The 63,543-nt window shown below is 40.5% G+C and overlaps 4 protein-coding genes and 1 pseudogene across 4 annotated transcripts; 4 read left to right on the top strand and 1 right to left on the bottom strand.

Annotated features, from left to right (window-relative positions):
* The first annotated feature begins 5,912 nt into the window (after nucleotides 1-5,912).
* LOC113036321 (extracellular calcium-sensing receptor-like) lies at nucleotides 5,913-16,826 on the top strand. Its single transcript, XM_026192590.1, has 6 exons — nucleotides 5,913-5,971; nucleotides 6,109-6,406; nucleotides 6,488-7,282; nucleotides 7,434-7,661; nucleotides 7,838-7,961; nucleotides 15,913-16,826. The coding sequence occupies exons 1-6, from the start codon at nucleotides 5,928-5,930 to the stop codon at nucleotides 16,824-16,826; spliced, it is 2,403 nt and encodes an 800-aa protein (XP_026048375.1). The 5' UTR covers nucleotides 5,913-5,927.
* Nucleotides 16,827-20,566: 3,740 nt separating this feature from the next.
* Nucleotides 20,567-24,490, bottom strand: LOC113036637 (uncharacterized; annotated as a pseudogene).
* A 2,095-nt stretch (nucleotides 24,491-26,585) lies between these two features.
* On the top strand, nucleotides 26,586-39,703 carry LOC113036636 (extracellular calcium-sensing receptor-like). The gene is made up of 5 exons (XM_026193052.1): nucleotides 26,586-26,594; nucleotides 27,006-27,110; nucleotides 28,204-28,431; nucleotides 28,592-28,715; nucleotides 38,799-39,703. Exons 1-5 carry the CDS (start codon nucleotides 26,586-26,588, stop codon nucleotides 39,701-39,703), a joined length of 1,371 nt encoding a protein of 456 aa, XP_026048837.1.
* A 2,735-nt stretch (nucleotides 39,704-42,438) lies between these two features.
* LOC113036635 (extracellular calcium-sensing receptor-like) lies at nucleotides 42,439-46,414 on the top strand. Its single transcript, XM_026193051.1, has 6 exons — nucleotides 42,439-42,617; nucleotides 42,837-43,134; nucleotides 43,378-44,172; nucleotides 44,325-44,552; nucleotides 44,725-44,848; nucleotides 45,501-46,414. The coding sequence occupies exons 1-6, from the start codon at nucleotides 42,541-42,543 to the stop codon at nucleotides 46,412-46,414; spliced, it is 2,436 nt and encodes an 811-aa protein (XP_026048836.1). The 5' UTR covers nucleotides 42,439-42,540.
* A 9,353-nt stretch (nucleotides 46,415-55,767) lies between these two features.
* On the top strand, nucleotides 55,768-59,406 carry LOC113036634 (extracellular calcium-sensing receptor-like). Its single transcript, XM_026193050.1, has 6 exons — nucleotides 55,768-55,867; nucleotides 56,093-56,390; nucleotides 56,625-57,419; nucleotides 57,570-57,797; nucleotides 57,975-58,098; nucleotides 58,502-59,406. The coding sequence occupies exons 1-6, from the start codon at nucleotides 55,791-55,793 to the stop codon at nucleotides 59,404-59,406; spliced, it is 2,427 nt and encodes an 808-aa protein (XP_026048835.1). The 5' UTR covers nucleotides 55,768-55,790.
* Nucleotides 59,407-63,543: the final 4,137 nt, after the last annotated feature.

The raw sequence follows: 63,543 nt of genomic DNA, 5'->3' as shown, positions 1-63,543 counted from the left end.
TTCGGACTGATGTAGACTCTGGGAACCTAATGATTGCTGGCTCAGAACTGGTGGTCCCTACCACTGTCCACTTCATGGTTTCTTGTGTTAAGCTGTTAAGTCCTATGGACTGTTTTTTACCTGCTCTCTCTCTCTCTGGGTTTGTGCCTCAGCAGCCTGTGTTTCCTCAGCTCCTAGTCCAGCCAGGGGCCTTCATAACTGTTTGTCCTGCGTCTGCTGTTGGACTCCCAGGTGTGCCTATCTGGCACCCTGCGGCGACGCCACCGCTTCGCGTCACGTCAGCTGGAGGGCCCGAGGAGCCCACCCAGCCACCTTCTGCTTCTGCTCCTCCTGGTCCAGCTCCAGCCTGTGCTTCGTCAGCTGCAGCTCCAGCCTGTGCTTCGTCTGCTGCAGCTCCAGCCTCCGAGTCTTCGTCTGCTGCAGCTCCAGCCTCCGAGTCTTCGTCTGCTGCAGCTCCAGCCTCCGAGTCTTCGTCTGCTGCAGCTCCAGCCTCCGAGTCTTCGTCTGCTGCAGCTCCAGCCTCCGAGTCTTCGTCTGCTGCAGCTCCAGCCTCAGAGTCTTCGTCCTCGTCTGGCCCAGCCTCAGCCTGTGCTTCGCCTGGTCCAGCTTCATCCGCGTCGTTATCCTCGCCGGGTCCGGCCCCAGCCTCTGCAGCGACGCCTGGTCCGGCCCCCGCATCGCCACCGTCTGGTCCTGCCTCGTCTGGTCCTGTGCCCACCAGGCCACGGCCAGCACGCCTGAGACTGGAGAGCCGCCGCTGCCTTCGGCGCGGCCGGCCCCCTGAACTGCTCCGTCGTCTCCTTCGCCGCCGCCGCTGCCTTCCGTGCGGTCGGCCCCCTGAACTGCTCCGTCGTCTCCTTCGCCGCCGCCGCTGCCTTCGGCGCGGTCGGCCCCCTGAACTGCTCCGTCGTCTCCTTCGCCGCCGCCGCTGCCTTCCGCACGGCCGGCCTCCGGACCAGCTCTGTCACCTGTGCCACCCGCCTGGTCGGCCCCCCGACCGTGTGACCCGTGAACTCTTGTGCCTGTGGGCTCTGGGTCGGCCCCCTGAACTTTATTTGGACTATGGTCATGTGCTCCTGTGTTTTCTGTTGTTTGTTTTGTTTCCCGTTCTGGTCCCTCCGTCCTGGTCCCCCGCCTCCCGCCCTGGGTGGGTTGTTTTCTGTTCTTGTTTTGTTTTTCGGGTTTGGGCTGTCGGGAGCCAGCCCTTTAGGGGGGGGGTGATGTCATGGTCCTGGGCCATGTGGGCCCAGTATTCTTAGTTCCTTGTATTTTTGTATTTCATTCCTTATTTAGGCCATGTTTTGTGAGTTGCCCTGTTGTGTTGTTCCCTAAGTGTTTTCCCTTCATGGCTTTTACCCCCTGTGTGCCCCTCTGTGTATTTGTGAGCCCTCGTCTCTCCTTATGTTTTATTCCATGTTTCCCCTGCCCATTATGTCTAAGTTCTCCCCGTGCTCTCTCTCCCCCCTGTGTGCCCTCTATGTATTTATGAGCCCTCGTCTCCCTTTGTGGTTGTTTCATGTTTCCCCAGCCCGTTATGTCTGTGTTTTCCCCGTGCTCTCTCTCCTCCTGTCTGAACCTCTGTGCCGGTACATGTCATGTTCAGTTCACCCCGCCCTGTCTCGTTATGATTATCAGTGTCACCTGTGTTCCCCGTGTGTGCCCACTTTCCTCGTTTACCCTCTGTGTATTTCTGTCTGAGTCTCCCTCTGTTCGGCGTCGCGTTCTCCCTCATGTTGTGTGTAATTCTCCCCGTGGTTCGGTTCCTTGTACAGCTCATGCTTTAGTTTTCCCAGTTTTAGGTTATTTTGTATTACTTCTCGTGGCCAGCAATAAAGCTGCGTTTTTTGAGTTTATCCCCGTGTCTGTGAGTCTGCATCTTGGGTCCTTCTCCTGCCTGCCACACAGCAAACCATGACAGAAAAAGCTGCGTTTTCAAAAAAAACAAACATTTTTCTTGTAAAAGAAAGGAGGGCCTAACGAAAAAGTTTGATATAGAGTAAGATAAGAAAGACAGGACAGGAAAGGAAGAAGAGACATTCTGATTGGTATTTGATTATTGGAAATTTAAACCTTATTAGTAAGTCCTCGTGTTTTGGACTTTGTGTCTGTACATGTGACATTATGTTTTTTCATGTTGTAAGACGTGCTGCAGGTAGATTTTTATTTAAAGGTTGCATGGAGTTTAGTGCAGGGTAAGCAGTAATGGATTCAAAATAAAGCACTGTGTTGGCCTGGAACACAATGGCTGCTGTGGTGCTCATGGTCAAAGTGACTCTTTACATTAGGAGTAACGGAATACATGTACCGCCGTTATGTATTTAAAATACAATATATGAGTAACTGTATTCTGTTACATTTACAGTTTAAAAAGGTGGTATTCAGAATACACATGCTTTTTTGAAATAAAGAGATTACACGGCGGCCTTTTCCTGTTTCATATGTTAGGTTAGGCCAGGGGTTCCCAAACTTTTTTCGCTGGGCCCCCCTTTGTTTTACAGAAAAATGTTCGCGCCCCCCTCGCACGCACACGCACATCCTCCAACCACACACACGCATATTTTGCTCAATTGTGGTTTATTTCACACCTCAAACATTTAGTAAACAAATAAGCAAATACAAGTAATCTACAGGTAGTAAGAAAATAAACTACTAACTCTTTTACGCTACGTCTGCACCTACATGGGTATTTTTGAAAACTGCAACCACAGCCTCCCAGACACTGTTCAGAGAGGTGTACTGTTTTCCCTCCTTGTAAATCTCACATTTGATGATGGACCACAGGTTCTCAATGGGGTTCAGATCAGGTGAACAAGGTGGCCATGTCATTAGTTTTTCTTCTTTTATACCCTTTCTTGCCAGCCACGCTGTGGAGTACTTGGACGCGTGTGATGGAGCATTGTCCTGCATGGAAATCATGTTTTTCTTGAAGGATGCAGACTTCTTCCTGTACCACTGCTTGAAGAAGGTGTCTTCCAGAAACTGGCAGTGGGACTGGGAGTTGAGCTTGACTCCATCCTCAACCCGAAAAGGCCCCACAAGCTCATCTTTGATGATACCAGCCCAAACCAGTACTCCACCTCCACCTTGCTGGCGTCTGAGTCGGACTGGAGCTCTCTGCCCTTTACCAATCCAGCCACGGGCCCATCCATCTGGCCCATCAAGACTCACTCTCATTTCATCAGTCCATAAAACCTTAGAAAAACCAGTGTTGAGATATTTCTTGGCCCAGTCTTGACGTTTCAGGTTGTGTGTCTTGTTCAGTGGTGGTCGTCTTTCAGCCTTTCTTACCTTGGCCATGTCTCTGAGTATTGCACACCTTGTGCTTTTGGGCACTCCAGTGATGTTGCAGCTCTGAAATATGGCCAAACTGGTGGCAAGTGGCATCTTGGCAGCTGCACGCTTGACTTTTCTCAGTTCATGGGCAGTTATTTTGCGCCTTGATTTTTCCACACGGTTCTTGCGACCCTGTTGACTATTTTGAATGAAACGCTTGATTGTTCGATGATCACGCTTCGGAAGCTTTGCAATTTAGAGACTGCTGCATCCCTCTGCAAGATATCTCACTATTTTTGACTTTTCTGTGCCTGTCAAGTCCTTCTTTTGACCCATTTTGCCAAAGGAATGGAAGTTGTCTAATAATTATGCACACCTGATATAGGGTGTTGATGTCATTAGACCACACCCCTTCTCATTACAGACATGCACATCACCTAATATGCTTAATTGGTAGTAGGCTTTCGAGCCTATACAGCTTGGAGTAAGACAACATGCATGAAGAGGATGATGTGGACAAAATACTCATTTGCCTAATAATTCTGCACTCCCTGTAGTTGTTTTTTTCCTGTGTAATAATATTCAACATGATGCTCACTGTGCAGGTGCTAGCAAAGAGTCAAAATTGTATTTTTTTTTTTTCTGAAAATGTTTGCACATTACTGTTGTGCTCTCATCTTTTTGTATGATAAAAATAAAAGTAATGTACATATCCATACTGTAGACTGTGCCGCTATTTTCCTTCTCTGGAGCAGAAACTCAAATTAGCTCACTGTAGCAGAAGTACAAGTGGAATCAATAAACGGGATCGAGAGACAAGCAGACTTAACAGTTCCAAGGAACTGGACTTCTGGGAATCTGTTCTTAAGTCCCGTTCCTAGACACTAATAATAATGCACCAACCTACTCGAGAGCTTTCTTAATTTGGTTAGATGTTGTGTTGTCTTCAGTTTTTCATTACCATGGAAATAATTCTGTCAGCACGCAGTTTAGTTGTCTTATGCACACTTTCAAGTCCTTTGATGCTTTTTTTTCTTTTATTTATTAATTTTTTTAAATGTAACAGATTGTTGCTTTATGATTTATTCACATTCAAAACAGTATGTGTTAAAAAATTTTTTAGTAATGTGACTATGTAAACAATTTTCATTGTGTAACCAGAAATACTATAAAATATTATGTTGTATATTATTATAACGTATTAAATTACGCTAGTAGGTAGGTAGGTAGGGTAGGGTAGGTGTAAGACCACAATTTTCCAAATGACCAAAAGAGGGTGCTAGGCATTGTTGGAAAAGAAAGAAGAAAAGAGAAAACAGAAAAATGGATGCAGCAGAATTTGGTGCTTTAGAAAGTTAGCCTGGATTAAACACAAGAATTATATTTTTTTCTTTCTGGTTAAATGTTATTAACAGTGTTATTTTATCATTATGTGTGAAATACAACTAAGATGTGGAATAAGGTACTATGCTGTTTTGTAATGATATAAAATATTGCAGTTGCTGTTACACTTTATGAACACAAGTAGATTAGAAATTTTTTTTAAGAAAGCAATCGTTAAAATTACATTTTTGTAATTTTTATTTTTAAGTGTTTCATTGCAACTAAGAGTGTGAGTCTTTATTGCTAAATTTATACTCTTTCTCTTCTCAGTTTCATTGTGATTTTACTTCCTCACACAGACAAAAGACGGGTGAAGTGAAGAAAATCAAATTGGTAGCTAGTTGTTGCAGTTGGAGAGGGAACCACTGTAAACACAAATTACTATAAAGAAAAAGTGAAATTGTTGATACTGACAGCCTGAAATACCTCCAAACTGTCGATTTTTTAGTATTAGCTTCTCCCCTTCTAGCAACTGGTAGACTGCTGGTAATCTTTATTGTAGAAAACACAGAAAAACATCAAACTGAATCGATCTGACCCATCAGTTGCCCAACTGTGAGAAATACAGTTGTTTTAAGATTGATATATAATATTGCATCACTAATATGAATGTAGGTGTGTGAATGGGTGAATGTGACTTACACAAAGCTCTCAGAGCAGCCTGAAAATACAATATAAAGTGAAGTAAATAAAGTAGGCAGCTCAATTATTTTAATTGAATTAATAAATAAGTATGTGTTTTCTAAGAAAGTAATAATAACAACTTTTTTGTCACTTACTGTAGGAAGAAGCCACTATAATTTCATAATTTTTCAGTGCATATTTATTTATAGTGAATCACTTTTTGTATTATAACTACATATTACATACCTACACACCTAAACTGCATTTCCTTCTTTTACAAAAAGTAACCTCCATAAAATTGTATAATTGGACATGTTCCTCCTCTTCCTCAACCTGAGAATGCATCATCTCTCTTCTGTTATTACATCTTAGGTTGCACCAGAAGGTATAAATATCAGTGCAAGTCTTTCATTTACACGAAGGCATTTATAATGGCATTAAGTGGTTTAGCTCTAGACTTGGCATCCTCACACAGATGGCCAGAGCAGGGGTGGGCACTTCTCCAATTATTATTGATGGCTTCTTTTTCTCAAGCTGAGGACCCAGTGTGCACGCAGAGAGGTGATTCTGGGAACCCAGTCCTATCAAAAGATGGGGATTTTATATTAGGGGGGATGTTCTCTTTTCACAGCAGCTGGGAAGACAGAATGGACAACTACACACACAAACCAATGCCACTACAATGTACCAGGTAAATGATAAGAAATGAATTTAATACAGTCATTTAAGAAATTCATCAATTCTTGGCTTTAAACATCCTTTGAAATGTTTTTTCCAAGTTTTAAGGGAAAATGTGATGCAATTCCAATTATTTGTAAATGTCTCAAGTTTAAATTTCAGAGATTTCCAATTTGCACAGACTATGCTTTTTGCAATTGAGGAGATTAATAACAGTACAGACCTACTGCCAGGAATCTCTGTGGGCTATAAAATCTATGATACTTGTGGATCTGTGGCCAGAAGTGTAGGTGTCACACTGGCTTTGGCTAATGGAAATGAAATTGTGTCTGTACCCCCGAAGGCACCATGTACCAGACCTGCACATGTGCAGGCGATAATAGGAGAGACCTCTTCTTCTCCATCCATTGCAGTAGCTACTGTTATTGGACCATTTGTTCTGCCAGTGGTGGGTAGGCTTCTTTCTTTATACATTTTATATATATATAAAGATATATATAATGTTTAAAAAATAATTTTATTCTCTTAGATCAGTCACTTTGCCACATGTGCTTGCCTCAGTGACAAAACTAAGTACCCATCCTTCCTCAGAACAATACCCAGTGACTACTACCAGAGCAGAGCCCTGGCACATTTGGTCAAGCATTTTGGATGGACTTGGGTTGGAGCTATTCGAACCAATAATGATTATGGAAATAATGGCATGGCCACCTTCACAGAAACTGCACAGCAGCTGGGCATCTGTCTGGAGTATTCTGTATCTTTTTTTAGGACAGATCCATATGTGAAAATACAAAAGATAATTGAAATTATAAAGGCTTCAACCTCCAGGGTAATTGTTGCATTCCTTTCCCATGTGGATCTGGATGTACTGCTACATGAGTTTTCATACCATAACTTGTCTGGGTACCAGTGGGTAGGCACTGAGTCGTGGATATTTGATTCACAAACAGCAAAAATGGATATACATCACATACTGAATGGTGCCATAGGTCTTTCCATTCCTAAAGCACATGTCACTGGCCTGAGAGAGTTCATACTGGATGTTAAGCCACTGAATTCATCTAATAATGAACTCTTTATTGAGTTCTGGGAGACACTATTTAGTTGTAAGTTCAAGGAGTTGAAATCATCAGCAGACATTCAGAGAGAGTGTACTGGACATGAAGATCTGAACGGAGTTCAAAACAGCTTCACTGATATGTCTCTCATGCCTATCTTTAATAATGTATATAAAGCAGTGTATGCAGTGGCACATGCACTTCACAATATCCTCAGCTGTAATAAAACATGTAACAAAAATGTGCAGCTAGATCCATTCACGGTGAGCTTTACACCAACTTAAAAGATTAAATCACATTAGCACGAACATTGTTGTCATAATTAAAAAAATATTTTGTCTTTCATAATCTTTGACCATTAGGTGTCCAAGATATCTCTATTGCAAGTAACTGAGTTTTGGCATGTTATCTTAGGTTTTGCAACACATACGAAAGATTCACATCACAACAAAGGAAAGAGATGAGGTTTACTTTAATGAGAATGGAGATCCAGCAGCAAAGTATGAAATTATAAACTGGCAGCCAAGAGAAAACGGCGTTGTGGAGTTTGTCACAGTTAGTCTTTATGATACATCATTGGCTCCAGAAAAACAGCTAAATTTGCAAAACAAGGCTTTAATTTGGGCAAGAAACACAAAGCAGGTACACATTCATGCAACTTTGGGGTTTTTTGTTTTATTTTTTTCAATTTATAAATATGTATTTAATTTGTTTTACAGTATTTTGGTTTTGATCTTTCAAAATTAAGAAATTGTTTGACAGAGAACTTCATTTTTTTCTTAAAGTCCATATGCAGTTTAATTTTCTTGATCATGCAGGTTCCTGTGTCAGTTTGCAGTGAGAAATGTCCCCCAGGAACACGCAAGGTTCTCCAGAAAGGAAGGCCTGTTTGCTGCTATGACTGTATAAGATGTGCAGAGGGACAGATCAGCAATGTTACAGGTGTGGTGACATTTCATTTTAACTTTGGTGCATTACAAAGCAAAGTTAGCCATGTAGGACGGTCATACGAGAACTATTTAATAATCGTGATGTTTGTTTTTATGCAGACATAATATGCATTTAGTACGGAGCCCTGCAGGGGACATGGGAGAAAAAAAATTAAGACGGACTTTTGCGAGATCTCGCAAAACTAACTCGGGATCTCGCAAAAGTTTTGCGAGATCTCGCAAAAGAAACTCGGGATCTCGCAAAACTTTTAGCCGCATTCTTCGGATGCCGGCTCGAAGCCGACCGGGAGGTCGAGGCACGATGTGCCGGGAAAGCGGTGTTCCTCCCGGCTGTAGTAGGTCTCGACCTCCCGTTAGCTTCGAGCTAGCGGCCTCCGAAGAATGCGGCTAAAACTTTTGCGAGATCTCGCAATACTTTTGCGAGATCCCGAGTTTGTTTTGCGAGATCTCGCAAAACTTTTGCGAGATCCCTCCCATGTCCCCTGCGGGGCTCTGTAATTTCGATTTCCTTCTCAAACTAAGTAAAACTATTTAACTAATAGTCACAGAATCATAACATTTCAACAGTAAGGAGACAGATTTATGTTGGGCATTGTTTCAGTTGACGGTTTTGGATTTTTACAGAGCTGCATAGAACTATATGTGCATTTTTTCACATATATACTCATAATTTAAAATACATGAAACTAGTAACCAATATGATGAAGAAGAAATCATCCATTCATTTTCTGCTGCTTATCCATGTCTCGGTCATGAAGTAGAATTGATAAAAAGAATTAGATAAAAGTTTACATGGAAAAAAAGAACAGGTTTATTCAAGACGTTGTATTTAGTCTTGTTGTTGCTAATAATAATAATAGAAATAATAATAAATTTTACACACAGAGACCCGCAATAACATGCACAACTTACAAGTCAAAATAGAAATATAAAGATATAGTCTGTGCCAAATTTCATCAGGTCTTTTTATTTATATTGTAGTGTCTCTCCAACAGAAGACAGAGACAGTCGGTTATTCTGTTTCTGAGTTTATTTGGAACAGTAACACATGTTGTTCTACAGACTCTCTGTCATAGGTAGCTGATATAATTGACAGGCTTAACAGCCTCTAGACCAGGGTTCTCAAACTTGCGGCCCCTCTACTTGCGGACTGCATATTGATGTGAAGAATTTAAATTATTATTCAAAACATAATTTAATATGAAGGCAATGTGAGCAGAGTGTTACAGGTATTGCCCTTTAAGAATGTAGCCAGTGTAGTCTGTGCTTTAGGGAGATAGTGTGGGACTGCCTCTCCGTTATGTGTGTGAGTGTGAGCGAGGGAGAAAAAGGGGAGTCAAAAAGTATGAGTTCTCACCGACCAGAAACAGGAGATGGAAGCATGTAAATATAATAACAACCACTCCAGCCAAAAAGAATGCTTGACGAGCCCAGTTGTAAGTAAGCTGTTAAGACTAGACTGTACGCTGTGTTCGTGTTTTCCTCCGAAACAATAGAGTTCAGTTGGAGCAGCCTTTCAACACCTCTCTCTGTCTCTCACTAGCAAAGTTGACCCAGACAGTAAAGCTAGTTCCTGGCTATGAGCCCAACACAGAACCCGACATATTAGCCAGAGGTCTCTTTACTACGGTATGGAGCCGTTGACCTGGCTGAGGTAGCAAGAGAGTACACACACGTGGAAGGATTGGCTGTGCCAGTTCAATGAGAGTCAAAAACTAATGTGTACACTTACGTCTGCATTTTTATTTTGTTAAATATGAACAAAATTATAGCAGAAGTGCTGTCACGTGTTTGGCCAGAAAGAGCGTACCAATTTGTTTATTTGGTAGTTCAATGAAAGGCTTCAGTTAAGAGTGAGAAAAAGAATTCCTTTCATGTTTGCAGTTTTGTCTTGTTATACAATATTTGAAATTTAAAACAAACAAACAAAATACAACATTTTAGGAAATATTAGTGGGTGTTTTCTGGTTTGTTTGGGTTTTTTGTACTACTTGAACATGAAAGTGGCCCTCCAATGAGATGGTGGTGCCAGCAGTGGCCCGTGGCTCATTTGAGTTTGAGACTCCTGTTTTAGACTATTACACCTTCAAGGATACTCAGTAAATTACTTCTTTGCAGGTGTGGAGCATATCTGCCAAAACTGTGTGGCAATTCTGAAAACAGTAATAACACAACAATTGGATTAACTTGTAATCCAGTCCATTACAATATATTTTAATGCCTTACAAAACCATGATTATACATAGTCTGCTTTTTTTCTGTAAAGTAACTCTTATGTTAGCCTCTCAGTTATAGTCAGTGTTTAATATTTACCACAATCCTTTGTTCTAAACTTAGAGTTAATACAATTAATGGTGATTAATACTCAATAAATGTTTTTCTCTATCTGATAACACCACTGAGGCTAAATATTAAACACTAAATAATATTTGGAATAATATCTGGAAAGTATAGAAAATCTATTATAACTCCTTGTAAAATTTAAATAAAAAGTATGCCACAATCACAAACACTGATGGATGCTCAATTTAATTTAATTCAATTTTAGTCATACAGCTCTAAATTGCAACAACTGTTGCCTTGAGGCTGTTGTTGTTGTTGAAAGCTGGTTCAAAAGTAGAAAAAGAAGCCTGAAAACCAAAGGCTCTGGCTCCCATTCTACTTTTAAATACTCCAGAAACCACAAGTAAGCTTGCAGTCCAAGAGTGAAGTGCTCTAATAGGGTGATATGGTTATTAAGATAAGATGCGACCTGAGTATTCAAGAGCTTAAAAATGAGAAGCCTGATTTTAAATTCAATTCTGGATTTAACAGGGAAGGGAAGCCAATATTGGAGAAATATACAGTACACTCTCTTTCTAGTTCCTGTCCATAATCTTGCTGCAGTATTTTGGATTACGTGGAGGCTTTTCAGGGAGTTTTTAGGACATCCTAATGACAAACCAATTAAAAATACTCCAGCGTAGATGTACTAAATGCATGCACTAGTTTTTTAGTGTCACTCTGAGATAGGATATTTCTAATTTTAGAGATATTGAGCAAATGGTAAAAAGCAGTCCTACATATTTGTTTAATATTTGACTTCAAGTTTCCTCACAGTGTTACTGGAGGCTAAGGTAATGCCATCCAGAACAAGAATCTGGTTAGATACCATATGTCTTTGATTTTCAGGCCAGTGCAATAACCTCAGTTTTATTTGAATTTAGAAGTAGAAAATTAGAGGTCATCCAGGTCTTTGTCTTTTAAGACATTCCTTTCGGTCAAACTAATTGGTATCTGGCTTCATGGATAGATAAAGTTGGGTGTCATCTGCATAGCGGTGAAAATGTATGCTATGCCTTCTGATTATACCTCCTAAGGGAAGCATGTGTAATGTAAACACAATTAGAACCATGTGGAACTCCATAATTGACCTTACTGTGTGAAGAGGACTCTCCGTTTACTTGATAGCTATGATACAAACCACTGCAATGCAGTACCTGTAATGTCTACAGCACACTCTAATCGTTGTAATAGAATATTATGGTCTACATTATCAAACATTGCACTGAGGTCTAACCGGACAAGCACAGAGATGAATGCATTGTCTGAGGCCATAAGAAGATAATTTGTAACCTTCACTAAAGCTTTCTGTTTCTGTACTGTGATGAGCACTGAATCCTGACTGAAACTCTTCAAATAAGCCATTCCTCTGTAGATGATCAGTTAGCTGTTTGATAACTACTCATTCAAGAATTTTTGAAAAGAAACAAAGGTAGGAGATTGGCCAGCAGGGTCAAGAGATGTCTTTCCAAGTAATGGTTTAACTATTGGCAGATTGAAGGCCTGTGGTACATAGCTGATTATTAGAGATAGGTTGATCATATTTAAGACTGATGCATTATTAATGGTAGGGCTTCTATGTGCAAATGGGAAGTAATTACTGAAGTTAACTCAGAAAGATCAATTGGAGAAAAATACTCAAAATAAGTACCAGTGGTACTGAAAGTAGCTGTAGATAATGTTACAATCTTTGAGATGATTATGAGTAAATTTTTTTTCTCCAATGGTTACAATTGTATTTGTCGTGGTGGAGGGTTTATGTGTCCCAGGGACCCCAGGGGCTATGTTGTCCGGGGGCTTGTATCCCCTAGTAGGGTCTCCCATGGCAAATTGGTCCTGGGTGAGGGACCAAAGAGTGATTCAGAAAACCCCTATGAGTAGAACATCAAGGGAACAGTTAACCCTGCCCGGGATAGGGTTACCGGGGCCCTGCCCAGGAGCAAGGCCCGGTGAGGGTGCCCAAGGGTGTCTGGTTAATGGGCCTTAGCCCATGGGGCCTGCCAGGCACAGCCCAAAAAGGGGACATGGGTCCACCGTCCTGCAGGCCACCACCTGCAGGAGATGGGGTAGGGGTTGGGTGCTGGGTGGCGGCCAGGAGCGGAGGCTCTGGCGGACCTGGAGAGTTTCTCAGTCTGGAGCTGCCCCTGGTGAGAGGCAGCAGGCTGGGGTGGGTATCCATAGTATCACCTTGGCTTGCTGCCTGTACATTGGGGTTTCTCCCGGTGGACAAGAGGGTTTACTCCTGCGCCTTCAGGTCGTGGAATGGGTCCTGACCGTCATCTATGCTTATGTGCCAAGTGGCAGTTCAAAGTACCCAGCCCTTTGGAGTCCCTCTTGGGGTGGGGGTTTCAATGCTCATGTGGGCAATGACAGTGAGACTCGGGGGGCATAACTGGGAGGAAAAGCTTCTCTAGACCTAACCGCGGACTTCTGTGCAAACCCCAGTTTGACCATAACAAACACCATGTTCGAACATAAGTGTTCATAAGTGCACGTGGCACCAGAATGCTCTAGGCTGGAAGTCGATGATTGATTTTATAATCGTATTACCAGACCTGCGGCCATATGTTCTGGACACTCAGGTAAAGAGACGGGCTGAGCTGTCAACTGATCACCACCTGGTAGTGAGTTGGATCAGGTGGAGGATGCTGGACAGACCTAAACATATAATGAGTGTGCACTGGGAACGCCTGGCAGAGGCCCCAGTCCACAAGATCTTCAATGCACACCTCCGGCAGAGCTTCAACAGCATTCTGAGGGAATCTGTGGACATTGAGTCCAAATAGACCATATTCAGCACCTCCATTACCAAAATCACTGCACTGTGCTGCAAGGTGGTTGGTGAATGTCATGCTGGTAACCCCTGAACCAAATCGTGGACACCAGAGATGAAGGAGCCACCAGGCTGAAGGAGGAGTCCTATCAGGCTTGGTTAGCCTGTGGGACTTCAGAGGCAGCTGATAGGTACGGACAGGCCAAGCAGAACATGGCTCGGGACTCGTCACTGCACGGATATTGGACTGCCTCAAAGAGATTTTGGCAAACCGTCAGGCGACTCAGAAGGGGAAAGTGGTACTCTACCTGCACTGTGCATAGTGCGGGTGTAGCGCTGCTAACTTTGACTGAGAAAATTGCCCTGAGTTCCTGAATGCTCTGGATTTTTTAAGGCTGTCTTGGCTGACACACCTCTTCAATGTTGTGCGTTACCTCTGGAATGGCAGACCGGATGGTGGTTCCCACCAGAGGGTGTGTTCCAATTACAGGGGGATCATACTCCTCAGCTTCCCTGGGAAAGTCTATGCCAGGGTGCTGGAAAGAAGAGTCCATCCGTTAGCTGGACCTCAGATACAGGAGGAACAGTGCGGTTTTGTCATGGAACACTGGACCAACTCTTTATCCACTCGAGGATACTTGAGGGTGCATGGGAGTTTGCCCAACCAGTCCACGTTTGTTTTGTGTATTTGGAGAAGGCATTCGACCATGTCCCTCGGAGTGTCCTGTGGGAGATGTTAACAGAGTATGGGGTATCTCTCCCATGGCTACATGCCATTCAATCCTTATTCAACTGTTGCAAGAGATTGGTCCACATAGCCGGCAAAAAGTTGGTCTCATTTCAGATGGGTGATGGGCTCCGCCAGGGCTGCTTTTGTCACAGGTTCTGTTTGTAATTTTTATAGACAGAATTTCTAGGCGTAGCCAAGTGTCGGAAGGCTTTTATTTGAGTGGTCTCAGAATCTCATCTTTGCTTTTTGTGGATGATGTGGTTCTGTTGGCTTCATCAGGTGATGGCCTTCAGCTCGTGCTGGAATGGTTTGCAGCCAAGTGTGAAGCGGTAGGAATGAAAATCAGTACCTCCAAATCTGAGGCCATGGACCTGGAAAAGGCTGAAAAAGAGTTCCTGCCCCAAGTGGAGGAGTTTAAGTATCTCGGGGTCTTCTTCATGAGTCACGGGAGAAGGAAGCAGAGAGAGCTGAGCGTAAAAGGGAAGCTCTCAATTTACCGGTCGATCTACATCCCTACCCTCACCCTATGGTCATGAGCTGTGGGTAGCGACTGAAAGAACGAGATTGCTCTCCCTTGCCTCTCCCTTAGAGAGGGTGAGAAGTTCAGCCATCTGGGAGGGGCTCAGAGTAAAGCCGCTGCTCCTCCACATTGAAAGGAGCCAGTTGAGATGGTTCATGCATCTGATAAGGATGCCTCCTGGGCACCTCCTGGATGAGGTGTTACGGTCATGTCCCACTGGGAGGAGACCCCGGGGCAGACCCAGGACTCGCTGGAGAGATTATATCTCTCGGCTGGCCTGGGAACACCTTGGTGTTTTCCCGGACAAGCTGAAGGAGGTGGCTGAGGAGAGGGAGGGTTTCTTTGCTTAGCCTGGTGTTAACCTGGCATTCGAGGCTAATTAGGATAATTTACATCTGGCTCTGCATTTAGATTATGTAATTATTTTATATTTTATATCTGTAATTTATATTTCATATTGTGATTTTACCTGTATCATGGTTTTACTGGAAAGCACTTTGGTGTACTTCGGACTTTAAATGTGCTATATAAATAAATTTGATTGATTGATCAATGGTCATGAGAATTTGCATATTAATGATCAAGGAATGGACCTCCCAGCCCATTGTTCATTCAGTGGTGCTAGTTTCAGACATGTTGTGTTGAGTCTGTCATATTTAGCATTTACATGGATGTTAAAATCACCAGCAATAATTATTTTATTTGATCTGACCAGTAAATCAGATAAAAAGTCTGAGAAATTAGACAGAAACTCTGTATAAGGCCCAGGTGGAAGATAATAACAAATAAGACTGTTTTTTGAGTTTTGAACAAGGCTAAGCATCAGGCTTTCAAATGAATTAAAAGTCTGTCTTGGTCTTTGGTTGATTAATAAGTTGATGTGGAAAACTGCTGCCACACCGACCCCTCAGCCCTGATAGTTACTATGGCTCAGGGGTGTTGATTCATTTAAACTAACGTAATTATTCTGCTGTAACCAGGTTTCTGTAAGGCAGAGTAAATCAATTTGTTAATCAATTATTAATTAATGTACGAACAGACTAAAAGACTTGGAAGAGAGAGACCTAATATTTAATAATCCACATTTTACTGTTTTACTCTTTGTTGTAGAAGCGCATTATTTTATTGTCCCTTCTTTGCGATTTTTTATGTTTAAGTTGTTTTTTGCCGGTTTTTAGTTTGTTTTTTTGTCTGTTTGGGAGCTGACACTGTCTCTGAGGAGATGGGGTTTTGGGGAATAATGGGAGGAGAGAAGCTGCAAAGAGGCGTGTAAGACTGCAACTCTGCTTCTGGGTCCCAACTCTGGATAGTCAGGTTTTGGGGGGAATTAATACATTTGGCAAGACTTCTAGAAATGAGAGCTGCTCCATCCAAAGTGGGATGCATGCCGTCTCCTCTCTAGACATCACATCTGTTAATCCTTACTTGATCACAAACCAGTATACCTGTGTGCTTAACTTAATAAACATATTGTTTATCACCTTGTAATTGTACAGCATCAGTAGGATGTTTCATGGATGTTTTAAATGCAAACACATATGAAATTGTGCTCATTAAATTTAACAACTTGTAACATCTGCATCAATATTAATTTCCAGATTCTGTCACCTGTGTGAGATGTCTACCTGAGTTTTGGTCAAATGAAAGAAGAGATTCCTGTATCAAGAAGGAAGCAGTGTTTCTGTCATATGAAGAAATTATGGGAGCACTGCTCACTGCAGCATCTTTATTTGGGGCATGCATGACAATTGGTGTGATACTCATTTTCTTCAAGTATAGGAAATCTCCTATAGTGAGGGCAAACAACTCTGAATTGAGCTTCCTGCTGCTCTTCTCCTTAATTCTGTGCTTCCTGTGTTCTCTGACCTTCATTGGTCAGCCCTCTGATTGGTCCTGTATGCTCCGACATGTAGCATTTGGCATCACCTTTGTCCTCTGTATCTCTTGTCTTCTGGGAAAAACAATAGTTGTTTTAATGGCTTTCAGAGCTACACGTCCAGGTAGTAATGTTAAAAAATGGTTTGGGCAGACACAGCAGAGACTCTGTGTTACAGCATTCACTCTTATACAAGTTGTCATTTGTATCATCTGGTTAACAACTTTTCCTCCTTTTCCATCTAAGAATTTGTTACAATTCAAAGATAAAATCATCTTAGAGTGTGCCCTTGGCTCAGCTGTAGGCTTTTGGGCTGTTCTTGGTTATATAGGACTTCTGGCTATTTTATGTTTTATTTTTGCATTTTTAGCACGAAAACTACCCGATAATTTCAATGAGGCCAAGTTTATCACTTTCAGCATGCTGATATTCTGTGCAGTATGGATTACATTTATCCCAGCATACGTTAGCTCCCCTGGGAAGTTCAGTGTTGCTGTAGAAATATTTGCTATACTTGCATCTAGTTTTGGACTGCTAATTTGCATCTTCATACCCAAATGTTATATAATCTTACTGAAGCCAGAGAAAAATACAAAAAGGAATATGATGGGGAAGAAGGTACCAAATTCACTTTGAAAATTGAATTTAGTAAAATGGTATTTTACTCTTATTATTTTTCCCAAATTAGTTTGTCACCATCCTGTCAGAATATGAATAAGCTCCTTCTCCTTCCTGATGCATTTTCATTACTTAGTTTGCAACTAGGTAAAAAAAAAGCATACCAAGGCACTGATAGCTAGAGGTTATTGAGTCAATCATATATTTATCATGGCATGCCTTTATTTTGTCTTTATTTTATGTCAAACCCTGGAAGTTTGAAATTTGAATTACATGCCACTGCAGATAAAATCAGTAAGAGTACCTGTTCTTCTATAACCTGTTCATTTTCATTTTCAAGAGGTTTCCATTGCCATTATCAAATTTTTGTGCGCACCACAATGCAACTCCATCAATTGTTTTGCTTTGTGCATGTATGTGTTTAATGCATGGTTCTCAAAGAGCAGCTACACATATATATGGCAAATGAAATAAGGAAAGTAAAAAAAAATCTGGGGCAGCACGGTGGCACGGTGGTTAGCACTGTTGCCGCACAGCAAGAAGGTCCTGAGTTCAATTCCAACACCAGGCCGGGGTCTTTCTGTGTGGAGTTTGCATGTTCTCCCCGTGTTTGCGTGGGTTCCCTCCGGGTACTCCGGCTTCCTCCCACTGTCCAAAGACATGCAGCTTGAGGGGATAGGTTAATTGGAAAATCCAAATTGCCATTGTGTGAATGTGCGAGTGAATGAGAGTGCAAATGGTTGTCTGTCCCTGTGTGTTGGCCCTGCGACAGACTGGCGACCTGTCCAGGGTGTACCCCGCCTCTTGCCCTATGACAGCTGGGATAGGCTCCAGCGCCCCCCGCGACCCTGAAAAGGATAAGCGAATGGATGGATGGATGAAAAAAAAATCTCTTACTATATCAGTAAAAGCAATAACAGTAAAGCTCTTCCTTTGTATAGGATTTAAAACAAAATATAATATGTGGTACTTTAAAAGATGAGTTTTTAGTGTAAACACAAGTTACAGTAAATAAACAAATAAATCTTTTGGTGTCAGATGTTTGAAATATCTCTAAACTGCTGATTATTTGCTGTTGCCTTTGTTCTCTGTTACCTCTTCATCTGCAGCTGGCGCAAAGACGCACTTATCCACACAACTGTCATTTGCAAAGTGGGTCTACAAACCCAAGCATTAGGGCCACAGGTGGATTGCCCTATTTCAGTACACCAAGCAAAAAATGTAACACCAACCAACCAACCCAGTGATATCAAGTTCTGTACTGATACAAGATGGCGCTACACATGCTGTAAAATCTTTAAACACTTTCTTAAACCATACTTCAAAGACATTGTTAAGTCCATGACATGTTTTTAGAGTAGGGTTCAATGGTGTAAATTTTCCTTACCATTTCCTATTAACTTCAGACTGAATTAGTATCAGACTGATGACAGATCTTAATATCACATCTATGCATCACAGATGTGAAAGTGTAAGTGAATGGATGACTGTAACTTGTATAAAGTTCTAAGAGTATAAAAGTACTGTATAGGAAAAAGATTTTTTTAGTACATTATTTGTAGTGAATTGTTCTTTCCATTGTTCCATTCCTTTGTATACACTGTTAGACTTTTCATCGCCACTTTACGGTAACATACTGGCCTCACTGTGCTGTGTTACGGTAGCTTAATGCTCTGCAGGATGATACAGTTTTTTGCTGGTGTGGTATAATACTCTTGGACAAATTATGGTAACACGCCGTAGCCTTTTTTACGGTATCTCACTGGCAACAGTGACGCCAGTGAGATACCGTTATGTCATTATGTCGTAAATTACGTCAACAAAGTAACATCATACTGTGATTAAAAAATTGGTATACTACTGTTTATTCACGGTATGCCACTGTAAGCCCGCTGCAAGGTAATAAACTGCAATTTATTAACCAGTAACTTACCGTTATCACGCATCATCAGTACCAAAAATATTCATCTCTGCTAGAGGATACCGTGTCCCAACAGGCGGTCATTTACCGTTTAACAGGTCGTAATTTTACCGAAATTTCAGTTAACAGTAACATACTGTAAGAGACTGGAGGGTTCCAAAAAAAAATTGGATGGATGGATGGATGGATGGATGGATGGATGGATGGATGGATGGATAGATAGATAGATAGATAGATAGATAGATAGATAGATAGATAGATAGATACACACACACAAAATATAATTCATGTGCTTTACACCACTTTATTTATTATCACTGATTTTTCCCTGCTGAAATACACATTTCCAAAATCAAAAACTAAAAAGAACTGAAAACATTTTCATTGAGGAAGCACTTGTTTTTACTAAACCATGTAATACATTATTTTCTCAGATGGTTGTACAAACAATAACGATATTATGTCATATCCATATCATGGCAGACAACATATGCTCAAGTGTTGGGTTTTCTTAGTTATATTTTGTAGGGTTTTGAAGTGCCTTGGCATTCATTTTGTTGGCACCATACAAATAAAGTGAATTGTAATGAATATAATATCAAGCCCCACACTTCTGCCTTTATATACACTTTGTCCAAAATACTGGCTCACACCACCAAATCATTGCACAAAGCAGGGTCCACGACATGGATGAGCGTGTGTGGTGTGAAGGAACTTGACTGACCTGCACTGAACCCTGATCTTGCTTTGTGGACTGAGTTCATTGATTTGTAGGGTGAGCCAATACATGTGACAATTAAAGTGTAAGTAGCTGAAATAATTTTTAACAAACAGGTAAAAGAAGGGAAAAAAATCAAAACTGTTGCACTCAAAAAACCTATTGGACAGAGACAGCGTCTTGCAAGATGGCAAGAGAGCTTGTCTTCATTGTTGTTCGTCTTGTGTAAATGTCCAGAAAGCATGGGCCATGGATCATCTGTGGAGACACAGGTAACAACACATTGGTCACTTAAATTATACAAGAAATTCACTAAAAATGGCAACAGTTACCTAATTTGAAGTTCTCCACTCAAATTCAGTAAGCCGCTGGAGGAAAGTTGTGACATGAGGGTTAATGTAAACAACCTTTCGCTTCACAGTGGTCCCAGTCTTTCTGCTTGTCCCAACCTTGGAGGTACATTTTGTTCCCTCTTCAGGGTTTATCCTTACAAAAAACTTGCACACGCTGACTCCTGGTATTCCAGGTTGAATACATCAATGTCAGAGACTGACATTGCATCAGCAAAGGTGTTCTCTTTGTCCAGCTCAACAATTACACGCCCCTCTGCACTCACCATCCAGCAGGTGGCGGTCATTGAACTTTGTCCTTAAATGTATAGGGGCAACATGTTGTCATTATGCAACATAAAATAATTGTAATACTTCACTTCTTCACACTGTCTAGATAGTCATAAAGCAAATAGCTACGTACTGTTAATTATTAATGGCCTTATGTACATAAGTCCGTTTTAACATATTATAATTGTACATAATTGGGAATTATTCTGCACATTAAACACACCTAACAAACAGTCAGCCCAGTTAAATTACCAGAGATGAATCAACTCTATGGTTATTTTGGAGTTCATAGTTTGTGCTGCTGTTAAACTTTACAGTATTGACTTCAGTATTTCTGCTGTTGGTGTAGCTAGACTACTACGTTGATCAGTAATATGTATTGTGAAATTTGATATTGTTACTTTGCTGGATTCACTGAGACACTTGTCCAACAACCTTGGTTTATAAAGGAAATTACAGAAATTTGAGCTAACAAAACAGACACTGGATACCTGTGTCCACGAAAAGCTCCTGTGCCAAACAGAAATTCTAATATGGTCTAATCAGCTCTATTTCATAAATGACTTCTTACCAAGCATAATCAGCCTTGGGGTGATGGGCAGGTTGCTCTCTGCTTCAAGGGACATCCTGGTAGATGTTTCCTGCCAGAAAAAGGACCAAGACATTTTATGTAACAAATAAAAAAAATATAACAGGACAGCAAGCAACAGCATTAAACATACAGGGAGTGCAGAATTATTAGGCAAATGAGTATTTTGTCCACATCCTCTTCATGCATGTTGTCTTACTCCAAGCTGTATAGGCTCGAAAGCCTACTACCAATTAAGCATATTAGGTGATGTGCAACTCTGTAATGAGAAGGGGTGTGGTCTAATGACCTCAACACCCTATATCAGGTGTGTATAATTATTAGACAACTTCCATTCCTTTGGCAAAATGGGTCAAAAGAAGGACTTGACAGGCTCAGAAAAGTCAAAAATAGTGAGATATCTTGCAGAGGGATGCAGCAGTCTCAAAATTGCAAAGCTTCTGAAGCGTGATCATCGAACAATCAAGCGTTTCATTCAAAATAGTCAACAGGGTCGCAAGAAGCGTGTGGAAAAACCAAGGCGCAAAATAACTGCCCATGAACTGAGAAAAGTCAAGCATGCAGCTGCCAAGATGCCACTTGCCACCAGTTTGGCCATATTTCAGAGCTGCAACATCACTGGAGTGCCCAAAAGCACAAGGTGTGCAATACTCAGAGACATGGCCAAGGTAAGAAAGGCTGAAAGACGACCACTACTGCACAAGACACACAAGCTGAAACGTCAAGACTGGGCCAAGAAATATCTCAACACTGGTTTTTCTAAGGTTTTATGGACTGATGAAATGAGAGTGAGTCTTGATGGGCCAGATGGATTAGGCCCGTGGCTGGATTGGTAAAGCGCAGAGAGCTCCAGTCCGACTCAGACGCCAGCAAGGTGGAGGTGGAGTACTGGTTTGGGCTGGTATCATCAAAGATGAGCTTGTGGGGCCTTTTCGGGTTGAGGATGGAGTCAAGCTCAACTCCCAGTCCCACTGCCAGTTTCTGGAAGACACCTTCTTCAAGCAGTGGTACAGGAAGAAGTCTGCATCCTTCAAGAAAAACATGATTTTCATGCAGGACAATGCTCCATCACACGCGTCCAAGTACTCCACAGCGTGGCTGGCAAGAAAGGGTATAAAAGAAGAAAAACTAATGACATGGCCACCTTGTTCACCTGATCTGAACCCCATTGAGAACCTGTGGTCCATCATCAAATGTGAGATTTACAAGGAGGGAAAACAGTACACCTCTCTGAACAGTGTCTGGGAGGCTGTGGTTGCTGCTGCACGCAATGTTGATGGTGAACAGATCAAAACACTGACAGAATCCATGGATGGCAGGCTTTTGAGTGTCCTTGCAAAGAAAGGTGGCTATATTGGTCGCTGATTTTTTTGTTTTTGTTTTTGAATGTCAGAAATGTATATTTGTGAATGTGGAGATGTTATATTGGTGTCACTGGTAAAAATAAATAATTGAAATGGGTATATATTTGTTTTTTGTTAAGTTGCCTAATAATTATGCACAGTAATAGTCACCTGCACACACAGATATCCCCCTAAAATAGCTAAAACTAAAAACAAACTAAAAACTACTTCCAAAAACATTCAGCTTTGATATTAATGGGTTTTTTGGGTTCATTGAGAACATGGTTGCTGTTCAATAATAAAATTATTCCTCAAAAATACAACTTGCCTAATAATTCTGCACTCCCTGTAGAGCTGTATGAAAAAAGCTTACATTTGCTAAGACAAAGAGGGAGTCTTCATCTTCCTTGTAATACTTCATCATGAGAAGTATGGCTGCTGTGCCAACCTTGTTGTTGGTCAAAACTCCCTCACTTTCTATCTGCTGGATGAGTGTCCTTATACCAAGGTTCCATTTGAGCTTCTGGGTGGAGAAATAGTTAACAATCCTTCTGCCTTTGGTTACGAGGGCCTGACCTAAGCACTCACTGACATCGATGCCTGTGAGTTTGTAAAAGTGGTTCGAAAGACCTTTCCGAGTAAACAAGAATGGCCACTGCTCCTGAATTTCAGCTACTGAAAGTGAGGGACAACTGTTGATAAGCTGCCGCTGAGAAATATATGTGATGCACATGAAGTCATCCACATCAGGTCTCTCCACAGCTCCAGGTCCTTCTGAATTAAAAATTGTTAACAAGATGTGTTTCTTTTCCTCTAAAGAAGCTGGCGTTTCCCCCTGAGGAAGTTCAACTGGCTGCCAATTTATACACTATCTGCAAGGCATCTAACTTTTTTATGTGAGGTTGCATTACTGTTGGGACTGCAGTCTTCCTCATTCCTGGTTCTCTTTGTTTGACGAAGTCTATGTGTTGTATTATCTCGATTAACATGTTGAACTCTAGATTTGATGCTTCTTAGTAGTGAATAATATCCACAACCCAGTCTTTCTCCCTTTTCAGTAAAATCTGCAAATGTTTGAGGGTATCTGTTTATAATGATCTTAGCAACCTCTTCACAAGATGCACGTTTAGGGTTTCTGCAGTTAACTTGCATGGCCTCCACAACAATTTCTAACCATACTTCTGTCCTCTGGATGACCTCTGTCTCCTCTTGTGATTGCATGGGACAGTTGGAGTGGAAATCATTCCCAAGCTCCAGAGTAATGGTGTCATTCAAATTCTTTGGTCTGCCATCTAAAAAAAAGAGAGATGGTGTTAGATTCAGTGTCTACTTTTGTTACAGCTGCAAAGATCCTGAAAATCCTCTATGATGCTCTGTATAGTGCTGGTTGGCAAGAGCATTTTAGCCTGCATTTTTAAATGACACAAAGTCAACTGTCTTCTAATAGATTAACTGTGTCCTCTCCTTGTATTATGGCAAATCCTCCAATTTCTTGTTGCCTTGACTGCTGAACTGTCTACTTATGTTTTCGAGAAATATGGCTGGAAAATGATGTTCGGACACTGAAGTATTTAGAGCAACCTTCAAATGGACATAATACTTTCTCCCCCATCTTTGATATGAAATCTGAGAGGGGCACAAAGAGCTGTGAAGTTTTGCGCAGCATACCCACATCCAGGAACTTGACAGCCGAGGTCACCAGTGAACATATAAAACTCCTCCTTAGTGGTCTCCCTTCTTGTTCTGTGATTCCTAGGCATATGTGAATGAAGGCAGAAAATGTTCTGAAAGTGGCAGGGCAGTTCTCAGTTCCACAAGAAAGCCTATAGTTAGCTACATGTTTGTGGCTTTTAACATGCAAACTGAACAATATATATTTGCGTGCACTGATGCCACAAAATTTAGAAATACACATAGTTGCAAAAAGTTCAGTGACCAATTACCTTTCCTAAATGACATATGCAATGCAAAAAGTAAGAGTATTGTCAATAGGGACCAATTCCCAGTTTTTACATGATCAAAATTATTCACAAAAGGCTTCAATAAACAGAAAATGTGTGCCGACAAGAGAGCAGTGCACAAAAATGAAAAGATATTTGAGCTCGACTCTTTAATGGGTTTAACATGACTTAGTCAGCACCCCGCACCGTACAGGTAGTACAAGCACACCTGAAAACACTGACCAGCTAACAGCTTTAAGCATTTGGGCGCAACCTCGGTAGTTCACCGATTCACCTGTTGCAAACGTCCAAGTTTCTATCAAGTCTCATAAATCCATTGGCAACTATTACCTAACTAGTCTCTTGAGTCTCCACATTCATAGATATTGACATTTTTTCTTAGCATTTGACTGAAAATATCCTGGTAGGGTAGCTTGAAAGTCAAAACAAACAGTACTAAGAACGCATTTCTGACTTCTCTCGAATAAGAGAAAAAAACACTTACCTTCAGACTGATTAGCTGGTGTCAATCCAACTTTAATGTGTTCCATGTCAGTCCGTTTTAGGGAAAAAGTGTTATATGGTTTCATTTAATTTTGAGATACTCCCGCATGGACGAGCAATTTGGAGTCTAGCAGAGTTATCACGAATAGCATACGATCTTCAGATATAATCCAATCAACCTTGCATTTAACCCGATTGAACATCCAGTTAACTCTGATTACTTCTAAGTTGCACATGTTAACCATCTATTCATCAATAGTTGATGGTTATGTTGTTCTCCTGCTTTGCAGCTTTGTTTGAGTCTGAATTGCGACTTAAACGTGCAAAACTTGAGAAACAGATCAATATTTTCCTCTTGTTGTTATTTAATGGTGGTTGGCAACCAGCGAAAGGAGCATTAACCACCTCGAGCAATATTTTCTATCCCCATTGTTGTTTTGAAAGTGAATACCTGACGTGTGCGTCATACGTCACGTTGTACGTCAGGTGAAGGTGTGGTGTCGGCTATCGCACCTGTCGCATTACAAAGCTTCAAAAACGTAACAATCGCTTTAAAAACACAACCCAACGCGCTAAACATGAACAAACATAAACACCCGTGTTACATTATCACGTATATCCAGGACATCTCTTCTGAACCAAGACGAAGTGGTGCTACAAAGGAATTATTTGTTTAGGAGAGTGCATTTAATAGCAGTCTGGCCTGCCACAAAATGCACCGCTAAAAATACAGTTTCTGCTTGTCCCAGAATTTATTAATTTTGAGAGTGAAGTTGTAGGACTGATGCTGGTTAGTGGTGTAAGTTTCATGGATGTGACACCTTAACTTGAGTAAAAATGATGACCAGAGCATATTATTAGGTTAGTTCACTGTAGTTAGGCAGAGGTGTCTTAAAAAGTACCACCTTATACAAACCAAATGAAGGTCCAGTATAAGAAAGAATAAGAAGAGAACAAAGGAACACCCTGCTAAATGAAGTCATTTTTAAACATTACTCTAAATGTAGCCATTAGTTTTTGTTGCTGGCCATACAAAAAATAAGTATACTTCAATTATATTTCCCAAGTATACCTTACCTAGTACGTATACTAATAATGCTTCTTGGGATTATATTGGCCCCCGTTTTAGTACATAACAGTATTCTTGAAATTAACTTTTAGATGTACTTTTTGTTCACCATAAATGTACTAGCATAATGTCATAATGTCTACAAGAGTATAATTAAATATACTCGACTCTATCACAATACTAACCTTACAGTATTAATAATGTTTCACATTGTTTGAATAAACAAATACATTTATTAATATATGAGGTTCCATTCAGTTCAAGGAATTAAATTTTAGTGTGGCTGTAACTTACTCCTTCAGTTAAAAATTACGCTGTATATTGTAGTTTATATGTTATACTACTTTCACAGTGAATCGCATTTTATAGTAATACACTCTGAATGAGGATTTAAGTAATTACTCTTAGATCTACAGTAGAAAACAACAGAAATCCGGATGGTGTAATAGTAATCTCAGTAACATCACCAATTGTTACATTTGCTGTATTTTACAGCTGTTTCCATGGGTACGGTGAGTTACCGTAAAAATAATGTAATCTCATGGAATTTTCCCACAATTACATGCAAATTACAGTACTAAACTGCTAACATCCTTTAGAGTTTTTTACTGTTGATTTTGCAGTACTAAGCTATGGAAATTACTGCAAAGGCTAACAGTGTATCGTTATTTTCTGTATATGAACCAACATTAAATTGCAAATTTGGGCGAGTCCCTCCGTTTGCTGAACCTGTACATCAAATGGGAATGATCTGTCTCTATTCTATTTTTTCTTTTGCTGCACCAAAAGGTATAAATACCTTCATCTACATTGTGGTGCTTTAATGCTACTAAGAGTTTAGCTCAAGAAATGACATCGACACAGAGATTGCCAGAGCATGGATGGGCATTTCTGCATCTGTTGTTGGTGGCATCTCTCTCTCATGCTGAGGAGCCAGTGTGCAGGCAGCGAGGAGATCCTGAGAACCCACTGCTGTCTAAGAATGGGGATATTATATTGGGTGCTATCTTTTCTTTTCACACAAGCTGGAAAGACAGAAGAGATTCCTACATGAACCAACCTCTGCCACTACAATGTATCAGGTAAATGACACAATACAAATCAATTTACATTTAAGGAATCTGTTGGCTATCAAAAGAGGAGTAAAATGTATTTTGATTTTCTCAGTTATTTCATTTCCTTCCATTGAATGCTTTAATTTGAAATGCTTTTTTTTATATTTTGAGATTTATCCAGATTATTTATGTCTGCTTTAAGAAACACAATGCAATGCAAATTAATCATAATTGTCTCAATTAAGTTTAAATTTCAGAGATTTGCAGTTTGCCCAGGCTATGCTTTTTGCCATTGAGGAGATTAATAACAGTACAGACCTACTGTCAGGACTCTCTGTGGGTTATAAAATCTATGATAATTGTGGATCTGTTGCCAGAAGTGTAGGAGTTACATTAGCTTTGGCTAATGGTAATGAAAATGTGTCTGTACCATCCAAGACATCATGTACCAGACCTGCACATGTGCAGGCCATTATAGGAACAACATCTTCTTCTACAACCGTAGCAGTAGCTACTGTCATTGGACCTTTTTTTATTCCAGTGGTGGGTATTATATATATTTGCCTGGTGCATCTTATGTACAAGTACCGAGTAGAATTGTTCTTTTTGTAATTTTGCATTATATTTGAACGTTTTATTTTTAACAGTTTCATCTTTTTTCATTCTGTGTCTTTTTCATTTATATTTTTTTATTTTTAATTCTAGATTAGTCACTTTGCCACATGTGCTTGTCTCAGTGACAAAACCAAGTACCCATCCTTCCTCAGAACAATACCCAGTGACTACTACCAGAGCAGAGCCCTGGCCCATTTGGTCAAGTATTTTGGATGGACTTGGGTTGGAGCTATTAGAACTAATAATGATTATGGAAATAATGGCATGGCCACATTCACAGAAACTGCACAGCAGCTGGGCATCTGTCTGGAGTATTCTGTATCTTTTTTTAGGACAGATCCATATGTGAAAATACAAAAGATAATTGAAATTATAAAGGCTTCAACCTCCAAGGTGATTGTTGCATTCCTTGCCCGCGCAGATTTTAATGTGCTTCTACATGAGTTTTCATACCATAACTTATCTGGGTACCAGTGGGTAGGCAGTGAGTCTTGGATATTTGATTCACAAACAGCAGAAATGGATATGCATCACATACTGGATGGTGCCATTGGTGTTTCCATTCCCAAAGCACATGTCACTGGCCTGAGAGAGTTCATACTGAATAAGAAGCCAATTAATCCATCTAATAATGAATTGTTTACTGAGTTCTGGGAGACAACATTTAGTTGTAAATTCAAGGAGTTGAAGTCATCAGCAGACATTCAGAGAGAGTGTACTGGACATGAAGATATGACTGGAGTTCAAAATAACTTCATTGACATGTCTCTCATGCCTATCTTTAACAATGTCTACAAAGGAGTGTATGCAGTGGCCCATGCACTTCACAATATCCTCAGCTGTAATAAAACATGTAACAAAAATGTGCAGCTAGATCCATTTATGGTGAGCTTTTTGCTAATTTACATGACAGTGTTCACATTAAGATTTTTAATTAAAAATTGATTCTTGCATATTTTTCAGTCAGTAGGTGTGTAATATCTTTGTCATGCTATGAATTGAATTATGACATACTTCTTAGGTTCTGCAACACATACGAAAGATCCATTTCACAACTAAGGAAGGAGATGAAGTTTACTTTAATGAGAATGGAGATCCAGCAGCAAAGTATGACATTATAAACTGGCAGCCAAGAGAAAACGGCGTTGTGGAGTTTGTCATAGTTGGTCTTTATGATATATCATTAACTACAGAGAAACAGCTAAAACTGCAAAACAAGTCTTTAATTTGGGCAAGAAACTCAAAGCAGGTAAGCTATCATACAATTCCTTTTTTATTGTATGTATATGTACTTAAATTGTTTATTTTGCTTTTAATGCTTCAAAATTAAGAAATCGTTTGACATAGAACACCATAGACACAATTTTTTCTCAGTGTCTATACACGGTTAAATGTTCTTGATCATTCAGGTGCCTGTGTCAGTTTGCAATGAGAAATGTCCCCCAGGAACACACAAGGTACTCCAGAAAGGAAGGCCTGTTTGCTGCTATGACTGTATAAGATGTGCAGAGGGAGAAATCAGCAACGTTACAGGTGCGGTGATATTTCATTCTAACTTTGGTGCATTACAAAGCAAAGTTATGTATGTAGGAACGCCATACGAGAACTATTTAAGCATTTTGATGAATGTTTTTATGCAGAGATAATCTCCATCTAGATTGCCTGATTGAAATATTTAAAAATATTTAACACATTGCCACAGAATAGTATATATGTTTGCATTTGTTATTACAGCTCACTTATAAAGTGATAACCACTTAATATCGAAGTAATATCATGGTAGCATAATATAATAATAAAATGCTGACATTTATGTAAATGGATAGTAAGTCCCAAAATCTAGGGGTAATAATGTGGAACTACAGCTTGGTAAAAAAGTGGAAATAGTAGGGTAACAAGGCAGAAACAAGAATGTAATAATATGGTACTTTCTAATTTATTAGCACTCAATTACTGTTTGAGTGTTTGTGTAATAATCAGGAAACAGAGCTGCAAAATGCAAAACTGCCTGTTTCTATCTAATAACATATTAATAATCACACTTAAAGAATAGTAATGACTACCAGGAAACACCTTTTGCGTTTTTCAATTCAATTCAATGCCAAATCAAAACAATAGTAATCTCAAGCCACTTTACATTATAAGGTAGGCCCTAGAACAATGCATACAGAGAAAAACCCCAACAATCACATGGCCCCCTATGAACAAGCACTTTGGTGACAGTGGGAAGGAAAACCACCTTTTTAACAGGAAGAAACCTCTGGAAGAACCAGGCTCAGGGAGGGGCGGTTGGGGTGAGAGAAGGAAGACAGGATAAAAGATAAGCTGTGGAGAAGAGCCTGAGATTAATAACAAGTATGATTCAATGTAGAGAGGTCTATTAACACATAGGGAGTGAGAAAGGTAACTGAAGAAGAACTACTCAATGCATCATTGGAATCCCCAAGCAGCCTACACCTATTTCAGCATAGGTAAGGGAGGACTCAAGGTCACGAGATGCAGCCCTAACTATATGCAAAAAGGAAAGTTTTAAGCCTAATCTTAAGAGTAGAGATAGTGTCTGTCTCCTGAATCCAAACTGGAAGCTGGTTCTATAGAAGGTGGTTTCAGGGGCCTGAAAACTGAATACTCTCCCTCCCATTCTATTTTTAATTATCCATCCATCCATCTTCATCCGCTTTATCCGAGGCCGGGTCGCGGGGGCAGCAGCCTAAGCAGAGAGGCCCAGACCTCCCTCTCCCCAGCCACCTCCTCCAGCTTATCCGGGGGAACACCAAGGCGTTCCCAGGCCAGCCAAGAGATATAATCTCTCCAGCGTGTCCTGGGTCTGTCCTGGGGCCTCCTCCCGGTGGGACATGCCCGGAACACCTCACCTAGGAGGCGCCCATGAGGCATCCTTGTCAGATGCCCGAACCACCTCAGCTGGCTCCTTTCGATGTTGAGCAGCAGCGGCTCTACTCTGAGCCCCTCCCGGATGGCCGAACTTCTCACCCTATCTCTAAGGGAGAGGCCAGCCACCCTTCGGAGGAAGCTCATTTCTGCCGCTTGTATCCGCGATCTCGTTCTTTCGGTCACTACCCACAGCTCGTGGCCATAGGTGAGGGTAGGGACGTAGATCGACCGGTAAATTGAGAGCTTCGCTTTTACACTCAGCTCCCTCTTCACCACGACGGACCGGTGCAACGTCCGCATTACTGCAGCTGCAGCCCCAATCCGTCTGTCGATCTCCGGCTCCCTTCTCCCATCACTCGCGAACAAGACCCCGAGATACTTGAACTCCTCCACTTGGGGCAGGAACTCATCCCCGATCCTTTTCCGGCTGAGAACCATGGCCTCAGATTTGGACGTGCTGATCCTCATTATTGCTGCTTCACACTCGGCTGCGAACCGTTCCAGTGCGAGCTGGAGGCCCCCACCCAATGAAGCCAACAGAACCACATCATCCGCAAAAAGCAGAGATGAGATTCTGAGGCCACCAAAGTGAAAGCCCTCCGCCACTTGGCTGCGCCTAGAAATCCCGTCCATAAAAATTATGAACAGAACCGGTGACAAAGGGCAGCCCTGGCGGAGCCCATCACCCACCGGGAACGAGTCCGACTTATTGCCGGCAATGCGATCCAAGCTCTTGCAACGGTTGTATATGGATCGAATGGCCCGTAGCAATGGGCCAGACACCCCATACTCCCGCAACACCTTCCACAGGACACCCCAAGGGACACAGTCGAATGCCTTCTCCAAGTCCACAAAACACATGTAGACTGGTTGGGCAAACTCCCATGCACCCTCAAGTATCCTTGAGAGGATAAAGAGCTGGTCCAGTGTTCCGCGACCAGGACGAAAACCGCATTGTTCCTCCTGTATCTGAGGTTCGACTAGCGGACGAACTCTCCTTTCCAGCACCCTGGCATAGACTTTCCCAGGGAGGCTGAGGAGTGTGATCCCCCTGTAGTTGGAACACACCCTCCGGTCTCCCTTCTTAAAGATGTGGACCACCACCCCGGTCTGCCAGTCCAGGGGTACTGCCCCTGATCTTCACGCAACATTGTAGAGGCATGTCAACCGGGACAGCCCTACAACGTCCAGAGCCTTCAGGAACTCGGGGCGGACCTCATCAACACCAGGGGCTCTGCCACCAAGGAGTTGTTTAACTGCCTCAGTGACCTCGCCCCCGGAAATTGGCGAGTCATTCCCCTCATCCCCAGACTCTGCTTCCTCCTCAGAAGACATGTCAGTGGGATTAAGGAGGTCCTCAAAGTATTCCTTCCACCGCCTAACAATTTTCTCAGTCGACGTCAGCAGCACTCCGCCAGCACTATACACAGTGTAGGTAGAGCACCACTTTCCCCTCCCGAGACGCCTGACGGTTTGCCAGAATCTCTTCGAGGCAGTCCAAAAGTCTTTTTCCATGGCCTCTCCGAACTCCCCCCACACCCGAGTTTTTGCTTCAGCCACTGCCCAAGCCACATTCCGCTTGGCCTGTCGATACCTGTCGGCTGCCTCCAGAGTCCCACAGGCTAACCAAGCCCGATAGGACTCCTTCTTCAGCCTGGTGGCTCCCTTCACCTCTGGTGTCCACCATTTGGTTTGGGGATTACACCACGGTAGGCACTAACCACCTTGCGGCCGCAGCTCAATGCAGCAGCTTCGGCAATGGGGACGCTGAACATGGTCCATTTGGACTCAATGTCCCCAGTCTCCCTCGGAATGCTGTTGAAGCTCTGCCGGAGATCTCGCAGACTGGGGCCTCTGCTAGACGTTCCCAGCACACCCTCACTACGCGTTTAGGTGCACCGGGTCTGTCCAGCGTCCTCCCCCGCCACCTGATCCAACTCACCACCAGGTGGTGATCAGTTGACAGCTCAGCCCCTCTCTTTACCCAAGTGTCCAGAACATATGGTCACAGGTGTGGTGATACGATTACAAAATCGATCATCAACCTACGGCCTAGAGCGTCCTGGTGCCACGTGCACTTATGGACACTCTTATGTTCGAACCAGGTGTTCGTTATGGCCAAACTGTGATTTGCACAGAAATCCAATAACAGAGCACCGCTCGGGTTCAGATCAGGGAGGCCGTTCCTCCCAATCACACCCCTCCAGGTCTCGCTGTCGTTACTCACATGAGCATTGAAGTCTCCCAGCAGGACAACAGCACTCTCCCCCCCCCCCCCCCCCCCCCAGGGACTCTAAGAATGCTGGGTACTCTGAACTGCCACTCGGCGCATAAGCGGTCAGGACCCGTTCCCCGACACAGGGGAACGGGTTACAGGCGCAGGGAACAAACCCTCTCATCCACCGGGAAAAACCCCAACATACCGGCAGCAAGCCAAGGGGATATTAAATTGGAATTAATTAATTAAATAAAGATATGACACATGTAATTAATTAATTATTGACACATTTAATTAATTATTTATGTATTTCACATTTTAATTAATTATTGACACATGTAATTAATTAATTATTGACACATTTAATTAATTATTTATGTATTTCACATTTTAATTAATTATTGACACATTTAATTAATTATTGACACATTTAATTAATTATTTAATGATATATTTATTTATTTCATTTTGGCAGTCCTGGCGCCTGGCTCTCATCATGAAAAAATTTTATCTGTCAGCCTCACCCATCAAACTCAGGGGGCGGGGTTAACGCTGATCGAGTCAAAACCATTGCTTTGGCCTGGTGGCCATTGTTTCTAGCACACAACAACCGGCACGTGGAAGCTAACAGAACTGAACTTTGAAAAACCCTGTTTGTGTGTCACCAAATACCGTTTTAATATTTTTTTAGCCGAGAATGTAGTGGTTTAATCTTCATGTGTCTGGTCGGTTTGTCAAGATACAGCCTCTTTGCAAAAGTGCTTCGATGATGTCGGAGATGTCTGCCCAGTCTTACGGCAAAGCGTGGGATAGACCCGCTCGCCTCGCAAGCAATCCCACCGACAAAGCGCAGGCCCCGGTACACAGCTGTAGTAACCCCCGCTGACTTCTTTTACTGAGGTTATATTTATCGGTGTTTTATTTCCTGAAGTTCTTATGTGTCCTACGTGTTTCAGTCGCCAATTCTGAATTATAACTAACATTAAAAAAATGTTTAAGGAGGAGAGAGAGCAAATAAATCTGTTTAACATCTGATCTTTGGGTTTTTGTTCAGTAATCAGCGTGACCTGTGTATAAACGCATAAAAGAGATAACGTTGGTGTTTCTGTCATGTAGTAACTGCTGGCTTTAACTGTACAAAGGTTGTTCGACGCTATGAAACACATACAGACTTCATGATGTTCGGCTAATATTTTTATTGTGACGGAGCGAGGTCAGCATATCCACGATATCCTCAGCTCCATGAGTTAACACAAAGTTTCCCAGCTGACTATCTAACTGCCAACTATTCCAGAGACGTGAAAATATACAGCATAAAGAAAAGTGCAAGAGACTCAGCAGCAGATTAGAATAACAGTTATAGATTTAATAAATCACCAAATGAATCCAAGAAACGAGCAAACCTGTTCCGACAATTTGAGTTTGTATTCCCTCAGCTGCAGACTCGCTGCTGTTTAAATGTTTGAAAAGGAAGATTAGATATAAACAAATGTGAGGCAAGCACGTATAGTGGCTGTGTCCTGTTTTAAGATCATACATGTAAAATTGTTGTCTGACCTCCGTCGATCCAGCCGCTCAGAGTCCGTGGTTACCATGGTTACTGCATAAGCAGCTATAATGTTAACAGCTGGCACTGAGAAAACCTACCGGCAGCATGGGTGTTTATGTTTTTCATTGCAAAAGAACTGTCTGAATGGTTAACTGAAGTTAACTTGGATAAATTATAGTTAAGGAGTATCACAGATAACGCCTACGTCAGCTGTGTGACTGTTCACCACTACACTGAAATCAGCAGGCTATTACTGAAATACACGTGCTATATCATAAACTATGATATAAATAGGGAGGTCCTATTAACATGTTTAGTTTTAAAGGACACCTTCCTGCCTTTAGTCTCCTTCATGAGCAGTATTAGTTTTCTTCTAACATCCAGAAGTCTGCACGATGTGTTTCATAGTTTGTAACAAGCCTTTGACAGGTAAACATAACATGACCGAAAAAGCCAAAAAAAAAAAAAAAAAGAGAGAGAGAGTGTTGACATAAGAAGAGAAAATGCTCTCAATAATGGGGACAGGCAAATGGTTTATTTATGTTTGATGTGTTTTTATTACTCCCTAAATATCGTCGGTGAAGTTCGCCATGCACATCAGATTTTCCTGCGCATTTTTATATCTCTGCCAACAGAGAGAGAAAAAAAATCACATTCTAACAGACAGCTGGTGCTTAGAATACAGTTGAATAACTATTAAAAATCAGATGATATTTAGATGATAGTTCAGTCTAACACATGTGCCAGTGAACCATTAAACGTCTGTGAAACTATGCAGTTATGAAACATAACTCTAACCCCAGCCAAACCGATTTGCTCAGTTGTAAATAAAACAGCGAAGTAAACGTGACCCGACAGACAGAACCTGAGTGAATGAAGTCCAGCGTTTAACCACTGAGAGCTAAAACTCAGCTGAGGTTTCAAAGCTGTGTGATTGGACATCAGCCGCTGATAAAGCTGGCTCGCCTATAAAGTGCTCTGTAAGGAAAAATGTCTGTGAAGGTTCTCAGTCATCCAGGTCATCGTAGTCAAAGGAGCTTGCAAAGAAAAGCGTCTGGACTTCTTTAAGTTGCTTGAAGACGTTTCACCTCTCATCCGAGAAGCTTCTTCAGTTCTAAGGTCAAATGGTGTAGAGTCCCAGATATAAACCTAGTGGGAGAAACCCCCCACAGAGGGACAAAAGGACCCCCTGATGATCCTCTAATCGCCTGAGCCAAGGTGTGTAACTGGGTGTGGGTCCCAATCAGCCAGAGTTTCGGGTGTGTTCATTGTGAAACCTGGCCCCACCTTATCATGCGAATTCCTGAGGGCAGATGGCCCAGGATGTGAGTGGGCGTTAAGGCGTCTGGGAAGGGAACTCAAAACTAGATTATAGATGGCAGAGAGTTGGTGTCGTAAACCCCCGCCTCTGTTCAAAGATGGTCGCTCACAGTGGACATAGATGGCTTCTTTCACTCCTCTTTCAAACCATCTGTCCTCCCTGTCCAAAATGTGAACATTGGCATCCTCGAAAGAGTGTCCTTTATCCTTAAGATGCAGATGGACTGCTGAGTCTTGTCCTGTGGAGGTGGCTCTTCTGTGTTGTGCCATGCGCTTGTGAAGTGGCTGTTTGGTCTCTCCAATGTAGAGGTCTGAGCATTCCTCGCTGCACTGTACAGCATACACCACATTGTTAAGTTTGTGTTTTGGCGTTTTGTCTTTCGGGTGAACCAGTTTTTGTCTGAGCGTGTTGCTGGGTCTGAAATATACTGGGATGTCATGCTTGGAGAAAACTCTCCTGAGTTTCTCTGATACACCGGCTACATAGGGGATGACAATGTTGTTGCGTCTGTCCTTCTTATCCTCCCTCGCTGGTGTCTGGTCTTCTTTTCTGTGCCTCTTTGCTGACTTTAAGAACGCCCATTTAGGATAGCCGCACGTTTTGAGTGCTTCCTTTACATGTGTGTGTTCCTTCTTTTTTCCTTCAGGCTTAGAGGGAACATGTTCTGCCCGGTGGTGTAGGGTCCTAATTACTCCAAGTTTGTGTTCCAAAGGGTGATGGGAGTCAAAGAGGAGGTACTGGTCCGTGTGTGTGGGCTTCCGGTAAACTTCGATGTTGAGTTTGCCGTTCTCTTCAATGTGCACAGCACAGTCCAGGAAAGGCAAACAATTGCCCTTTGTGTCTTCCCTGGTGAACTTGATGTTTTTATCCACAACGTTAATGTGCGCAGTGAAGGATTCCACTTCTTGTGTCTTGATTTTGACCCAGGTGTCGTCCACGTATCTGTACCAGTGGCTGGGTACTCTTCCTTAGCAGCAGGTGTTAAACAGCTGACAGGTGAGGAGGGGGATGCATGCAGGTAAACTGAGGGTCTGTTGAGCTGATCGCTGGTTTCGTGAGAAAAATGTCAGCTCGTTCTTTATGTTACAGAAGCACAGAGACACAAGACCAGGCGGAAAGAGACAATCGTTCGGTGAAAATGAGAATCTGCGAATGCAACATGTGGAACACGGAGAGTGGAATATGTAAACAAACCGGTTAACGTAACCCCCTGGGTGCACTCTGCATGCTAATTGTTAGCAGAGCTAGTAAAATCTCTGAAAACATCTGAGCACTTTTGCAAACATGTTCTATGTTGACAACCTGACCAGACGTATGGCGCGACATTCGCGGCTAAAACACTGTTAAAAGTGTAGCTGGTGACAGAAAAACGGGGTATTTTAAAACTACTCCACCACCATTGCTGCCTGTGATTTGATCTGCATTCTGGGATACCTGGCTGCCCCAAGTCTACACAAGCAATCGATTATTTAAGATCGACCTGTTTTGACTTACTTTGCACGGCAACCAATCAAATGTTAGAGAAGCTGCATGGGCAGCGTTAACCCCGCCCCCTGAGTTTGATGGGTGAGGCTGACAGATAAAATTATTTCATGATGAGAGCCAGGCACCAGGACTGCCAAAATGAAATAAATAAATATATCATTAAATAATTAATTAAATGTGTCAATAATTAATTAAAATGCGAAATACATAAATAATTAATTAAATGTGTCAATAATTAATTAATTAAATGTGTCAATAATTAATTAAAATGTGAAATACATAAATAATTAATTAAATGTGTCAATAATTAATTAATTACATGTGTCATAACTATTTATTTAATTAATTAATTCCAATTCTAATTAATTATTGACACATTTAATTAATTATTTAATGGTGTATTTAATTAATTCATTATGGCAGTCCTGGCGTTCCATAAGCTTGAAGGCCTACATAGCAAATTATTAGAGATAGGTTGATCATATTTAAGATTGACACATTAATTAATAGCAGGACTTCTTTGTGCAGTCTTGTATGAATGCAGTCAGGAAGACATGTTGATGGTTTGGAGGAATTAATTACTGAAGTTAACTAAGAAAGATCAATTGAAGAAAAAGATTCTAAAGACTTTCTAATATGTTATTAAACAGAAAGGCAGTTTTGCATTTTGTATTTCTGTTTCTGCTTATTACACAGAAACTACCACCAGTAATTGAGTGGTATTACTTACAAATGCCGAGCTGTAATAAAAAGTGCTGCCATAGAAAACTATGTATTATTAGAAAGAGAGAGACATGTTTGATCTTGTAACACAGAGGTTCCCAAAGTGGGGGACATGCCTAAGAAATACCGCAGTGTCATTGCGGTATGAATTTTTTAAAAAAAGAACGCTTGGACACTGCTAGCATAATGGACAGGTTTTTGACAGGGCTCCCACAGAAACGCAAAGCAGAAGATGAAGCATCGCAAAATATGCTTCCAAACCAACTTCCCAACCCAAAGACTAGAAAATATGATGAAGCATATCTTACCTTTGGCTTCACCTGCACAAGTGCGAAGGTAGGTCTCCCTGACAGAATTTGTTTCCCATGCGTCGGGAGCATGCGCTGGGCTTTCCAAATCAAGGACAAACAGTATCCCACAGTTGTTTATGTTTTTAAAACCATTTTGCATAGAGGCATTTTTTGAAAAATGTATTGATAGCTATGTTGAATATTATTACACAGGAAGAAAAACAACTACACGTAAAATAATTACATTCTGACGCCTCTGCCTTTCTAAATGGAGGGACAGTAACTGTGTGTGTATATGTAAGCATGTAACAACTGCAGATAGTAAGATTAACAGTATTTTGTCTCTATTCGCCATTGTAGAAATTCATCTCATGTAAACAAGAACATGGCGCACAGCGTGATGTCAAAAAAGGCAAATACCTTTGATGTTGCGTGAAAACTGAGTTTTTGAAAATCTCCAACCTGACAGGAGTTTTTAAAAATCTCAGTTTGCGGTGATCCGAAACGCCGTTTACCTGTGGACAAAAGCTCCATGCATAAATGCATAAAAAACCTGCTTTTTCAAAAATATCCGTGTATGTGTGGACGTAGCGTAAAAGAGTTAAAAGTTCATTTTATTGCTACCTATAATTTATTGCACTTTAATGTACTTGTTTGTCTACTAAATGTTTGAGGTGTGAAATAAACTGCAATTGAGTTTGAAAACAAAAAATATGGGTGTGTGTGGTTAGAGGATCTACTTGTGCTGGGGGATGGGGTTTAGGTGGGGGGGGGCAAAATTTTCTTGTAAAACAAAGGGGGGTGCCTAGCAAAAAAAACTTTGGGAACCACTGTTGTAACAGGATGTATTATGTAAAATTGTGTATCTTTCTGCCTTTGTGCTTGCTACTAAATATTTAGAATTATTTGCACATTGCTTCTAAAATGCAAAGGACAAGTATACCACATTCATAAACTCTGATGAATGCTCTAGAAGTTATATCTTTAAATCGTCATTTGATCACAAAACAGTGTGGCAGCCATTCAATAATAATGTTGTTTATGCACTTCTAATTCAACACCAGTAGAATAAATCATAGCAGAGGCATAAAAAATTGTATTCATTAAGTGTAACATCTGCTTCAATATTAATTTCCAGATTCTATCACCTGTGTGAGATGTCTACCTGAGTTTTGGTCAAATGGAAGAAGAGATGCCTGTATAAAGAAGGAAGCAGTGTTTCTGTCATATGAAGAAATTATGGGAGCACTGCTCACTGTAGCATCTTTATTTGGGGCATGCATGACAATTATTGTGATACTCATTTTCTTCAAGTATAGGAAAACTCCTATTGTCAGGGCAAACAACTCTGAACTGAGCTTCCTGCTGCTCTTCTCCTTAATTCTGTGCTTCCTGTGTTCTCTGACCTTCATTGGTCAGCCCTCTGATTGGTCCTGTATGCTCCGACATGTAGCATTTGGCATCACCTTTGTCCTCTGTATCTCTTGTCTTCTGGGAAAAACAATAGTTGTTTTAATGGCCTTCAGAGCTACACGTCCAGGTAGTAATGTTAAAAAATGGTTTGGGCAGACACAGCAGAGACTCTGTGTTACAGCATTCACTCTTATACAAGTTAATATTTGTATCATCTGGTTAACAACTTCTCCTCCTTTTCCGTTTAAGAATTTTAAGGAAATCAAAGATAAAATCACTTTAGAGTGTGCCCTCGGCTCAGCTGTAGGCTTTTGGGCTGTTCTTGGTTATATAGGACTTCTGGCTATTTTATGTTTTATTTTTGCATTTTTAGCTCGAAAACTACCCGATAATTTCAATGAGGCCAAGTTTATCACTTTCAGCATGCTGATATTCTGTGCAGTGTGGATTACATTTATCCCAGCATATGTTAGCTCTCCTGGGAAGTTCAGTGTTGCTGTAGAAATATTTGCTATACTTGCTTCCAGTTTTGGACTGCTAATTTGCATCTTCATACCCAAATGTTATATCATCTTACTGAAACCAGAAAATAATACAAAAAAACATATTATGGGGAAGAAGGCACCATAGTCACTTTCAAAACTGAATGCAATAAAATGGAATTTTAATGTTATTATTATTTTTACATAATTGGGTCATCATCCTTTCAGAATATAAATAAGCTGCCAGCAGGATATAGTCCATTGATACTGGCTTTGTAGAAACTGCTTCTTCTTTCTGATGCATTTTCATTACTTACTTTGTAATTTACTCAAACAAAAAAAAAAAACATACCAAGTGACTGATAGCTAAAGGTTATTGAGTCATTCACACATTCATCATGACGTGCTTTTATTTTGTTCTGTCAAACTCTGGAAATTTGTTATTTGAATGACATGCCACTGCAGATAAAATTAGTAAGAGTATGTATTATTCTGTAACCTGTTCATTCTCCATATCAAGAGGCCTCCAACCACTGTTGAATTTTAGTGTGCAGCACAGTCTTGATTACAGTAGTTGCTTTGCTTTGTCCATGTATGCGTTTTATGCATGATTCTCAAAGAGCAGCTACACATAGATACATGGCTAATGAAATCAGAAAAGTTTAACTTTTTTTCTCTTAATTTAATGATAATAGCAATAACAGTTAAGCTCTTCCTTGATATAAGATCAGAACAAAATACAGTCCCAAACGCATAGAAATAGCTGCGTTTTCAAAAATACCCATGTAGGTGTGGACACAGCGTAAAAGAGTTAGTAGTTTATTTTATTACTGTAATTTATTGCAGATTACTTGTACAGTGGAACCCCAACTTACGAATACCCCATTTAGCGAAAAATTCAAGTTACGAAGGCACTTAACGGCAATATTTCTGCCCGTGTTACGGCAAAATGCCCGCGTAACGAAATCCGCTGGCTCTGATTGGCTGAGCCCAGAATGCCTGCAGTTAGCAATTAGCCTATAGCCTATCGTTCACTCAAAAGGCGCAATGGGTGCTTCGACTTATGAAAATTTTCGACTTACGAAAGACCCTCAGGAACGAATTAATTTCGTAAGTCAGGGTTCCACTGTATAATATATGGTACTCTATACGATGAGATATTAGAGTAAATACAAAAACAGTAAATATACAAAAAAATTCTGCTGGTGTAAAATGTCTAAAAAACCTCTAAACTGCTAATCATTTACTGTTGCCTTTCTGCTGGCAACAGAATCGGTCTCCCAAGTAGATTGGGAGACAGATTCTAGCTAATTAAGGTGGACATTAAACTCTAAAAAGCTGTCATACTGCCCCTAGTAGCAGCAATAGATTTAATTTTAAGAACAAAAACACGAGGATATGCAGTTCATTTTCAACTTCTGTCTAATAAGCAACGAGTGATTTTAATTATTTATTTATTGTTGGCTAACTGAACTGAAATGAAATCCACTTGTTAGCCATAATGCATAGTTTTGAAGAGTCAATTATAAATGAAGACTTTGTGGAGGAGAGCCTGTTTGCGTGGGTGCACCAGTGGTTCACCGGACCAACAGGCTAAAGTCAGATTAGATTTTTCCTCACTAGATCAGTATACAGACCAAGCTGGCAGAGCAGATGTCTGTAAGATGCGACCAACAATATTTTATGCGAATAAAATGCTGCTCATCAAAAAACATGATAACTGGTCAGTTTACAGAGTAAGCAGAAAGTATCAAGTAGTGTAACAAATGGCTTTATCATAGGAGTAAGTAACATACTGTGCTACTCAAAAGTAACACGTAATGTATAATACATTACTGTTTTTGAGTAATGACCGCAGCACTGATTGCAAACTGGTTGTAAATTGATTTGATGTGCTTGGGTACTCATCGCACATCTGCACTGCCAGCTGATTGTGCTGCTTGGCCTTTCCACGCGGCCTGACGAGGAAAAGTCAAACACAGAGGGGACAGTGTCAACTTCAGCTTGTGGGTCTGGTGAACCACCGATGCAACTGACTTAAACACACACTTATCCACCTAACTGTCATTTGCAAAGTGATCTACAATCCCAAGCATTATGGCCCACAGGTGGATTACCTTATTTCAGTGGGAATCAATTTAACAATTAAAAAACAACCAACCTAGTGACATCAGGTTCTGTACGGGCACAAGATGGCGCTACACCTGTTGTAAAAACTTAAAACACTTATTTCCTAAACTACACTTCAAATGTCAAATCCTCCCTGCTGTAAATTTCCCTTAGCATTTCATGTCATCTTTAATTTAGTATCAGACTGTTGACAGATCTTAATATCACATCTATGCATCACAGATGTGAAAGTGGAAGTTAATGGATTACTGTAACTTGTTGTATAAAGCTCTAAGAAGAGTGTATAAGAGTAATGTATAAAAAAGTAAAGTTTCCAGTGCATCCAGTTCTTTCCTTATTAAGCAGGTGCTTTCTAAGAAAGTAATTTTATGACCTTTGTTACCACTTTGGAAAAGGATACTGCATGTTTAACATTTGAATACATTTTAATGCATATTTATTTCTAATAAATTGTTTTTTGCACTGTTACTTCTTATTTAAGCCCTGTGTGATGTGTATGTCCTTGTTTTACATACATAAACTTACATTTAAATGCAAATTTGGGCATGATTCTCCTTTTGCCAGACCTGTACATCTACTGTGAATATACTGCCACTCTTCGATTATGTCTTATGCTGCACCAAAAGGTATAAATACCAGCTTAAGTATTTCATCTTCATTATAGTACTTTTAATGCTACTAAGTGGTTTAGCTCAAGAAATGACACCAACACAGAAATGGCCAGAGCAGGGATGGGCATTTCTACAACTGTTGTTGGTGGCATCTGTCTCTCATGCTGAGGAGCCAGTGTGCAGACAGAGAGGAGATCCTGAGAACCCACTGCTATCTAAGAATGGGGATATTATACTGGGGGGGATGTTCTCTTTTCACACAAGCTGGAAAGACAGAAGAGATTCCTACATGAACCAACCTCTGCCACTACAATGTACCAGGTAAATGACACATTACAAATCAATTTGCATTTAAAGAATCTTTTGGGAATCATTACAGACAAAAAGGTATTTTCATTTGTTTTAGTTATTTAAATTCCTTTCATTAAATGTTTTAATTTGAAATGTTTTTGTTTTGTATTTTGAGATTTATCCAGATTATTTGTGTCTGTTTTAAGGAACACAATGAAATGCAAATTAATCATAAATGTCTCAATTAAGTTTAAATTTCAGAGATTTGCAGTTTGCCCAGGCTATGCTTTTTGCCATTGAGGAGATTAATAACAGTACAGACCTACTGCCAGGACTCTCTGTGGGCTATAAAATCTATGATACTTGTGGATCTGTTGCCAGAAGTGTAGGAGTTACACTAGCTTTGGCTAATGGTAATGAAAATGTGTCTGTACCATCCAAGACCTCATGTACAAAACCTGCATATGTGCAGGCCATAATAGGAGAGACCTCTTCTTCTCCAACCATAGCAGTAGCTACTGTTATTGGACCTTTTTTTGTACCCGTGGTTGGTATTTCATATATAGAACCTATTTTATCATCTTTGAATACTTTTTTTTTTAAAAAAATTTTTTAGATCAATCATTTTGCCTGGTACATTTTATGTACTCAGTATAAGTATTGAGTAGAACTGTAATTTTAATATTTTTACTATATTTTTTCCATTAAATTTAAATGTTTTATTTTTAACACTTTCATCTTTTTTCATTCTTTGTCTTTTTCATTCATAAGTTTTCATTTTTAATTCTAGATCAGTCACTTTGCTACATGTGCTTGTCTTAGTGACAAAACCAAGTACCCATCCTTCCTCAGAACAATACCCAGTGACTACTACCAGAGCAGAGCCCTGGCCCATTTGGTCAAGTACTTTAGGTGGACTTGGGTTGGAGCTATCAGATCCAATAATGATTATGGAAATAATGGCATGGCCACATTCACAGAAACTGCACAGCAGCTGGGCGTCTGTCTGGAGTATTCTGTATCTTTTTTTAGAACAGATCCATATGCCAAAATACAAAGGATACTTGACATAATAAAGGCTTCAACCTCCAGGGTGATTGTTGCATTCCTTTCCCGTGCAGATTTGAATGTCCTGCTACCTGAGTTTTCATACCATAACTTGTCTGGTTATCAGTGGATAGGCAGTGAGTCTTGGATATTTGATTCACAAACAGCAGAAATGGACATACATCACATACTGAATGGTTCCATTGGTCTTTCCATTCCTAAAGCACATATTACTGGCCTGAGAGAGTTCATACTGGATGAGAAGCCATTGAAATCATCAAATAATGAACTGTTCACTGAGGTCTGGGAGACACTATTTAGTTGTAAGTTCAAGGAGTTGAAGTCATCAGCAGACATTCAGAGAGAGTGTACCGGACATGAAGATATGACTGGAGTTCAAAATAGCTTCATTGACATGTCTCTCATGCCTCTCTTTAACAATGTCTACAAAGGAGTGTATGCAGTGGCCCATGCACTTCACAATATCCTCAGTTGTAATAAAACATGTAACAAAACTGTGCAGCTAGATCCCTTCATGGTGAGCTTTTTAGTAGCTTAAAATACAGTTTTCACATTAAGTTGTTAATTAAAAATGTTATCTAAAAAAATGAATTCTTATATATATATTTTAACCAGTCGGTATGTACAATCTTTGTCATGCAATGAATTGAGTTATGACATACTTCTTAGGTTCTGCAACACATACAGAAGATCCATTTCACAACAAAGGAAGGAGATGAGGTTCACTTTAACGAGAATGGAGATCCAGCAGCAAAGTATGACATTATAAACTGGCAGCCAAGAGAAAATGGTACTGTGGAGTTTGTCACAGTTGGCCTCTATGATGTATCATTAACTACAGAGAAACAGCTAAAACTGCAAAACAAGTCTTTAATTTGGGCAAGAAACTCAAAGCAGGTAAGCTATCGTACAATTCCTTTTTATGTTCTTGTTTCTTTGTTCAAAATATGTAATTAATTATGTTTCACAATATTTTGATGCTTCAAAATACATTGTTCTACAGAGAACATCATATGGACATTTTTCTTTGTCAAAGTCCATACACGGTTAAATACTGTTGATCATGCAGGAGCCTGTGTCAGTTTGCAGTGAGAAATGTCGCCCAGGAACACGCAAGGTTCTCCAGAAAGGAAGGCCTGTTTGCTGCTATGACTGTATAAGATGTGCAGAGGGAGAGATCAGCAACATTACAGGTGCAATGATATTTCATTTTAACTTTGGTGCGTTGCAAAGCAAAGTTAAGTGCGTAGGAAGGCCACAGTAACCATATAATAAGTTTGATGTCTGTTTTTGTGGAGACATAATATCATTTAGATTTCCTTGTTGAACTATGTGAAAATAATTAACTGCTTATCACGGAATCGTGAGTAAGGAGATAAAATTAATTTGGACATTATTTTTGATAATTGATAGCATTGGATTTCTGCAAAAAAAATTAATTAAAATTTATATAAATTTTACATATGTCTGCATATGTAAATATAGATAAATAGAGAGAGAGTTTTTATGTTATAACAGGACTTACATGTGGTCTTCGTAAAATTGTGTATGCACTCTGGAAAATATTTAGAATTGCATGTTCATTCATTTAAAGTGCAAAGGAAACGTATGCAACAATCAAAAACAGCAAGTCAATGCACTAGATAGCTACACTGTGCAAACTCACTTAACCACAAAACCGTGAAGCACTGTTTTTTTGGTTTTTGTTTTGTTTTTTTGGGAGGGGGGTGCTCAATAAACATGTTGTTTTTCATCTTGTAACTGTAAATCATCAGTAGAATATTACATGGATGTTTTTGATGCAAATGCAGGCATATGACAATTGTACTAAATATTAATTTCCAGATTCTGTCACCTGTGTGAGATGTCTACCTGAGTTTTGGTCAAATGAAAGAAGAGATGCCTGTATAAAGAAGGAAGCAGTGTTTCTGTCATATGAAGAAATTATGGGAGCACTGCTCACTGCAGTAGCTTTATTTGGGGCATGCATGGCGATTGGTGTGATACTCATTTTCTTCAAATATAGGAAAACTCCTATTGTCAGGGCAAACAACTCTGAACTGAGCTTCCTACTGCTCTTCTCCTTAATTCTGTGCTTCCTGTGTTCTCTGACCTTCATTGGTCAGCCCTCTGATTGGTCCTGCATGTTCCGACATGTAGCATTTGGCATCACCTTTGTCCTCTGTATCTCTTGTCTTCTGGGAAAAACAATAGTTGTTTTAATGGCCTTCAGAGCTACACGTCCAGGTAGTAATGTTAAAAAATGGTTTGGGCAGACACAGCAGAGACTCTGTGTTACAGCATTCACTCTTATACAAGTTATCATTTGTATCATCTGGTTAACAACTTCTCCTCCTTTTCCATTTAAGAATTTTAAGGAAATTAAAGACAAGATCACTCTGGAGTGTGCCCTCGGCTCAGTTGTGGGCTTTTGGGCTGTGCTTGGTTATATAGGACTTCTGGCTATTTTATGTTTTATTTTTGCATTTTTAGCTCGAAAACTACCCGATAATTTCAACGAAGCCAAGTTTATCACTTTCAGCATGCTGATATTCTCTGTAGTGTGGATTACATTTATCCCAGCATATATTAGCTCTCCTGGAAAGTTCAGTGTTGCTGTAGAAATATTTGCTATACTTGCTTCCAGTTTTGGACTGCTAATTTGCATCTTCATACCTAAATGTTATATTATATTACTGAAACCAGAGAATAATACGAAAAGGAATATGATGGGGAAGAAGGTACCAAATTCACTTTGAATATTGAATGCAGTAAAATGCGATTTACCAAGTGACTGAAGGCTAAAAGTTACGGATGTATATATATTTATTATGATTTTTCTTCATTTATTTCGTTATGGTAAAGTCTGGATTTTCTAATTTAAATTTGAATGACATGGGACTGCAGATAAATTCAGAAAGCATATGTCATCTGCTCAATTTTCCCTTCTTTTTTAAGAGGCTGCCATGTAGAGCCATAGTTGAATTCTAGTATTAATTGCAATGTAACTTGATTAGTATGTTTTGCTTTCAGAAATGCTGTTTCTGCATGATTCATAGACAGCAGCTACATTCATGAGATACGTGTCAAATGAAATAAGGAAAGTTAACCCTTTCTTCCTTTTATTATATATGGGATAAAACAATAAAAGCCAAGCTTTTTCTTGGTATTGGATCAGAAAACAAATGCTATATGGTACCTTACATGATGATAACTAGCTGTTCTCAGCACATTATTTAACCGTTTTAAACACAAATTACTGTAAACAAAAAATAAATACAATTTATTGATTTACTGTTAACTTCTTTGTTTTTCTATGTTAATGCCTCATTTAGACACATTGCTGAACAAGAAAAAATGTAATTTTATGCAAGCCAGAATTTTTTTTCTTTCTTCTGTTAGATACACGTATTTTTACTCTTACATAATTTTATGTTAATTTTTATATTTGCACATTTTCATTCTCATATGTATACATTTTAATATTGATGTACAGGGTAAAACAATGGTGTACTTGGTTTCTAGTCATAACAACACCACGCATATGAAAAAAACAAAAACTTAGGCTCATCGTGCTGGAGCTAGACATTCCAAGTAAAGAGCAACTGTTCATAAACCGAGCGCCCAAGCCGCTTGGCTGATTCAGCGTGTAGGGAACAGTAGAACCAAACCAGGACCTGGATGAGGTCAATGATGCAGTAATAATGGGTGGAAGAAGAAGCAAACGGAAAGGGATTCAATCAGGTAGGGAAGCCAGGAAATCCTGCACCTGCCCAGGGGTGGAGAATCTCCTCCTTGAGCCGTTGTGTGTCACCTGGAGTGTCGCCGGAAAGAACATGGCGTACTGTATCCCCCGCTCCCGCAAAAGCAGCTTCACTGCATCATAGGCCTTTCACTTCTTCAGCACCGCCGTGGAGAAGTCATTGTAGAATGACACCGTTGAGCCATTAAGCTTGAGCCCCCCATCTGAGTCGGTGCACCGCTTCCATGACTCTCTGCTTATCTGTGAAAGAGTGAAAACAAATGAGCAGATTCAGTGTCCTCCGGTAGGCCAACAAGCCGAACGTTCAGTCGTGTGCTGTAGTTTTCTGCTGCATCCAATCTTTCCATGAGAGCGCTGACTTGATTTTCAAGCTCGGTGATCCGGGGCTCGTGAGCAATAGCAACGCTGTCCACAGCTGGCACCCTAGCTTCTGCTTTGTCCAACCTTTTATGTGCTGACTGGAGTTCCACCACGAGCTTAGAAACAGCCTCGGTCAGAGGACTAAGTTTCTCGTCAATTACTTTAACAACATTAGCCGTCATCAAGTTAAAGGCATTGGCAAGGGATGGGTCCAATTCGGCAGTAGGGTCAGAGTCGGAGTGGGCACCATCTTGAGGGGCTTCGATCAGTTCAGACGGAGTGTCCTTTCTCTATTCGGTCGCTGCTTACCCATCTTGTCAAAAGACTGTGGCCAAAAGTCTTTCAGGGACATAGCCCACAATGTACAGGGTGGGCCATTTATATGGATACACCGTAATAATGGGAATGGTTGGTGATATTAAAGTCCTGTTTGTGGCACATTAGTATATGTGAGGGGGCAAACTCCTCAAGATGGGTGGTGACCATGGTGGCCATTTAGAAGTCGGCCATCTTGGATACAACTTGTTTTTTCAATAGGAAGACGGCCATGTGACACATCAAACTTATTGGTAATGTCACAAGAAAAACAATGGTGTGCTTGGTTTCAACATAACTTTATTCTTTCATGAGTTATTTACAAGTTTCTGACCACTTATAAAATGTGTTCAATGTGCTGTCCATTGTGTTGGTTTGTCAATGCAACCCTCTTCTCTCACTCTTCACACACTGATAGCAACACCGTAAGAGAAATGACAGCACAGGCATCCAGTATCTGTAGTTTCAGGTGCTCTCGTATCTTCACGCCATAGACAATTGCCTTCAGATGACCCCAAAGATAAAAGTCTAAGGGGGTCAGATCGGGAGACCTTGAGCGCCATTCAACTGGCCCACGATGACCAATCCACTTTCCAGGAAACTGTTCATCTAGGAAAGCTCGGACCTGGCACCCATAATGTGGTGGTGCACCATCTTGCTGGAAAAACTCAGGGAATGTGCCAGCTTCAGTGCACAAAGAGGGAAACACATCATCATGTAGCAATTTCAAATATCCAGTGGCCTTGAGGTTTCCATTGATGAAGAATGGATCCACTATCGTTGTACCCCATATACCACACCAAACCATCACTTTTGTTGTTCCAACAGTCTTGGAGGGATCCATCCAATGTGGGTTAGTGTCAGACCAATAGCAGTGGTTTTGTTTGTTAACTTCACCATTCACATAAAAGTTTGCCTCATCACTGAAAAAAATCTTCTGCGTGAACTGAGGGTCCAGTCCAATTTTTGTTTTGCCCATTCTGCAAATTCTGTGCACCGATTTGGGTCATCCTCGTTGAGATGCTGCAGTAGCTGGAGTTTGTAAGGGTGCCATTTGTGAGTAGCTAATATCTGCCGAAGGGATGTTTGACTAATGCCACTCTCCAGTGACATGCGGCGAGTGCTACGCTGTGGGCTCTTGCTGAATGAAGCTAGGACAGACACTGATGTTTCTTCATTAGTGACAGTTTTCTTGCGTCCACATTTTGGCAAATCCAACACTGAACCAGTTTCACGAAACTTAGCAAGCAGTTTGCTATCTGTAGCATGGGAGATGGGTGGTCTTGTAGGGTGTCTTGCATTGAAATCTGCTGCAATGACCCGGTTACTGCGTTCACCAGATATCAACACAATTTCGATCTGCTCCTCACGTGTTAACCTCTTCGACATGTCAATGGCTGTGACTTGCAAATAACTCATGAAAGGATAACGTTACATTGAAACCAAGCACACCATTGTTTTTCTTGTGACATTACCAATAAGTTTGATGTGTCACATGGCCGTCTTCCTATTGAAAAAACAAGTTGTATCCAAGATGGCCGACTTCTAAATGGCCACCATGGTCACCACCCATCTTGAGGAGTTTGCCCCCTCACATATACTAATGTGCCACAAACAGGACTTTAATATCACCAACCATTCCCATTTTATTACGGTGTATCCATATAAATGGCCCACCCTGTACACTGTATGTACTGTATAAGACAGCAGAGAGAGAACCTGGGGGATGCCCATATTGTTTCTGGGGACTTTAATAAGGTATGTTTTAAATCTGTACTCTCCAAAATCATGTGTTAATTGTCCTACCAGGGGGGATATAACACTGGACCATTTGTGTACTAACATGAAGCATGCCTACAGAGCAACACCCCTCTCTCAACCTGAGACAATCTGACCACCTCTCTCTGCTCCTTATCCCTGCCTACATCCCCCAAAGAGAAAATAGTTCTCTAAGCACCCAGGTCATTAAGACATGGCCAGATGATGCTGTCCTCCAGCTACAGGACTGTTTTGATCTGACAGACTGGTCCATCTTTGAACAGCAGGACATGGAGACCTTCACTAAGTCTGTCAATGGAAGATGCCATCACCCTTCACAGAGCACTGGCCCTTTGGAGAACAGGAAGAGCTACATGAAGATGCTCTTTGTGGACTACAGCTCAGCATTCCACACCACAATCCCAGACATCCTTACCACCAGACTGTACCACCTTCAGAAGACTTTCTAATCAGCCAGCCTCAATCAGTCTGACTCCTCGCCCACTGTCACTCAGCACCAGATCTCCATATTGCTGTATTCACAGCCCCCCACTTTATGCCCTGTACACATTTGACTGTACACCAACCCACGCAGCCAGGGTCATTGTCAAGTATGCCCACAGTGGTTGGGTTCATCTCTCAGAGAGATGAGACAGTGTACAGGTCGGAGGTAGAAAATCGGTCCTGCTGGTGTTTAGAAAATAATTTGAAGCCAGATGCCCTTAAAACAAAAGAACTCATAACGGAGTTCAGGAGGCACAGACAGTCCACTCCTCTCTTATACTTAATGGAGAACGGGTGAAATCTGTCTCCATCTTCAGGTTTCTGGGCAACCACATCTCTGCTGATCTCACCTAGACCCACAACATAAACGCCCTTGTAATGATGACCCAACAGTGGTTGCACTTCCTCGGAGTCCGGAGGAAGAATAACCTGGACCAGAAGCTGCTGCTTGATTGTATATCTCCTGTTTGTTATTTATTTCTGCTGTCTTGCAATTTATATTTTATTCTTGCATATTTGGCATGGAACACACATAATTTCACTGTAAATGTAAAATAACAATAAAGGGCTATTCTCTATTCTATTCTACAATAAAATTTAAAACCCTTCTCCTCATTTACAAGGGCTTGAATAATCATGCCCCATCTTATCTTAGAGAACTCATACTGCTGTATCACCCTAACTGAGAATTTCAGTCTTAAACCGAAGGCTACTTGTGGTTCCTAGGATATTTCACTAGCTGGGCCCACATCCTCATTTTAGGTTTGACAGTGCTTTTAGTAAAATGGTAAATGGCCTGTATTTGTATAGCGCTTTACTTAGTCACTATGGACCCCAAAGCGCTTTACACTACATTCAGTCATCCACCCATTCACACACTGGTGATGACAAGCTACATTGTAGCCACAGCTGCCCTGGGGCGCACTGACAGAGGCGAGGCTGCCGGACACTGGCGCCACCAGGTCCTCTGACCACCACCAATAGGCAACAGGTGAAGTGTCTTACCCAAGGACACAACGACCGAGACTGTCAGAGCCGGGGCTCAAACCGGCAACCTTCCGATTACAAGACGAACTGCCTTTCATTTTTCAATGATAAATGCAGAGAAACTGCCAAATCAGTGGTAGAAAAGCTTGATGCTGTGTTTGTGAATGAGGGCTAGAGAAAGATCCTGGCATCCCAGTGCCAGAAGGGTTAACAGCTGCTTTTTGCAAAAAGAAATGCAGAGAAACTGGCAACTCGGTGGCAGGAAGTTTGCTGCATTTTGCGAATGACAGATAGAGAAAGAACCTGGCATCACAATGCCAAAGTTTGCTTCTGCACTTTGCGTAAAGAGGGATGGAAAACATCAAAGCTGACATCCTATGCTTAGCAGAGATAAACAGCATGGAGGAGCAGTAGAGCATGGAACTAGCGACTATTTTCCAGCTGTGCATTAAATGGTTGTGGGGTGCAGGTGCATAGTACTGAGCTTGCCCCTGCTACCTGGTGCTGATGGGTGGGTGGAGCTACAAGGTACGCAGTAGCTTTTGCTTTTGGAGCTGCAATTTTGCTTCTGCACAGAAGAAGACTTTGGACTGATATTTAGTCCGAGGTTAAAAAACTACAAAAGTTAGAATACTGGTGAACAGAAGCAGTTAAAACCGGGCTACAACCCAGTCTGAATCCTTAACGGCAGCATATTCGGAAGACCTTACAGAAGCGTAGGAATGGCATGGCTTCTGGGTCGGGTGCTGATGTCTGTCGGCTTTCGGCTAAGTCACCCGGCCTGTGGGCCAGTTTCAGAGTAACGTGAGTGGAGCTGCGAGCTTTGCTGGTGAGTGATCTTCCTGAATTTCGTGGAGGTGGCCAGTGGCCGGACTTACTTCATAACTGAATTTACTGGAGAGAAGATGACTGAATAGATCAAGCTAACAAAAAATTGCTAAAAAGTTTCCCAGGATGGCAGAGGGCATTCGGTCTCTCTGAACCGCTGCCGTGACATTCAGAGTGTTTGGGTTTCTTGGATCGCCTGAAGGATATCAGATAAAATTATGTTACTCTTTTAAGATAAGCTGTGTTAAAGACCTTCTTAAATGGTATTCACACGAAAACGAGAACCGACAAAAACTAACCTTGTTCGCACGAAAAAGAGAACGAACAGCTCGTAGAACTGAGGGTCATATATAGATAAGAAACAGAAGGGGCGTGTTTGGGGGAGTGTTTCTACTCCTGAAATTCAGATAATTTATCTCCAATTAAAAGTAGTATGGGAGGAGCTTTAAGGCACTGTTTTTAATTTTGTTGTTCTGTTGTTTATGAATCTTTTTTGTCTTTCAAGTAGTACATGTTTTATATGTGAAAATGTTTTTTGTTAAAAAGTTTCTCTGACCCCTGGATTGCAGAAGCTAATGGAACCGGATGCTTGTTCATCTCTAGCATCATCTAAAACACTCTCTCCTTGAAAACTCTTCTGTGGAAAAAGCTCTTAGCTTGGATCTGGGGACAGACACCCTCTCTACTTTTCAGATAAGGCTTAAGGCTTTCTTTTTTGACACAGCTTACAGTTAGGACTGGATCAGGGGACTCTGAATACACCCTTATGGTATAATAGACTTGGCATCTTATGATACACTAAGCGTTTCTCCTTATCTCACCCCTTTTCACTCACCATGTGTTTAGACCACTCTACATTTAATCACAAGTAGTGTTGTCAAAATTAACATGTTAACGCAAGTTAATCTGCCATCACGGTCAAGGCAATACATTTTTTAAACGCATTTAACACATCTATTTTTTTGATCTATTGACAGCACTAATTATAAGTTATTATTAATCTCTGGCAGCAAAAACAGATGTGGTAGCATATTTCATCACACACCACACTCAGCTAGACTCTGGGACCTTCATCTCCCTCTGCAAGCTTCAAACCTCTGCCTGCCAAATAAACCATGCATATCCCACTAACCTTCATTTCCTCCTGGATACATTTTGTGTCCCTGCTAATTCCCATCTCCTATGTCCACAATTTACCAGCGCTAGACCACCATGCCACGAGTCTCCCCCAATTGTTTACCTTTGGAGCCTTTACCCCTTCACTTCACCACACCATGCACTTTTTCTTGTTGTTCATGATCTTAAATAAAACTTGTGTGAAACTAACTCAACCTTCTCCATATCTGGTTCTGCAGGCACAGGCCCTCTTGACAGTCATGCCCAATACAATATCCTCTTTGTTAGATAGCAGTGGGTTTTTAGGATCTCCTCTCTGCCTACACACCGGCTCCTCAGCATGAGAGACAGATGCCACCAACAACAGTTCGGAAATCGGAAAGGTAACAGCGGTCACCATGGTAACACTCAGTGCAGTGACCCGCAGGTTAGACAAGTGGCTCCAGCAGATACCAGGAACAATATCTGAGATCTCTGTCCAGAAGAGCACAGTCCTAGGAACAGGAAAGATACTGCGCAGGACCTACAACCTCCCAGTCCTCTTGCGAGAGGATATATAGATATCATTTGTTTTTATTTAAAAAAAATGTTTTACTCTGTTAGATCAGCCACTTTGCCACATGCGCTTGTCTCCGTAAAAAAAACACAAGTACCAAAAAGCCAAGACTACTACCAGAACAGAGCGCTGGTCCATTTTATCAAGGAAATAAAGTTTAAAAAAAAATTTCTCTTAATATATTGGTAATAGCAATAACAAGCTCTTCCTTGGAATAGGATCAAAACAAAATATAATATATTGTACTTTACAAGATAAGTTTTTAGTGAAAAAAATTACAGTAAAAACAAAGATATCTGTTGGTGTCAAATGTCTAAAATACTTCTAAAATGCTGATCATGTACAGTTGCATTTGTGGTGTGTTAGCTGTTCGTCTAGCATTTGGTGCATTGCTGCTGATGCTGAATGGAGTCTGTCTTCCAAGTAAATTGGAATGGAGCTTAACCCTTTAAGACCTACCATAGAACCAAGTCCGCCAGAGCTTATATTAAATTTTTACATGCTGTAGAGCCATTTTTGGGAGCATTTCAAGTTCATATACATCAATAAAACCATTATAGCCTAAAGTTTAATAATATGTATGCATTAAGTGCATAGTACTTACATAAATTGCAAAAAAGTGCAATAAACTACAAAAAAATTGAAAATCCTTTTGGTTTTTTTAACATATATTTCTAGTTAGAGAAATTTAAGAGGCTTATCCCTCAAAACTGTAAATACAAAAAAGTTGCACAAACTAGTTTCCCACCACAGGAAATTTATTTTAAGTGTCTTCATAGTTTTATTTTTGAAATACACGAATTTTCATATACTGCAGGAAAAACGAAAATATTATAATGCAAATTTTCAAAATAACAGCATATGCATCAAAATAAACTATTTCCAGCAGTGCTATATGAACCTTAAGCATCCCAGAAAGGACACAGAAAGTCATAAAGTCAAACATAACTTTTAAAAACACCAGTATAGGCTCATGATGGTAAAAAACTACATTAGTTCACGCTGATGGACGTAGGAAGTGTTATGAACAGCTGATCGGATCGGCAAAGCGTGTTTCTGGAATATTATGTCTTTGTTGCTGCAAGTGCTTTTTATGCAGTTTTTGCAAAGCTTTATGTGGAAGGAAACCGTGACCTAGGACAAGCTGATGGCATAAGATGAATGTACAACTCCTCCAGTTTCATATGCAAAAAAAATTATTGCGCTAGCTTACGTGTTTGCAGTGCTACCGGGATTTAAAAATAGTTACGCAAAATGGAGCGTGCCCGCTCCGACCGGCTTTAAAGGGTTAAACCACACTTCCAAGACAGCGGTAAATCTATGACAGCTTTTAAAGTAGGGGTCCATGCTGTAAATTTCCATTAGCATTTCATGTCAACTTTAATTTAATATCAGAGTGATGACAGATCTTAACACATCAATGAATCACAGATGTGAATGTGGAATAGATTATTGTAACTTGTGGAATAGAGCTCTAAGACTTCTGTATAGAAATATGATATCTGAAAAATATTGTTTAGTTTATATTTATTTCGAATGCATTGTTTTTTGCACTGTTGCTTCATATTTTGCTTCATGTGTAATGTGTATATCCTTGTTTTACATATATAATAACCTACATTTAAATGCAAATTTGGGCATGATTCGCCTTTTGCCGGACCTGTACATCTACTGGGAATATACTGCCACTATTCGATAACTTCTTATGCTGCACCAGAAGGTATAAATAACAGCTTAAGTATTTCATCTTCATTGCAGTACTCTCATTCCACTAAATGGTTTAGCTCAAGAAATGACATCAACACAGAGATGGCCAGAGCAGGGATGGGCATTTCTGCAACTGTTGTTGGTGGCATCTGTCTCTCATGCTGAGGAGCCAGTGTGCAGACAGAGAGGAGATCCTGAGAACCCACTGCTATCTAAGAATGGGGATATTATACTGGGGGGGATGTTCTCTTTTCACACAAGCTGGAAAGACAGAAAGGATACCTACATGAACCAACCTCTGCCACTACAATGTATCAGGTAAATGACACACTACAAGTCAATTTGCATTTAAGGAATCTGTTGGGATTCATTACAAATACAACTGAGGAGTAAAAGTTATTTTCATTTGTTTTAGTTACTTAATTTCCTTTCATTAAATGCTTTAATTTGAAATGCTTTTGCTTTGTATTTCAAGATTTACCCATGATTATTTGTGTCTGTTTTAAGGAACATGATGCAATGCAAATAATTGTCTCAATTAAGTTTAAATTTCAGAGATTTGCAGTTTGCCCAGGCTATGCTTTTTGCAATTGAGGAGGTTAATAACAGTACAGACCTACTGCCAGGAATCTCTCTGGGTTATAAAATATATGATAATTGTGGATCTGTTGCCAGAAGCGCAGGAGTTACACTAGCTTTGGCTAATGGTAATGAAATTGTGTCCATACCCTCCAAGACATCATGTACCAGAGCTGCATATGTGCAGGCCATAATAGGAGCGACTTCCTCTCCTACAGCCATTGCAGTTGCTGCTGTCATTGGACCTTTTTTTGTACCAGTGGTGGGTATTTTATATATAATTTTATATTTTTATATATAATTTTCATCTTTTAATATTTTTTTAAAATGTTTAATTCTCTTAGATTAGCTGTTTTTGTTTATTTGTACGAGTACTAGTATTTTCATATTTTTACAATCGAGTTTTGCAGTAAATTTGAATGTTTTATTTTTAACAGCTTTATCTTTTCTCATTCTCTGACTTTCACATCTATATGTTTTTCATTTTTAATTCTAGATCAGTCACTTTGCTACATGTGCTTGTCTCAGTGACAAAACCAAGTACCCATCCTTCCTCAGAACAATACCCAGTGACTACTACCAGAGCAGAGCCCTGGCCCATTTGGTCAAGTATTTTGGATGGACCTGGGTTGGAGCTATCAGATCCAGTAATGATTATGGAAATAATGGCATGGCCACATTCACAGAAACTGCACAGCAGCTGGGCATCTGTCTGGAGTATTCTGTATCTTTCTTTAGAACAGATCCATCTGACAAAATACAAGAGATAATTGGCATTATAAAGGCTTCAACCTCCAGGGTGATTGTTGCATTCCTTTCCCGTGCAGATTTGAATGTGCTTCTACATGAGTTCTTGTACCATAACTTGTCTGGGTATCAGTGGATAGGCAGTGAGTCTTGGATATTTGATTCACAAACAGCAGAAATGGACATACATCACATACTAGATGGTTCCATTGGTCTTTCCATTCCTAAAGCACATGTCACTGGCCTGAGAGAGTTCATACTGGATGAGAAGCCACTGAATTCATCAAATAATGGGCTGTTTACTGAGTTCTGGGAGGCATTATTTAACTGTAAATTTAGGCAGTCAAAGTCATCAGCAGACACTCAAAGAGAGTGTACTGGACAAGAAGATGTGACTGGAGTTCAAAATAGCTTCATTGACATGTCTCTCATGCCTATCTTTAACAATGTGTACAAAGGAGTGTATGCAGTGGCCCATGCACTTCACAATATCCTCAGTTGTAATAAAACATGTAACAAAACTGTGCAGCTAGACCCATTCATGGTGAGCTTTTTAGTAGCTTAAAATACAGTTTTCACATTAAGTTAAATTATTACGAAGACTTTTAATAAAAAATGATTCTTAAAATTTTTTAAGCAAGAGGTGTGCAAAATCTTTATCATATAATGAATTAAGCTATGTCATATTCCTTAGATTTTACAACAGATACGAAAGAGTCACTTCACAACAAAGGAAGGAGATGAGGTTTACTTTAATGAGAATGGAGATCCAGCAGCAAAGTATGAAATTATAAACTGGCAGCCAAGAGAAAATGGTATTGTAGAGTTTGTTACAGTTGGTCTTTATAATCCATCATTAGTTCAAGAAAAACAGCTAAATCTGCAAAACCAGTCTTTAATTTGGGCAAGAAACTCAAAACAGGTAAAATTCCTTTTTTATGTTTTATGTTTTCATTTCTTTTTTCATTTTAGAAATATACACTTAACTTTTTTTCACAGTATTTTGGTTTTGATGCTTCAAAATGAGTAAATTGTTTGACAGAAGATCATAGACAATTTTTTTTTGTCAAATTCCTTATACAATTAAATGATCATACAGGTGCCTGTGTCAGTTTGCAATGAAAAATGTCCCCCAGGAACACATAAGGTTCACCAGAAAGGAAGGCCTGTTTGCTGCTATGATTGTATAAGATGTGCAGAAGGAGAGATCAGCAACATTACAGGTGTGGTGATATTTCATTTCAATCTTTGCACAAACCAGCACACGCATACCTTATACATTTGGCACCACTTTTGTTGGATTTGAAGAAGGTGGGTGGGCGGGGGGGCAACTGCACTCACTCCTTTCTGATTCTGTGCACTCTGGAAAATATTTAGAATTGTATGCAAATTACTCTAAAATGTAAAGGAAAGTATGCCACAATCACAAATATTGATGGACACTCTAGATGTCACATCTGTCAACCCTCACCTGATCACAAAACAGAATGCAAGTTTTATTCACTCAATAAACATATTGTAAAGCATCAGTAGGATATTGCATGGATGTTGTAGATGCAAACACGGGCATATGGAATTGTACTGAGTGTAACTACTTGTAACATCTGCTTCAATATTCATTTCCAGATTCTGTCACCTGTGTGAGATGTCTACCTGAGTTTTGGTCAAATGAAAGAAGAGATTCCTGTATCAAGAAGGAAGCAGTGTTTCTGTCATATGAAGAAATTATGGGAGCACTGCTCACTGCAGCATCTGTATTTGGGGCATACATGACAATCGGTGTGATACTCATTTTCTTCAAATACAGGAAAACTCCTATTGTCAGGGCAAACAACTCTGAACTGAGCTTCCTGCTGCTCTTCTCTCTAATTCTGTGTTTTCTGTGTTCTCTGACCTTCATCGGTCAGCCCTCTGATTGGTCCTGCATGTTCCGCCATGTAGCATTTGGCATCACCTTTGTCCTCTGTATCTCTTGTCTTCTGGGAAAAACAATAGTTGTTTTAATGGCCTTCAGAGCTACACGTCCAGGTAGTAGTGTTCAAAAATGGTTTGGGCAGACACAGCAGAGACTCTGTGTTACAGCATTCACTCTTATACAAGTTGTCATTTGTATCATCTGGTTAACAACTTCTCCTCCTTTTCCATTTAAGAATTTTAAGGAGATCAAAGACAAGATCACTCTGGAGTGTGCTCTAGGCTCAGCTGTAGGCTTTTGGGCTGTGCTTGGTTATATAGGACTTCTGGCTATTTTATGTTTTATTTTTGCATTTTTAGCTCGAAAACTACCCGATAATTTCAATGAGGCCAAGTTTATCACTTTCAGCATGCTGATATTCTGTGCAGTGTGGATTACATTTATCCCAGCATATGTTAGCTCCCCTGGGAAGTTCAGTGTTGCTGTAGAAATATTTGCTATACTTGCATCAAGTTTTGGACTGCTAATTTGCATCTTCATACCCAAATGTTATATCATCTTACTGAAACCAGAAAAGAACACAAAAAAACATATCATGGGGAAGAAGGCACCATAGTCACTTTGTAAACTGTATGTATGAAAATGGGATTTTACTTACTTACTTACCAAAAAAAAAGACACACAGTAATAATTATATGTATGGCTCAATAACCTTTAGCTTGCAGTCACTTGGTATGGTTTCTTGATTATCTCAAAAGTTAGAAGCTTTTTTATTTATATTTACTTGAATTGGTTCTGCAGATAAATTCAGAAAACATATGTAACCTGCTCAATTCTTCCTTCTTTGGCTGCCATTTAGAGCCATAGTTGAATTCTACTATTAAGTGCAATGCAACTTGATTAGTATGTTTTGCTTTCAGAAATGCTGTTTCTGCATGATTCCTAGAGAGCAGCTACACTCATGAGATACATGGCAAATGAAATGAGGAAAATTAACCCTCTCTTGACTTTTTTTATTAACTGGAAAAAGCAATACCAGCCAAACTTTTATTTGGTATTGGATCAGAAAAAAGTGGTATATGGTAGTTTACATTATGACAACTTACCATTGACATCTCCTTACTAAACCATTGTAAACTCAAATTACTGTAAACAAAATAAAAATAAAATGTATTGGTGTTAATGTCTGAAATATACCTAAACTTCTAAACATGTAGTGTTACTTCAGTTTTTATTCTATTTTTCTATGTTAGTGCCTCATTTAGACATATCATTGCTGCTGTTGCTGAACAAGAAAAAATATAATTTTACCGGTACCATAATTCTTTTTTTTTTCATTCTCACATACTTTCTTTTATTAGATACACATGTTTGTTTGTTTTTTTGGTAGCAAAGAGGAACAAGAGGTAAGTGACGAAAGTGACGGGAAAGGTAAGTGACTCAAAAAAAGTGAATGGTAGCGTAGAATTTAACAAATGTTTCTTTAGACTTCAAGTATACTAAATATACTAATCAATATACTAATCAATTGTCATATAGCTAACCACATCTGTATTATCATCTCCAACACCCTGGAGGCCACCCTGGAGAGTTTAGATGCTCTCGAAGATTTCATTGATCGGTGCTTCCAGGACATAGTGATGAAGAAGGCCCAGATTGCATCTTCCTCGGACAAAATTGAGACGGCGTCATCGAAAACATGTTGCCTGGCACAACATTGCCTGCCAGCAATGACATCGCAGACATCCTGGAGTCAATCGACAAGCGATTGTTCAGTTTTAATGCGAGGCTGTCCCTGGTGGAGATTTTACATTGGGAATTTAAATTTCTGGGAGAATCCCTGGAGTTCAGCCAGGAGCAGGTGGAAACGCTTGCTGCTGAAAATGCCACGCTATGGGAGTTGGTCAAATCATTTACTGCAAATGTGACTCAGCTAAACATACAGGGAGTGCAGAATTATTAGGCAAGTTGTATTTTTGAGGAATAATTTTATTTCTGAATTTATTATTGAACAACAACCATGTTCTCAATGAACCCAAAAAACTCCTTTATATCAAAGCTGAATGGTTTTGGAAGTAGGCTTTCGAGCCTATACAGCTTGGAGTAAGACAACATGCATGAAGAGGATGATGTGGACAAAATACTCATTTGCCTAATAATTCTGCACTCCCTGTATAACCATGCTGGCTGCTACCGCAGTCAGACTTGAGCTGGTGTCTCTATGAGCTCGGTCTCCCTTTTCCGGAAAATGTAAAATTAAAGATCATTATTTGAGTTAGACCACTTTGAGCTTGAGTCTTTCTTCGCCTCCAAAAGAATGCAAATAACTGAATTTAATAAGGGTCTACACTGTATATAGTGAAGTCTGCAGGTTTTCTAACAGCAAAATTTGTTTTGTGCCCAAGTCATTTTGCAGAGCATTAGAATGAAAATTATTGGCCATGTTTGCATAGCCCTTTTTAAAAATATGCTTTCATGACATTATTGTATGTTGGGTGGTGGTCAAGGCTATCCAGACTGACAAGTGGGACATTGAATGTCACCTCTCTGGTGGGGAGGGAGCCTGAGATTGTCTAAATTGGAGTCTGTTCTATACCAAATCCAGAAAAAAAATGTTTTAAGAAAGCAATTAAGTTCGTGTTCCAAAGAATATGATTGTTTGCTTGCAGGACACCAGGAGAGATGAGTCCTCCGTCACAGATGGTGTGGAAAGTGAAGATGGTCGCCTGCAGGTTCAAGCTCATTGCATCTCCAACCCACATCCACTGCCACTGTACTTAAGGTAGCGCTCAAATTCCTAAAAAACACCATATGCCAGAACAACTTTATCTCACTTCTCTATTTCTCTGCTGGTGTTGCTAAATTTTTGACTAATTTAAAAGCATCTTTCAGCCCAGAGCCCGGCTCTTGCTGATCAATTACCGTTTCAAGTACGCCGCCTTGAAAACGGCCTCATTACTAAGTTCTAGTACTTTAAAACTGCTTCCCCGCCCGGACACCTGGAACTCCACCAGCTGCGTGAAAGGCAATGAAATCCTGGCTCACGCTTTTGGCTATACTTAAAGTTCACAAGCTCCTGACGTTTAAATAGGAGGCAGCCAGGTCTAACCTTCTTAATCAATCAATGCAGTAGAAGGCAATCACTCATAGATTACCTGGCCATTAAGGGCGTCCCAAAATTCCCTCGGTAGGCCAACCGAGCTTAACCATAACAACGCGTCCGTTGCATGTGGCGTCTGCCAAAACGCTGAACAACTGCATTCCTAGAGAGCCTAGCTTCTCAGTCCTAAACGAATTTACCTGTTTAAAAGCCTCACGGTGAGCTCTGAGCCCCCCGTTTAATTATCTGAAGCCCGAGACCGTCTCTGCTACCCTATTAAAACCAAATTAACCCTACACTACCGATTGACTGGCTGGCATTCCCAGTCAACCCACATTTAAACCTCTTAAACCGTATTTATTTATTTCCACACACCTTAAACCATATTAACTTAAACACATAACTTCTTAACTCAAAATTCACCCCCAAAATGAACAACAATGAATTTAGTCAGACTACTATGCCCTATTTTACAACTAATTAGTCAAGATCACTATGGACCAACGCCAGAAGCCCAGACTGAGTGAATATTATTTAATTAAATTTAGTTTTAACTTCCAATATAGCGCCTTTGGATAAAAATCAACAGGTGGCACTCACCTTTTCTTATGTCGCCTGGCGTCACTCAGATAGGCTGCTGGCCTTTGCCCCCTTTGTCACCTTCCACGACGAGCTGCAGGTTGCAACTCCTCCCCACCCGGAGTTTCGGCACCAGGTTGTTAAGGTTCGGTCGAGTTAGGGAAGAGAAGAAAGCAAGCCCAAGTCGAAGTAGGTGTCAAAAATAGTGATCTTTATTACACTCTGTGCACAAGAGTGGGAAAAGACAATTTGCAATCGAATCCTCCCGTCAACTGAAGCATCAGTCTCCTTATATTGCCTTTATGACATCACAGTTGGATCTTTACTGGAAATGATCTCAAATGATAACAATTCCCCGCCTATCCCAAAGTTTTCCCTTATATAGACATCAACTGCTACTCTTAAGAGAAAAACAAGTGTGTATTACATTGTGCATTTTGTAAAAGTGTATTTATCAGAAAAACTGTCCTCAGATGACCCTCCTATTATTACTAAGTGTGTAGGTGACCGTGCGTGTGTTACATAAGTGCGTGCATGTAAGCAGAGACCGGCGTACGTGCAAAATTACACGCAGGCCTGCCAGGGCCCAACAGGACTCGTGGGTCTGTATGGTGTGACTGCTCTGCTCTAACGTGCAACAACTTTATATAAACAGTCAGTGCGGATTAATATAAACAGTCAGTGTGCATTAATATTTGCTCAAAGTAACACAGGTGTAATTAAAAGATTATACTGTCAACAGATTCAACAATGGTAAAGGAATAATCAATAATAACTGATTGTGAGAATACAAAATAAAATATCTCCTGCTCACAGAAGATAAAGACTTTCTTCTGCACTTACATTTGGATCACCTCGACCCATGATAGTAATTCAGGCAATAATGCCTGGACTGGAAACAAGCCATCCTTAAAATATTACAACATTCCAGCTCATGTGTTGGAATGAAAAACAAATGTGTTGTTTAATAAATTAGAGACTGCACTTGTGACAAAACAACAAATATATTTTATTTTGATTATATAAGTAATGTAAGTACAAAACAAACTTGAGGAAGGCCAAACTTAGTTTCAG

The sequence above is a fragment of the Astatotilapia calliptera genome, chromosome 14, assembly GCF_900246225.1.
Source record: "Astatotilapia calliptera chromosome 14, fAstCal1.2, whole genome shotgun sequence".
Taxonomy (NCBI): domain Eukaryota; kingdom Metazoa; phylum Chordata; class Actinopteri; order Cichliformes; family Cichlidae; genus Astatotilapia; species Astatotilapia calliptera.
This window is presented reverse-complemented; position numbering and strand designations above follow the sequence as displayed.

What these genes read in the sequence shown, in the direction of transcription:
- LOC113036321 (XM_026192590.1), top strand. Translation starts at nt 5,928, where the DNA reads ATGGACAACTACACACACAAACCAATGCCACTACAATGTACCAG. An exon ending in ATGCCACTACAATGTACCAG is followed by an intron (nt 5,972 to 6,108) that starts GTAAATGATAAG and finishes AAATGTCTCAAG; the next exon opens with TTTAAATTTCAGAGATTTCC. An exon ending in ACAGATCAGCAATGTTACAG is followed by an intron (nt 7,962 to 15,912) that starts GTGTGGTGACAT and finishes ATTAATTTCCAG; the next exon opens with ATTCTGTCACCTGTGTGAGA.
- LOC113036636 (XM_026193052.1), top strand. An exon ending in GACCTTTTTTTATTCCAGTG is followed by an intron (nt 27,111 to 28,203) that starts GTGGGTATTATA and finishes CATACTTCTTAG; the next exon opens with GTTCTGCAACACATACGAAA. An exon ending in GGGCAAGAAACTCAAAGCAG is followed by an intron (nt 28,432 to 28,591) that starts GTAAGCTATCAT and finishes TTGATCATTCAG; the next exon opens with GTGCCTGTGTCAGTTTGCAA.
- LOC113036635 (XM_026193051.1), top strand. Translation starts at nt 42,541, where the DNA reads ATGTTCTCTTTTCACACAAGCTGGAAAGACAGAAGAGATTCCTACATG. An exon ending in CTGCCACTACAATGTACCAG is followed by an intron (nt 42,618 to 42,836) that starts GTAAATGACACA and finishes GTCTCAATTAAG; the next exon opens with TTTAAATTTCAGAGATTTGC. An exon ending in AGAGATCAGCAACATTACAG is followed by an intron (nt 44,849 to 45,500) that starts GTGCAATGATAT and finishes ATTAATTTCCAG; the next exon opens with ATTCTGTCACCTGTGTGAGA.
- LOC113036634 (XM_026193050.1), top strand. Translation starts at nt 55,791, where the DNA reads ATGTTCTCTTTTCACACAAGCTGGAAAGACAGAAAGGATACCTACATG. An exon ending in GGGCAAGAAACTCAAAACAG is followed by an intron (nt 57,798 to 57,974) that starts GTAAAATTCCTT and finishes ATGATCATACAG; the next exon opens with GTGCCTGTGTCAGTTTGCAA. An exon ending in AGAGATCAGCAACATTACAG is followed by an intron (nt 58,099 to 58,501) that starts GTGTGGTGATAT and finishes ATTCATTTCCAG; the next exon opens with ATTCTGTCACCTGTGTGAGA.